We start from the raw sequence: 72089 nt of genomic DNA, 5'->3' as shown, positions 1-72089 counted from the left end.
GGCATGGGTATGCAGATGATATTTAAAGCTTCAAAACTGTATGAGGTCCCAAGGGAATGTATGTAGAGAAAGAAGAAATCCAGTGACTGCACCTTGAGGTAACCCAAGGTTAAGAGATCAAGAATTTTGCAAAATCAGAAAGTCAGAATGAGACATGGTCACAATAATTTAAGTCTCTGGAGAAATAAAGCTTGACAAGAGCTAATATTAGGATTCAAGAAAAAGAGTTTGAGAGGTTTGAATTAAGTCTCCTAGACATGGTGACTTTATGAGTCCTTGGTCCTATGAGAATAATGTGTGAATTCGTTGTTAGAGTTTCTTTCTATACTAACCATTTGAATTCAATACCAGGGGAATGAATACAAGTTGTTTGCATCCGTAATCCTGCTTAAAAAGCAGGGTTTTATGAATTTGTCAAAGGCAGCAGTGGTAAAATCCCCAAATGCCAGAAAAATGCCAGTTTTCTTGAATTTAGCCCTATGTTTCTTTTTTCATCTGAATTAACCAAAAATATAATTTACTTAAGAATCTAGGGAACATAACTTGCTGTCAGTTGGGTTAGAGATATTTTTACTGATTTGTTTCTGTAACAATTGCAGAGTCGGATGGCCAGGAGAGAGGATCTAGACATGTTGTTTCATAAAATACAGGAACCCTATTGGGTCTTGCAATGCTACAGAATGACGAGGTGCTGCTGATGATATCAAAGTTTGTTGTCATTATTTTAGCATTAACTGAAACTCTTTTAATTTATGATTCTTGGGAAAAGAAATGACTGTGCTTTATACAACTTGGGTGGTTAATCAATAATCCAACTATTTTTCAACTCTGGCAATTAAATAATTTAAAACTCAATTTTTGTTGTTGTTTTTTTTTTAATTCATTTATAAGACCTTGTTACTCTTCAGCATTACTCTTCAGTGTAAGGAAGATGGAATAATCTATTTTGGAATAAGATGGGTTTCTGAACTACATATATACAATATGAAAAACATTAGTGTTTGGGGATCAATATTCTTCTGTTGGGCAGAGCGATAAGTTAAAACTATCTTGGGAAGGTCATAACTGAATTGAGTAAAACCATTTCTTTTCATTCACCACACATCCTCAATCTTAAATCGCTTAAATTCCTCCTAATTGCCCAAAGGAAACCTAGGGACATGACCAATATTAGTTTCCAATATTATGAAGTAGAAAATAAATATTTTTTGCTGTTTTATATTTCCTTAGTGTTTTACACCTATTTGACTCTTCACTTTAAAATACACTAGCTTGTGTAGATTTTAGCTTGAAATTGTTTTCTACTAGCATGGGTTGCCATGCATTCATACACCACAAATATTTTCTCTGATTACTTAAATTTGTTAAGTAGCATGTCAGGCAGATTAGTGGGGAGATGGATATCTCATTGAAATAATCACCCAACCTTATTTTATTCCTACCTCTCCTTTTTAGATCACTGGACTGATTCTACCAGATACGATCAGTGGGGATAGAGTTGGGCTCTGAAGAGTTAATTAAAGCAGAGTATCCTCCTTAAGATACTCAAATTAGAACACATCAAGAGAACTGATGGTACACCTGTGGTTTTGGAGAGAAATTAGTCACATACAGGGAAGTTTGAGAACTGTGTGTCAGTCTTTTAAGTCTCTATTCCAGGTGTTTGGCACCTACTGTGTGGTCAGAAAGTATTTGTTGAGTGAATGAATGGGAACAAAAACACTAAATGTAAGGAATAGTAAATAAAGCCTGTATGGAATTTGGATACAAGAGTCAAAAGCTAAACATAGAATCAAATCAGAATGGGTACTAGAGACCCCATGAAAAGCACAGGAATACCTAGGGTTTGTTTCATTGGTCTGTGTCCTGTATCAGACATGCTTAAAGCAAAGGGGCAAATATAATGAAATTATTCTTCCTGTTTTCTATACTTTCTTTTCCCCTTGGGATGCTAAGTCATTTCAATAGAGAGAGAATTTGAAAGACTTTTCAGTATAATTATGACACCATCAGGTACAGTTCAGCACTGAAAACAAAATACTCATGGAAGTATAAATGCCACTCTGAATTAAAAACTGTATTCCTTTAAAGAATTAGAACTTTTGCATGCATTTAAGTTTTTATTATGAAATAATTTCAGACTTACAGAAAAGTTGAAAAATTAGTACAAATCCCCATATACCCTTTACCCGGATTACCCAAATATTTTACCATAATTTCTTTCTCTCAGACATAATGCCCCCTACCTCTAAATACTCAATTCGCTCAATACATGTATTGTAATTACAGTACAATTATCAAAATCAGGAAATTGACATTGGCAGAGTGCTTTTATCAGAGGCTTATTTAAATTTCACCATATGTCTCAGTAGTGTCCTTAATAACAATTTTGTTTTTTTTCCTGGTCCAGAATCTAATCCAGATGACATTAAAAAGTTCAATACTTACTTTATCTTTCATGATCTTGATGTTTTTGAATATATAAACCAATTGGGTCATCGAATATTTTCTTGTGATTAGGTTTATTTTTATTTATTTTATTTATTTATTTTTTTGATAGGAACACCAGAGAAGAGATGTGTCCTTCTTGCCACATTGTATTAAGAGACACAAAATATCATCTTGTCCATTTTTATATGCAAAAATTACTTGAACCCTTCCTTTGTCTTCTTCAGTGTGGATATGCTATACATTTCAGATATTTGTTTCTGTTGTATTCCATTTTGGGTACTCCCCATTCCTTTTATTTTTAGTCTATAATACACTTGAAAACTGTAAAAAACTCAGAACTACACAAGAATCTACAAGTCAAAGGGCCAACATGAAGATTCTGCCAGTGATTCACAAGCCAGGACTCTCTTCGTCATCTGACTTGATACCCACACATCTCTATTCTAACTGTAGTAGCATCAACTCAAGCGCTGTGTCCAACAACTCTCAAAAGATCTGCTATTCTCCTTTCTCTAGTGTATGGCTAAATAAAAAGTCCTAGGGCCTTTGGGGAAAGTCACTATGACATACTTTTGCCATGTTGTTGTAGTCTTTCCTCCTTGGGATGCAGCCATATTTTCAATTGATTGGCTCTGGGTCTTAGGACTGCTCAGGGCTAGAAATGGTGCAGGGGATTATGGCTTTCTAGTGGACAGCTGGCCTCAGCTTTCTGCCCAGCTATTCTTGGTTTCTTTTTATTCTTCATATTAAAAAATAACCTTCTTGGTTGTTTATCATGCTCCTGAGGACACCATATTCTATTAACCATCTCCATTCATCTCTCTAGGTGAGGCCTTCCAGCTGCCACTCTGCGTGTCTTGCCCATTGTAATTATGCCCACCTTGCTTCTGATAGCTAAGTGCTGCCACCTGGCCCCTTTTCCCAGCATCTTATCATACCCATTGCTATGAGAGAGCCCAGTTTGTGATGATAGCTCCTGGTGTCAGTACTGCTTACTTGGCCCAGGCACCCCAGACTTCTAATTGATGCTGGCACCCCTCTCCTCTACATTCCTTATCACCTTTGTAAATAGAGTGGAATGCACTTGAGATCCTCCTGAAAAATGTAGTTAGCAGATGCTTTTTGTTTTTGTCTTATATAGTAGATTTCTTTTTAAAGGCCCACTTTCTGAGCCTTCTGATTTTTTCTTTTTCCCTCCATGGGCAGCTATGGCAGTTTTGGCCTCTGTACTTCTGCTTTTTCCAAGCTTCCAAAAGCCATTGCTGCAGCATGTTAGAATCCTGTCCTGGAGCTCTTGCCAGGGTGTTAAATCCTGTGTCACAACAGTGGTCCCATATTAACAAGCTCTTCCTTATCCAGTTACATATCTTCTCCTCCTAGTACTCTCAGAATTCATTCCTAGATAGAATCGTTTGGTTCTTCACAGTATATTAGCCGTATCCTGAAGCTCATATACTTATATTCACTCTTACCCCTTTGCAGATCGAGGTAATGCTGAGATTTGACTCCCAAGTATGAGTCCAGTAACCAGGAGGAGAGGTGAAGGAATCCTGAGGAGGACAAGCATTGGGTTACAAGTCACCTGACTCATTCGAGACTTCTGTATAAGGGGGCAAGGCTTTATCTTTCAACACTTTCAACACTTCAAGTGTATCTATCTCAATATCACTATTGTAGCCCTTTTCTATTAGAGCCCTGGCTTTGGCATAAGAGACTTATGAAGCTGAAAATATACCCATCTCTGAGGTTCTGCTACTCTTATAATAATATCCTTTGCCTAATATTTAGTTGTGTCTGTTCTCCAACTGCAGGAGATGGGGGAATCTCTATAATTAAGTCAAAGGGGCCCTTTGGACCCCTTGAACTTTACATTGCTAATTACTAAACCCATCTTGTCATTTTTACTTTAAATGGATCAATAGTACTTAGTAACACACATTCAGTATCACAGTTGTTATACTTTTTCCTTTATACTTGTCAAATGCATGAGATAGTCCCCGATAGTATATTCCCTTTCACTTTTTTCCCAGTCTCTTTTCACCAGTGGTGAAATCTCTTTGTAAATTTTTTTTTAAATATGAAATTTATTGTCAAATTGGTTTCCATACAACACCCAGTGCTCATCCCAAAATGTGCCCTCCTCAATACCCATCACCCACCCTCCTCTCCTTCCCACCACCCATCAACCCTCAGTTTGTTCTCAGTTTTTAAGAGTCTCTTATGCTTTGGCTCTCTCCCTCTCTAACCTCTATTTTTTTTCTTCCCCTCCCCCATGGACTTCTGTTAAGTTCCTCAGGATCCACATAAGAGTGAACACATATGGTATCTGTCTTTCTCTGTATGACTTATTTCACTTAGCATAACACTCTCCAGTTCCATCCACATTGCTACAAAAGGCCATATTTCATTCTTTCTCATTGCCACATAGTACTCCATTGTGTATATAAACCACAATTTCTTTATCCATTTGTTAGTTGATGGACATTTAGGCTCTTTCCATAATTTGGCTATTGTTGAAAGTGCTGCTATAAACATTGGGGTACAAGTGCCCCTATGCATCAGTACTCCTGTATCCCTTGGGTAAATTCCTAGCAGTGCTATTGCTGGGTCATAGGGTAGATCTATTTTTAATTTTTTGAGGAACCTCCACACTGTTTTCCAGAGTGGCTGCACAGTTTGCATTCCCACCAACAGTGCAAGAGGGTTCCCGTTTCTCCACATCCTCGCCTGATTTGTCTCCTGATTTGTTCATTTTGGCCACTCTGACTGTCGTGAGGTGATATCTCAGTGTGGTTTTGATTTGTATTTCCCTGATGAGGAGTGACGTCGAGCATCTTTTCATGTGCCTGTTGGCCATCCGGATGTCTTCTTTAGAGAAGTGTCTATTCATGTTTTCTGCCCATTTCTTCACTGGATTATTTGTTTTTCGGGTGTGGAGTTTGGTGAGTTCTTTATAGATTTTGGATACTAGCCCTTTGTCTGATATGTGATTTGCAAATATCTTTTCCCATTCCATTGGTTGCCTTTTAGTTTTGTTGATTGTTTCCTTTGCTGTGCAGAAGCTTTTTATCTTCATGAGGTCCCAATATTTAATTTTTGCTTTTAGTTCCCTTGCCTTTGGGGATGTGTCAAGTAAGAAATTGCTGCGGCTGAAGTCAGAGAGGTCTTTTCCTGCTTTCTCCTCTAGGGTTTTGATGGTTTCCTGTCTCACATTCAGGTCCTTTATCCATTTTGAGTTTATTTTTGTGAATGGTGTAAGAAAGTGGTCTAGTTTCATTCTTCTGCATGTTGCTGTGCAGTTCTCCCAACACCATTTGTTAAAGAGACTGTCTTTTTTTCCATTGGATATTCTTTCCTGCTTTGTCAAAGATTATTAGTTGGCCATACTTTTGTGGGTCTAGTTCTGGAGTTTCTATTCTATTCCATTGGTCTATGTGTCTGCTTTTGTGCCAATTTCATGCTGTCTTGATGATTACAGCTTTGCAGTAGAGGCTAAAGTCGGATTGTGATGCCTCCTGCTTTGGTCTTCTTCTTCAAAATTACTTTGGCTATTTGGGGCCTTTTGTGGTTCCATACAAACTTTAGAACTGCTTGTTCTAGCTTCGAGAAGAATGCTGGTGCAATTTTGATTGGGATTGCATTGAATGTGTAGATAGCTTTGGGTAATATTGACATTTTGACAATATTTATTCTTCCAATCCATGAGCACGGAATGTCTTTCCATTTCTTTATATCTTCTTCAATTTCCTTCATAAGCTTTCTATAGTTTTCAGCATACAGATCTTTTACATCTTTGGTTAGATTTATCCCTAAGTATTTTATGTTTCTTGGTACAATTGTGAACGGGATCAGTTTCTTTATTTGTCTTTCTGTTGCTTCATTATTAGTGTATAAGAATACAACTGATTGCTGTACATTGATTTTGTATCCTGCGACTTTGCTGAATTCATGTATCAGTTCTAGCAGACTTTTGGTGGAGTCTATCAGATTTTCCATGTATAATATCATGTCATCTGCAAAAAGTGAAAGCTTGACTTCATCTTTGCCAATTTTGATGCCTTTGATTTCCTTTTGTTGTCTGATTGCTGATGCTAGAACTTCCAAAACTATGTTAAACAACAGCAGTGAGAGCGGACATCCCTGTCTGTTCCTGATCTCAGGGAAAAAATCTCTCAGTTTTTCCCCATTGAGGATGATATTAGCTGTGGGCTTTTCATAAACGGCTTTTATGATGTTTAAGTATGTTCCTTCTATCCCAACTTTCTTGAGGGTTTTTATTAAGAAAGGATGCTGAATTTTGTCAAATGCTTTTTCTGCATCGATTGACAGGATTGTATGGTTCTTATCTTTTCTTTTATTAATGTGATGTATCACATTGATTGATTTGCGAATGTTGAACCAGCCCTGCAGCCCAGGAATGAATCCCACTTGATCATGGTAAATAATTCTTTTTATATGCCATTGAATTTGATTTGCTAGTATCTTATTGAGAATTTTTGCATCCATATTCATCATGGATATTGGCCTGTAGTTCTCTCTTTTTTTGCTGGGTCTCTGTCTGATTTAGGAATCAAAGTAATGCTGGCTTCATAGAATGAGTCTGGAAGTTTTTCTTCCCTTTCTATTTTTTTTGTAATAGCTTGAGAATGATAGGTATTATCTCTGCTTTAAATGTCTGGTAGAGTTCCCCTGGGAAGCCATCTGGTCCTGGACTCTTATTTGTTGGGAGATTTTTGATAACTGATTCAATTTCTTCACTGGTTATAGGTCTGTTCAAGCTTTCTATTTCTTCCTGTTTGAGTTTTGGAAGTGTGTGGGTGTTTAGGAATTTGTCCATTTCTTCCAGGTTGTCCAGTTTGTTGGCATATAATTTTTCATAGTATTCCTGATAATTGCTTGTATTTCTGAGGGATTGGTTGTAATAATTCCATTTTCATTCATGATTTTATCTTTTTGGGTCATCTCCCTTTTCTTTTTGAGAAGCCTGCCTAGAGGTTTATCAATTTTGTTTATTTTTTTCAAAAAACCAACTCTTGGTTTCATAGATCTGTTCTACAGTTTTTTTAGATTCTGTATTGTTTATTTCTGCTCTGATCTTTATTATTTCTCTTCTTCTTCTGGGTTTGGGGTGTCTTTGCTGTTCTGCTCCTATTTCCTTTAGGTGTGCTGTTAGATTTTGTATTTGGGATTTTTCTTGTTTCTTGAGATAGGCCTGGATAGCAATGTATTTTCCTCTCAGGACTGCCTTCACTGCATCCCAAAGCGTTTGGATTGTTTTATTTTCTTTTTCATTTGTTTCCATATATTTTTAAATTTCTTCTCTAATTGCCTGGTTGACCCATTCATTCTTTAGTAGGGTGTTCTTTAACCTCCATGCTTTTAGAGGTTTTCCAGACTTTTTCCTGTGGTTGATTTCAAGCTTCATAGCATTGTGGTCTGAAAGTATGCATGGTGTGATCTCACTTCTTGTATTCTTATGAAGGGCTGTTTTGTGACCCAGTATGTGATCTATCTTGGAGAATGTTCCATGTGCACTTGAGAAGAAAGTATATTCTGTTGCTTTGGGATGCAGAGTTCTAAATATATCTGTCAAGTCCATCTGATCCAGTGTATCATTCAGGGCCCCTTGTTTCTTTATTGACCGTGTGTCTAGATGATCTATCCATTGTTGTAAGTGGAGTATTAAAGTCCCCTGTAATTACCACATTCTTATCAATAAGCTTGCTTATGTTTGTGATTAATTGTTTTATATATTTGGGGGCTCCCATATTCAGTGCATAGACATTTATAATTGTTAGCTCTTCCTGATGGATAGACCCTGTAATTATTATATAATGCCGTTCTTCATCTCTTGTTACAGCCCTTAATTTAAAGTCTAGTTTGTCTGATATAAGTATGGCTACTCCAGCTTTCTTTTGAGTTCCAGTAGGATGATAGATAGTTCTCCATCCCCTCACTTTCAATCTGAAGGTGTCCTCAGGTCTAAAATGAGTTTCTTGTAGACAGCAAATAGATGGGTCTTGTTTTTTTATCCATTCTGATACCCTATGTCTTTTGGTTGGCGCATTAATCCATTTACATTCAGTGTTATTATAGAAAGATGTGGGTTTAGAGTCATTGTGATGTCTGTGTGTTTTATGCTTGTAGTGATGTCTCTGGTACTTTGTCTCACAGGATCCCCCTTAGGATCTCTTGTGGGGCTGGTTTAGTGGTGATGAATTCCTTCAGTTTTTATTTGTTTGGTAAGACTTTATCTCTCCTTCTATTCTAAATGACAGACTTGCTGGATAAAGGATTCTTGGCTGCATATTTTTTCTGTTTATCACATTGAAGATTTCTTGCCATTCCTTTCTGGCCTGCCAAGTTTCAGTAGATAGATCCATCACTAGTCTTATTGGTCTCCCTTTATGTTAGAGCATGTTTATCCCTAGCTGCTTTCAGAAGTTTCCCTTTATCCTTGTATTTTTCCAGTTTCACTCTGATATGTCGTGCAGAAGATCGATTCAAGTTACGTCTGAAGGGACTTCTCTGTGCCTCTTGGATTTCAATGCCTGTTTTCTTCTCCAGATCAGGGAAGTTCTCAGCTATTATGTCTTCAAGTACACCTTCAGCCCCTTTCTCTCTCTCTTCCTCCTCTGGAATCCCAATTATATGTATATTATTGCATTTCATCACATCACTTAGTACTCTAATTCTCCCCTCATACTCCTGTTTTTTTTTTATCTCTCTTTTCCTCAGCTTCCTGTTTTTCCATAATTTTATCTTCTAATTCACCTATTCTCTCCTCTGCCTCTTCAATCCGAGCTGTGGTCGCCTCCATTTTATTTTGCAGCTCATTTAAAGCATTTTTAAGCTCCTCCTGACTGTTTCTTACTCCCTTGATCTCTGTAGCAATAGATTCTCTGCTGTCCTTTATACTTTTTTCAAGCCCAGCGATTAATTTTATGATTATTATTTTAAATTCATTTTCTGTTATATTGCTTAAATCATTTTTGATCAGTTCGTTAGCTGTCGCTACTTCCTGGAGTTTCTTTTGAGGAGAATTCTTCTGTTTTGTCATTTTGAATAGTCCCTGGAGTGGCATGGAACTGCGGGGCACTTCCCTGTGCTGTGTGGAGTAACTAGTGTTGGTGGGTGGGGCCACAGTCAGACCTGATGTCTGTCCCCAGCCCACTGCTGAGGCCAAAGTCAGACTGGTGTGTACCTTATCTTCCCCTCTCCCAGGGGCAGGACTCACTGTGGAGTGGTGTGGCCCCTGTCTGGGCTATTTGCACACTGCCAGGCTTGTGGTGCTGCTTTGATGGGATCTGGCGTATTATCCGGTGTGGATCCGCAAGGTGCACAGGGGCGGGAGGGGCAGGCTCAGCTCACTTTGCCTCAGGTGGTCCACTGTGGGAGGGGCCCTGCGGCACCGGGAGGGAGGCAGACCCATCTGTGGGATGGATCCACAGAAGCACAGCGTTGGGTGTTTGCCTGGTGCAAGCAAGTTCTAAGATGGGAACTGGTTCCCTTTGGGATTTTGGCTGGGGGATGGACGAGGGAGATGGCGCTGGCCAGTGCCTTTGTTCCCCGCCAAGCTGAGCTCTGTCCTCCGGGGCTCAACAACTCTCCGTCCCATTGTCCTCCAGCCCTCCCACTCTCAAAGCAGAGCTCTTGACTTATAATAATCCAGATGTTAAGTCCCGCTGGCTGTCAGAACACACTCCGTCTGGCCCCTCCACTTTTGCAAGCCAGACCCGGGGGTTCTGCCTTGCCAGGCGGGCTGCCCCTCCGCCGCCCCAGCTCCCTCCTGCTGGCTCCCTCCTGCCACCGCTTCTCCGCCCTTCCTACCCTCTTCCGTGGGCCTTTTGTCTATGCTTGGCTCCGGAGAGTCCATTCTGTTAGTCTTCTGGCGGTTTTCTGGGTTATTTAGGCAGATATGGGTGGAATCTAAGTGATCAGCAGGACGCAGTGAGCCCCACGTCCTCCTACACCCTGTAATTTTTTTTTAATGTTTGTTTATTTTTGTGAGAGAGAGCACAAGCCACGGAGTGGCAGAGAGAGAGGGAGACACAGAATCTGAAGCAGGCTCCAGGCTCTGAGATGTCAGCATAGAACCCGACATGGGCTTGAACCTACAAACAGTGAGATCATCACCTGAGCCAAAGTCAGATGCTTAACCAACTGAAGTTACCCAGGCGCTCCCTCACCAGAGGTGAAATCTTAAAAATTGCACTGCTATTGCATGCCATGGCCCATGAATAATTTACCTACTACCAGTGATGGGATTCTCATGACAGGAGATCCAATTCATTTTTAGAATCTGCTCTTAAAGAATAGACTAGTGCCAGTCAGACTGGTACAGCAGTCCTGGTATCAAATGTATTAGGTCTAGCTTTTTAGAAGCAGAGCCTGAGGCAGGGATTCTTGTGCAGTTGATTTACTGTGAGAGTGCTCTTAGGAGAAAGTGAGGGAAGCAGAATAGAACAGAAGAAGAATAGAGAGAAGGAAAATGCTAAGCAATTATATGGCTTTAGTGGGAGAGAATCTTCAATCTGATCCTATCAGAAGCTCTGGGGTACTAATTTCCCCAGAGTTGATTCTACCTGAGGGAAGGAGGGGACAACTTGTGCATAGTTTCCTTGGCAAAGTGACTCCAATTTGGCCAAGGCCAATTCTGTAGACAAGAGACATCTTTAGCAACTGGGGGATGGACGCACAATTTCAGTTAAAGGGTTCTAGGAGACATACCTACAGGCTGCACTACTTAAAGGGATACATCCAATACATGGTAAGCAGGGGAAAGGTGACTGGGAATAAATGCTTACTGTTACCCCCACCATCCCATCTTCTGCCAGTGCCTCCCTTTAGTAAAATGCAGCTAGATGCAGAGGAAGAGGTTTGCTATTGATGCATTCTATAAGAGACAGCATCCTAGCACACAGGGCAGAGAGGTAAAGTGGAGAAAAGGACTCTAAAGGGACAAATGAAAGATGTCTCTTACTCAAAACAGTATTATAATCAATAATGACTTGAACATGTTTTATCCTCCTGATAACCATATCTATTAAAATTAAATTTTGTGTTTATTTATTTTTGAGAGACAGAGAGACAGAGAGACAGAGCACAAGTTAGGGAGGGGCAGAGAGAGAGGGAGACACAGAATCCAAAGCAGGCTTCAGGCTCCGAGCTGTCAGCACAGTGCCTGATCTGGGGCTTGAACTCACAAACTATGCGATCATCACCTGAGCTAAAGTCGGTCACTTAATCAACTGAGCCACCCAGGTGCCCCCATATATATGAAAATTAAAAACAAAATATAAGTATCTCTTTCTAGCCTTAAAATTGACAACAGGATTAAGCCTTCTTATACATTCCTGGTGATAGAGTAAATTAAAAAAATTTTTGGATGAATTGGTATTCTGTTTCAAATATTCTAAAATTACACTCATTATTTAACTTAGAAATTATACAGAGATTTACCCTATAAGTATATTACAGAATTCCAACAATATTTAGAGAAATTCAACCCCTCAAAATATCCTAGAATTTGACTCTAAGATTGAACTCTAAGAGGACTCATATTATTGTTTATAGTAGAGGAGAAAAAACCCCTTCACAGTTGGTGTTTAAGAAAACAAATCAGGTTTTAAACAGTCTGCATAGAATTATCCAATTTTATTAATTTTTTTAATGACAAAAATTTTCAGAAGTTAATGTTTGGCGGGGTGCCTGGGTGGCTCAGTCAGTTAAGCAACTGACTCTTGATTTTGGCTTACGTCATGATCTCATGGTTTGTGAGTTTGAGCCCCATGTCAGGCTCTGCACTGATGCGCAGAACCTGCTTGGGATTCTCTGTCTCCCTCTCTGTCTGCCCCTTCCCTGCTCGCTCTCTCTCTCTCTCTGTTTCTCTCTCTCTCTCAAAATAAAAATTTTTAACAACAACAAAAAAAGAAGTTACTGTTTGGCTTACCTTTACAAATGGGGAAGGTAAATTGAGTTTCAGGGTACAAACTCTGAAAATTGAAACAAGATTCAATTATAAGAAGGAAAAAGATAAATAGCCCAGACATAAATCCAAACACAATTTTTGAGGCAACCTGTGCTCAAATCTGAACTTTTGATCCATTGTCTCTCACAACATTTAACTTAAAAAGAAGCCCCAATCTATAGGAGAGTTCATGAGTATCCTCATTGGGTAAGTGCAAACAGTACTTTGTAATCTCAGAAGCAATGCCTTCGGCTCTTTCAAGGTTTTAGAACCTCACAAGAGCAATGATATTTATATGTTACTTTTACACAACTTTTCTCAGAAAGCAGTTATGCTTCTGTTCTGTGTCCATTGACCTCTTTGATCGGCTGTTTGTTTAGCAGAGCCTACTTGATGACAGTCACATGGCCTTTAATCAGAACTGGTTTTAACCAATGATATCCCAACAATATGATATGAAAAACTTCAGATCCACCTGCTTTCCATTCATCCAACTCCACATATATTTAACAAATGTCAGCTGTGTTCAGGTCACTGTCAAAATGTTAGGAAAACTTGGAAATGACGAGATTCTTGGGTATTCTTTCACTGCAGTGTTTGTCCTTTTGATTGACTTTCTATTGACTAGACCATGTTATAACTCTAAGGGACAGAGATTAACTGGTAGATTTATGTTGGGTTGAGATGCAAATAATTTCTTTCCAGTAGAGTAGATAATCACAAAGGTTACGGTTTATTAACTTATTGTACATTAACCAGTTTTGTGTCTTATTCAGCAATGTTATCTTCTATTCCTTTATTAAATAGCTCCTTAAATTCTATTGAACCAGGTTTAACCTTTCTCCATTAGCTAATGAGTTAAATAATCTTTGACATATGTTCATTTTACATTTTTATGAGAAGCATGTTATTACCTTTTAGAAAGTTATACATTAGCATTTACTACCTAGGTGCTGTGTCTCTGATTCCTTATTAAAACTGAGAATGACTTAGAAGTTATGAATGATAATAGAGAAAAACCTGTCATTCTGCTGGAAGTGATTATGGTACTTGTGTTGGTGTTTGCATGTAAGAAGAAGAGAGAAACCAAAATGGTAACTGATACAGGTTTAAAGAAAATATTCCAGATTGGAAAAAGTAGTGCATGTGTCTAAACCTTTTTAATGGGTATAGTTTTTATAGCATATATATAAACAGTTTTTCATAGTTGCCATTGAACTTTCACAAATCCTATCTTATATTTATTCTTACAAATTTTCCTGTTGCTGCTTTCCTCAAAAACTTTTGAGAAGTATGGGAAGAATAATGACATCTACATATGAATGACCACACTAATACAGTGATACAATGTGTTTCTCTACCTACACAAAGGAGAATCCTGTAAAAGGATAAGTCTCTTTAAGTCACACAATTCATGGTGACAAACTAAGTCTTCACAATCAAATTTCTCAATGAGAAGTTATTAAATTACTAGATAATTTTTAGAGCAACAACCAGAGTTGAAACTGTAACCATTGAAACCAATTGTGTGAAATAAATGCATAACCTTCTATTTAAAGCAAGATAACAGAAATGTGCACCAAAATCTAATGATGCCTGAATCTCCATCAGGGCTAACATAGTGAATTTAATGCAAGGATTTTACTACATTGTCAGCCTGTCCACTTTGCCAAGTATTTAATATTAAGAGATTTTTCCATAGAGTGATTACAGCTGTGTTTCAAATTTAGATTTCTGTTTCTGGATAGTTAACTATCAAAATTACTTTTAATTTAATGACCTGCCAATGCCTGGATATTACATTTGTTCTACTCCTAGAGGAATAGTGTATATCTATATAGGCTCATTTTTTTCATTTTAGTAATTCTTTCAGCATAAGAGGATTTCTGCAAACATTTGCCTGAAGATATGACTATTTTAAAATTCTCATTCTACAAAGTTTTTTTTTCCTTGCAATTTTGCCACCTCTTCCTATTGGATAACTCTTTAAAAAACAGCTTTTACATTTAAAAAGCCCCAAATGGGTTATGATCAACAGGGATATTTTGATATAAATGTCTAATAATTTTCTTCTGTGTATCCAGTTTAGGCTTCAGAGTCTAAAGATTTAGTTTTAGGAATAATCTCACAGATCATAATATTATGCATTTAAGAAGATACTACCCTATTTTGTGAGACCTTTTTCCCTTATCTACCATTTCAGACATTTGGTGAAGGTAGATGTTGACTGCCTAACAATTACAATTGTGGGGGAAAAATGTCATTGATGAAAGTGTGATGCCTTCTAGACTACTGGGTGACAAGTATAATCAGATGCTTTTCTGGAAGCTTTTCTAGTTATAAAAACTGTAAGGGTAAAAAAAATATTTAGTTCACATTTAAATTTCAGAAGAGGAACCATTTTGAGACTTTTTGCTATTTGCAAAATGTCTAGAATTGATTCATCCTGCCCTCTGGTCATATTGAATAATTAACCTTGATAAAGCTAGAAAAGACTGATAAGTATTTAGAAACCCTGTCCTTAAAGCTTCCCCTCCGCCCCCCCACCGACTCCACTCCAAATTGTAGTCTTTGGAGAAACGTCAGCATTTAAGTTTCTTTTATAGAAGTTGGAAAATACTCCAGTGATTTGGGATGATTCTAATATAATCTGAAATACTTAAAAATCAAAATGTCAAGGCTAACCCTAAAGATCCCACCCTATGCCATGTTTGGATCTCAAGTAAAACATCCCAAAATAGTACTTTATTCAGACAGTCATTTCTTTAAACCAGAATCTATTTTATTGTAAATTCTACCCATTGTTTTTGATTCTGCCCCCAAATTGTTTTTCCATATCTGTACCAGATCTGTGAATTACAGTGCTTGTTAGGGTCACAGCATTTTTTTTTTTAATTTTTTTTTTAATGTTTATTTATTTTTGAGACAGAGAGAGACAGAGCATGAATGGGGGAGGGGCAGAGAGAGAGGGAGACACAGGATTGGAAGCAGGCTCTGGGCTCTGAGCCATCAGCCCAGAGCTGGACGCGGGGCTCGAACTCACGAACCGCGAGATTGTGACCTGAGCTGAAGTCGGACGCTCAACCGACTGAGCCACCCAGGCGCCCCGGGTCACAGCATTTTTTAAAGAAAGTTATATCACCTATATTTTTACTAAGAAGGTTATCGGGATTACCATATCTTGAAGCTTTAAATGTTTGCATACTTGATCACTGGGCATCCAACTCATGGTTAAACTGTCAACTTTGTCATGGTCTTGTGCCAAAAGATGAGTTAGGTCAATGGGATTCTCACTCTTGCATACTTCCATTGTTAATTATAAAGTAGCTTGAAGCAGTGGGGAGTAGAAATGAAACCATCTACAGAGCACGGATGAAACTTAGAGTATATATGTTATCCAAAGCCTAAATAAAGGAAAGGAAAAGTACTCTGAGTAAGTAGAAACTTTAAGATAGAGAAGCACATGTAGAGAATAGAGGACAACAAATCTGGCTGATGGTGAAATAAGCAGCAAGAATATACCTAAATATATTTTATATTTAACAACGGAAGATAGAGGGGATAGTGATGTAATAGTAGTAAAACATAGATTGAAGGGCCATGAGACCATATTCCAGTTTCTGGCTTTAGTTTGTTTCAATGAATTTCAGTGTTAAATCTCTTCTTGGATGATTTCCATTTGATTCCTGTCTACCATATTGATTGTTATAATAACTACCATCGCTATTTTACTCTAGTTAATTTAAGAAAGCCTCTTTTTAAAAAAAAAGTTTATTTATTTTGAGAGAGAGAGGCAGAGAGAGGGGGAGAGAGAGAGAGAACCTCAAGCAGGCTCCACACCATCAGTGCAGAACCCGATTTGGGGCTTGAACTCACCAACCATTTAGATCATGACTTGAGCTGAGGTTGGATGCTTAACTGACTGAGCTACCCAGGTGCCCCAAGGCTCTGTTCTTTTTAACCACAAAAACCTAATTCAAACAACCTGAGAGTTACTAAAACACCGGATGCCAGCTTTTATGTCCCCACAGATCTTCTCCATGTCATACCAAATATTTCCTGTTACTCAAATCATTGATGACAGTTTGATATTCATTGAAATCATTCCTCATAGGTACTGTTTAAGAATACCAATGAGGGTGTTGTAACAAACTCATTAAGAGATGGCATTTCATGTAACCACAGACCTTTCAGCTCCTTGATGACTAAATTCTTGCTTGCAGTGGTGATACAAAAATAAAAGACATTCTAAAAAACAAAAAAGAAATAAAATTATTTTGAAGTTATAGAATATGAGATAATAAGGTAAATTGCAAAATAGATCAAGGAAGTCCAATTGTAAAACAAATGAGTGATCAAGCATCTTCATTTTTTTTCTGCCTAAGAGAGAATATGGAGGCCTGATTTATCCCACCTCAAAGCAATAAAAAAACTGGACGAATGTGCGCGACAATGGTTTTCTGACATGGGACATCGAGTGACACAGGACAGTGATAGCAGATGGAGAGGAAATGAATGAGGTGAGTAATACAATTGCCTAGGTTACTTCTTGGGAGAGTTTCCAGGCAGCAGCACAGGGAGGGGGATGTGAGAAGATTATGGGGTCTCCTTGAGTTCAGGAAACAGAACTTGGGGTTCAGAAAGTCCAAGCAGTTCAAGGTCACAGAATAGCGTATTGAAGAAAAGAGAGCTGCATGGAGAGCTTCAGAAATCTACAGAAGGTTCCATTCAAGTCCTCAGCTGAATATTGCTCAATGACAATATATGATGAAACTATCCAAGACTGGAAAAATACCCCCCCCCCCCATACACACACACAAAAGGAACAATTCTCAGAGTTCGTACAGTATCCATATTCCCACCAGCCAGAGTAAAGCTCTTCTTACCCAGGCATTGGGTAAAGTACATCAAAGGGCTATTTCCTCAATTGTGAAGCAAAATAGCCTTACACTAAAAGCTTTTCTGTTGTCACCCGAAAAAAAAATCTTTAAAGGCAAGCTTTGGAATAATCAAGTTGATTCTGTATAATTTAATCATGTCTCAGAGCAAAACTAAGTATATTTACAGGAATGTAAAATATCCAGCAAACAGAAAGATCAAAATCACAATGGTTGTCATCCAGTCACAAGTGTCCAGGCAAGGCAAAGAAACAGGAAAATAAGACACGTAATGAGAAAATTCAATCAGTAGAAACATATGGAAATGACACAGATGACAGAATTAGACAAAGACATTTAAATAGTTGTTATAATTTTATTCTATATGTCCAAAAAGGTAAGAGATTAAGCTTGTTAAATAGACTTAGAAGATGTAAAAAGACCCTAATAAAACCTCTAAAATTAAAATTGTAATATTTGAAGTGAGAAATGCATTGAAGGTATTAATAGTATATTAAATATGTAGATGAAAGATTAATGAAATTGAAGAAAAATCAATAGAAACCATCCAAAATGAAACACATGAAGAATAAAAGAAGTGTGAACTCTCCACTCACCAAAAGCATGAAATACATTCTTTTCTAGTGCATGTGGAACATTTACCAAAATGGGCCCAATTTTGAGTCACAGAAGGAGGCTCAGTTTAAAAGGACTTAAATCATGCAAAGTATCTTCAGTGACTAGAAAATCTGTAACCAAAATATACTGAGAAAATATTTGGAAATTAAATAGCACATTTCTAAATGACCCAGGGGTCAAAGAAGAGATCAAAGGGAAATTACAGAGTATTTTGACGTGACCAAAAATGAAAGTAAGACATCAAAATTTGTGAGATGCAGATAAAGTAATATCTAGAGGTAAATTTATAGAGTTCAATACTCCTATGAGAAAAAGAGTTTTAAAACACTTGAGCTTCCAGCTTAAGAAACCAGAAAATGTAGAGCAAGTTAAACTCAGAGTAAACAATAGAAGATTTGAACAGAAATCAGTGCAGCCCAACATAGAGAAACAGTAGAGAGAAAAAAAAATCAGTGAAATTAAAGAGGGTTTTTTTGAGAAGATCAATAACATTTATAACTCTCTCGTCGGACAGATGGGGAAAAAAATGAGAGAAAACACAAGTTACCAAATATTAAGAATGACAAGAGTGATGTCACTACCAATTTTATATGCATGAAAAGAATACTAGGGATATATTATAAACAACTTCTTGTCGATAAGTTTGAAAACTTAGATGAAGGGAAAAATTCTTTGAATGACACAAACAACCTGGAGGGTATTATTCTAAGTGAAATAGGTCAGAAAGAAAGAGACAAATATTGTATGGTGTCATTTCTATGTGGAATCTAAAATAAACCCAAAACAAAAAACAATAAAAAACATTGAACTCAGAAAGAGAGTAGAATGGTATGTGGAATGGAGGAAATGAGGACAAGTTGGTCAAACGGTACAAATTCTCAGTTATGAGTAAATTCTGAAGATCTAATGGGCATGGTGTCTATAGTTAATACTCTGTCATACACTTGAAATTTGCTTAGAGAGTAAATCTTAAGCATTCTGACAAAAAAAAAAGTAACTATGTAAGGTGATGGATATGTTAATTAACTTATTGTAGCAACCATTTCACAATGTATGTGTATATCAAATTATTATATTGTATGTCTTAAATACTTTTTTGTCATTTTACTAAAGCTGGCAAAAAAACAAAGATAACTTGAATATATATATGTGTGTGTATACACACACACACACACACACACACACACACACATATTTGAAATTGAATCTGTGCTTAAAAACCTTCACAGCGTGAAAACTCCAGATCCAGAATTACTAGTGAATTCTTGGCTGTAATGTTGGTTTCAGGGAGGTAGGCATACGTCATAACTTCTCATGTTGTACTTGTTAAATTTGTACAGTTTTTGCATGCCAATTATACTTCAATAAAGCTGTAAAGAAGAATCAACCATTTCTAAAAAATAGAAAATTAAACATTTTACTCAGGTTCATGTAATTATTTCTTTTTACTTTTGGTACTTAATAGAATACCCTTTCCTTTTGTAGGTTTTTCAGTATGACTTTTCCCTTAGGTTGTATTTCTTACATTTAGAAATACAGCATTTAGCATTAACATATGCAATATGCAATTAACATATGCAATATGCAATTAACAGCATTTAGCATTAACACATGCAATAATGCATTTAACATTCTTCTGTTTAACGATATATTTAAATCTTCAACGCTACCACATTTTCTATGGTAGGCACTCAATAAATATTTCTTGAATGAATGAATGAATGAATGCATATTAAACTGGAAACAAAAACTATTTATTATGTTTATCTCTAATACTGCTCTTTTTTTCCTCCAGTATTCTTTTGTTTTTAAGTTTATTTATTTTGAGAGAGAGAGAGAAAGAGCATGAGTGGAGGAGGGGCAGAGAGACAGGGAGACAGGGAGACAGGTTCCCAGCTCGAACCCATGATCTGTGAGATCATGACATGAGCCAAAATCAAGAGTTGGACACTCAACTGATTGCGCTACCCAGGTACTCCCTCCAGTATTCTTTCATTAGGATTTTAGAGTTTTACTCTGGAACATTATTATTTGTCAAGTTTGGGCATATCCCCATGACATCCTCTTAACCACTGATTTTCGGTTACTGGATAATCTTGCATTGGTTTGTATCTCAGCTGTTATAGGAAAGCAAATGCCCACTTGGATTTCTCATGATAAATAATTTATGTCTCATTTTTGTGCAAACTCTAGAGAACCAAAGGAATTTTAAAGACCATTTTTCTTGCTTTCTGACTTATTTATTTTTTGACTCTGGCATAGGGAGCATGACTTTTAGAAGTTTTAGAAGTTCTGCCTAGATGGTATGACTAGTTTTTCAGGAAAATGAAATATATTTAATTGATAAGGAGAGAGCAAGAAATAGTGGTAGTTTCCATTTCACAGATAGTGCTTTCATAAAGGAGTTGTAGTAGATATTTCCTTTCAACAGACATTTATTGAGCAACTACATACACAGAAAGCTGTGCTGTTTGAAGGTAAAAAACTCTTTCCATTGCCCTTTAAGACTGACAGTCTGGGGGTTCAATGGGTGAGAAAATGAGGTTGCACTGCAGAATGGATTCAGGCAAGGGTTTGGAGTAAGAAGACCTGGGTTTAAGTCCCAGCTCAAGGATTGAAACATAACTTTCTTTTGAGAAGGATGTGTGTTGAAATGATTTTTTAAAAATAAATACACTACAGCATTGTAAATGTATTTTCCTTATGATTTTCTTAATAACATTTTTTCCTCTAACTTTATTGTAAGAATACAGTAAGTATATAATACATACAACATATGTGTTAATTGACTGTCTCTGCTATGGGTAAGGCTCTGATCAACAGTAGACTATTAGTTTACACTTTTTAGGGAGTCAAAAGTTATCTGCACATTTTTTAATGCTTGGTGCCCTTCACCCCTCTTTGTTCAAGGATCACCTTTGTTCAAGGGTTCCTATCCCCAACCTGTTGGTCAGAGCAGAGGTAATGAGGCAGCTTCAGTGCTGTTGGTGGATTGACTGTGTAGTTTGTAGTTGGTACCAAGATGAAAAGAACAGAAGAGGAAGACTAAGTCTAGCTACATTATTTTACATAAGGAAACGAGATTAATAAATCATGGTGTTATGGCTGAATTTTTTATTCATTACATATTTTAAGTTGCAGCATTCATTACAGAAACAGTGAGATTTTCAGAGAAAACTTCCACTGTCTAAACTTGAAACTATGCTTATTTTTTTCATCTCATTCACAAGGTTGAATAACCACAAACGGAGCAACTATCTTTAACACATATGTTCTATGTTTGCCTCCCACAGAAAACGTGAAGCTGTATGAGGCCAGTACACCTGTCTGTCTTGTTGTTATGTTAACAGTTTTTGTCAAAGTAGCTGACTTAGAGTAGAAACGCAATAAAAATGCGTTGTATTAACAAATAAATGGGGCCACCTGGCTGGCTCAGTCTGTTGAGCTCAAGGTTAAGCTCAAGTTGGTTTCAGCTCAGGTCATGGTCTCATAGTTTCATGGGTTCCAGCCCTGCATCGGGCTCTGTGCTGACAGTGCGGAGCCTGTTTGGGATTTTCTCTCTCCCTCTCTCTCTGCCCTCCTCCACTCACGCTGTTTCAGTCTCTCTCAAAAATAAAGAAATAAAATTTAAAACAACAACAAAAATAACAAATAAATGGCCAAAATGAAGAATAAATGGAGTAATGTAATGTGAAAAGAGCTTTGCAAATTTCATCATGCCACATCAACATTACTAAAAGTACTAAATGAGGTGGTTGGATAAAACCCAGTGCTTTATAAATGAGATAATAAATGCGATTTTTATTAGCTATTTTTTTTTTAATGTAGAAAGAATTGAAGAGGCACAAAAAAGACTAGAAAGAAGACAAATACTGACCATGGGAACAAAATCAAGGAAAGGGCATGGTAAGAACATGTGACTTGTTCATGAATGGCATAATGAGAGAGCCCTGATGGTCTTAGTGTTTTAAACATTTGTTCCCAGAAACATCAAATTCCATAATTGATCATTAGTCTGTTAATATTTCTAACTTGGACTCATTGCTGATATTGAGAGAGAAGTTTTTATTTACTTCCAGATTAAATCATATTTTTTCCAGGTAAATCCTACATGAAGAGACAAATCATATATAAAAATCATGTAAGATATATGTAAAAAGACGAATCATTTTAAAAGCCTGAATCATAACATTTCCTTGTCCCAACCCACAGCCCTACTCCCCAAAATCGATTTTCAGTCTTTTTAATTTTGTTGTTTATTAACTTTTGAGAAAGAGAGAGAGACAAGGCATGAGTGGGGGAGGGACAGACAGAGAGAGAATCCGAAGCAGGCTGCAGGCTCTGAGCTGTCAGCACAAATCTCAATGTGGGGCTTGAACCCACAAGCCATGAGATCATGATCTGAGCTGATGTCGGATGCCTAACCGACTGAGCCACCCAGGCACCCCTAATTTTTCTATTTATTCTTGTATTAACTTTATTTTATTCTAAATACTGTACCAATCCTATAACTTCGTATCAGTTTTAGATATTATCAGTTTGATATTTTCCAGAATGTACAGTCTATTTGTGAAATAAGGATAAACATTAAGCTCCTTTCCCTACTGCAATCCTAAATTTCTCTTTTCTGTTTTTCCAGTAGTTATCTTTTAGCTTCTTTGTTGTGTCAAAAAACAGTGTCTGTATTATTGTAACTGTTATTTTTTTGTTCAGACACAATGTATGCTATCAACATTTGTTGGTTAAAAATTTTTATAGTATTTTTTTCCATTTGCTTTCATTTGAGGTATTGGTTGCTGTTTTGTGTCCTCAGGTTACAACAGCTTTATGCACTATGGGTATTTTTACTCCTTCACTCAAAACATTAATTGATAATTTGCCTGGATATTCCTTAGAAACCTCTTGTAGCCTATCCCAAACTGCATTCAGTGTTCTCTGGGCCCTGCTCTGTAGTCATTATTCTAGAACTTTCTTTTATGGTTCCCCTGGTTCTTGAATTGTCTCTGTTTTGTTAGCTAGGGATTACAGAAAAGTAACTTTTAAAAAGTCATGTCTGTATGGAAGAAATGAGAGATGCAAAAGACTCCAGAAATAATCTAGTCCAATTCTTTCATCTTAGAAGTGAAGTGACTTACCCAAGATCTCTGAATGGGTAGTGGCAGAGTAGGAACTGTAACTGTTTCTAGGCCCAGAGCTTTCTCAACACTTGTAGAATCCAGATCATTCATTACCCATGGAGGGAAAGAAACAGATAGTCTGTGTTGAATCCAGAGTGTGGAGGTTTTAGTCTTTTCTGTGGAACGTATTACCTTTTTTTTTTTTCCTGTATCCTATGTCCCATTCAGTTTTTTAGGGATCCTTTAATAGATATCATTTGTTGAAGAAGGTAAATAGCCCTTTGCCTTGTATTTCTACAGTGAGAGAGTTGCCTGAAACTCCAATAGTGATAGACACTCATTTTGAGTGTCTTGGTTGTACATTTCAGGAAATGATCTGTTAATGTTTCTGGGCTCAGACATGCTTAGAGATTGATGTGTGTGTGCGCGCGCGCGCGCGCGCGCGCGCGCGCGCACGCGCATGCGCACTTTTGATTTTTTTTTAATGATGCTCAGTAAGGAAATATACAATGTGACTTTCTAAGTCAACACTGTGATATTCATGTATTGGCCTCTCTAGTGCCGCTTCCAGATGGGCATCATTGCAGCCATGATTAACGTAGCCAGAAATGTTCCAAACAGCTGTGCAGCTATGACAACCACCAATTAAAGTGTGGCTCCAGATGTTCCATACTCAGAACTACAGCCCTACAAGGTGGCTGCTGCATGGAGTAGATTACATCAGAACTGCCAGCGTTAGCCTATCTTGTGAGTGTTTATGCCAGGGAACCATTGACTTTCGCATACCTACAGTGTTGATATCCAACCGAATTGCAGTCATAGCTCACATAACCCAGAAAATAGGAAAGATGGGCTGTCTTAAATGGATCCACCATTCACTGAGGCTCATGAGGTTTTTCCAGGAAGGATGGAAAAGCAGTGGGAAGCAGCATTTCAATACATTGATGTGTTTCCTGCACACTGCACCCTCCTTCCTGGTCAGATATTGTCATGATTTCAGAAAAATAAGTAAACTTCCCATCAGGAAAGTTTGTCAGCATTCTACTTCCATCTGAAAGAATATTCACTCACAGAATTTGAGAGACTGTATACTTTATTTTCACATATACCCTCTCCTAAAGTCCAGTGAGTATAGGGTTGTTGACTAGACATTTATATGCCCTGTGAAAAGAAAAATGTTAATTTGTAAATTTTTGCCCCATATTTATGTAAACATCAACAGATACACATTCTGACACCAGTAGGTTCCAGAGCCCAGCCTTGAATTCCAAAGATTAATAAAGAGATCCAGAAAAGGAGATGTGGGCTTGCTGGTGTCCAAAAGGCACTGAGAATTTGCTCAATAGTACTACAAATTATGATTCCTATTGTGAATGGGGGTCTGACTGTATCTAAGGCATTTATAAAACTTTTTATTTTTCTGGACTTGGACTGCACAGTCACTGAGAATTAATATTGTACAAGAGCTATTTTGATGTATTTTATGGTTAATTAAATTTTTACCCATTGGATAAGCAGAAAGAATCCTCAGTCTGCACTTCAAAGGTGGCAGAGTTTGGTTTGTTGACATCTGCCCTTAACTGTTCTACTGAAGGTCTTGGGTCCTTCCTTCTCCTACCACCTTCCTGATATAAGTATTGGCCACATAACTTAGACTTGCTTTACACTGGGCCTCATCCATGCTCTGAGGTGGGGATGGGTGTTGGAGATGTGGTAGGTAGGGGAGTGACTCAAGTAGAGTAGGGATTTAATTTGTGTTGGTATGAAAAAGAGAAATCTGTTTCCCTTCTATAGAAAAACTTACTTCTAGAAAGTAGAGTGCCAGTTGCTAGAAAGGAAGGACTTGCAGTTTTCTATATTTTCTATTTCTGTTCTTTCAGTGGTTAATTTAAAATGCATGAGTTTGATCAATGTCTCCTCCTCCCCAAGATGGTTCTTTATCTTCCAGTGCTGAGGCCCGTGCATGATTATGTGGGGAAGAGGTAGGATCCTGGGATGGATTAAGATAATCATCGATGACTTCTTTTTTGCCATACTGTGATTCTATATAGCAAATGAAATTTGTATGTCCCTAAGGTTCCAATAATATGTTCCAAGAACTAGAAATCTGTGCAGTTATTCAAAGGGCTAATCACTGCCCATGCTTTCTTGATAAACTGTAATCATGGGCTACTTTCAGGAAGTGTTAGAACTCATACCATTTCATGCCATTTTTTTCCATTCTGAGTTTTCAAAAATCATTCTTTATCAGTTCTGTATTGTTATTATAAAAAACAACCACAGATTTAGTCATTTAGAGAAGCAGATTTATCATCCTATAGTTATATCGGTTAGATATCTGATCCAGGTCTCCTTGGGTTAAAATCAAGCTGTTAGCAGCTGTGTTCCTTTCTGAAGCCTCGAGGAGATACATCATTTTCTTTGCCCTTTCCAGCTTCTGGAAAGCCATACGTGACCCCTGCCTTCCTCATCCTCAAAGCCTGCCTTAGCTGGTTGAGTCCTTTATACATCACATCACTCCAACATTCTCTCTGCCTTCCTTTTTCTTTAAGGACTTTTGTGATTACATTGGACCCACCCAGATAATCCAGGATAATCTTCCCATTTTAAAGCCACCCAATTATCAACATTAATTACATCTCTAAATTTAATTCCCTTTTGCCATATAATCTAACATATTCGCTGGTTCTGGGGATTAGTCTATCGTATGCTCCATCTCTTACCTATGTTCCGGATATACATATTCAACTGCTTGTCCTGCTTAACCAGGACATCTCACCAATTCCTTAATCTGAATTCATGTTCTTTCCCAAGAAGAACTTTTCTTCATCAAGATTTTCTTTTATTGTTGGTGGTATGGTTGTTCTCCTATTCCTTCAGGCTTAAGGTTTCAGAATCATGGTTGAATTTGTTTGTTTATTTTCTCTATTTTCCATCTAAATCAAGTGTGAAACCAATTTTGTCTACTCCTATAGTGTTTCTGAAATCTGTCTCTTTATTTCAAGTCCAACTAGAATGTGGGTCCTCATTATAGCTCAACCTATTTTAATAAATAAACTCTTAACTGGTTTCTCAATCCTTCACCCCTGCCCTTCCCATGAGTCTATCCTATACCTGCCTTTAGATGGAGCCCTAGACAGTTCTGGTCATGCCACTTTCTCGTTCTCCTTCTTGGACATCTGTAGTGGCATCTCCTCAGTATAATATCCACATCTTTCCACAACATGGTCACAACCTACTTTCCATGCAAACTTGGCTGCAGTTAATTTGAACATTAAATGCCACTCTCATATAACCTTTCAAACAACAGTGTTGGGGCGCCTGGGTGGCTCATTTGGTTAAACGTCCAACTCTTGATTTCAGCTCAGGTGATGGTCTCACGGTTCGTGGGATTGAGCTTCGTGTTGACAGCACAGACCCTCCTTGGGATTCTCTTTGCTCCCCCTCCACTTCAGCGGGCTCTCTCTCTCAAAATAAATAAACTTAAAAAACAAAACAAAACAGCAACAGTGTTGAGTGGCCTTTTGATGCCCATTTGAGGCCTGGAGAGATTAAGCACCTTGACCAAGGTCATCTGGTATATAAGTAGCAGAATGGAGACTGAGGTTTGTTTATCCCAAGTGTGTTGCTGTTAGTGTGGTGGCTCGATCTCCTATTCCTCCTCCAACTCCTTTTGCAGACAAAGATGGGCCCTCGTTTTTATCCAAGCTTCCTCAAGGTTCAGTTTGTTTGCTGTTGCTTATGATGTCTATTCTTCCTAGACTACTTTAACCTCAAACCATTCTGCTGACCAATTAAATCCATCCTTAAAGCCCATTTTATTAGTTGTGATCTTCATGGAGCTGTTGTTATTGCTTCTTACTTTGATCTTTCATATTATATTGTTTTGCCAAAACTTATTGAGACTTGTATTTAAGTTATCTGGTCCCTTGTTTTAAACCACCATCTCCTTGTTGGAATGTCATCTAAAGCTTAGTACTTGGAGTCTGGAGCCACACTTCCTGAGTTTTAATCCTGACTTTGCTCTTACTGATTGTGTGACCTTTGGCAAATTAATCAATATTTCTGTGCCTTGTCTGTAAAATGGGGTGGTTTACTAGCACCTATTTTATGGACTGTTGTAAAGATCAAGTGAATTAATATTTATAAATCCCTTAGAACTATCCATCTGTCTCAAAGTCAGCAATGTTAGCTTATGATTATAGTTATTACCTTCTTAGTTTTTGCATTACACCCCTTCCCAGCACACAGAACACTCATATGTTCATATTCATATTCAAATAGATTTTGAGAATCTATTTCAGTCTAATTTGGGGGGTAATCATGCAAGTAGCAAGAGTATAAATTTTAAAAAAGAGATAAAATTGCATAATTAGATCACTTAAAAAATCTATTTCTCTACAGCTGTGCTACTATTATATTCCAATATTCTCTACTCAATCTTCTCTACCTTTCTGGACAGTTCCCTTTTTAGTGTCACATGACTATGATTCTCTCAGTTTTATAATTTTGATAGAGATTCAAAAGCACCTATTATTCTTGTGTGTGACACTAAAGGTAGGAAGGGTCACCACTATGATAGAAAAATTAATCAAGGTTCAAACTTGTTAAGTAACAATATTGGTCAGAATTCAATATGATGGTTTTAATAAAAGAATTCAAAGCCTTGCAGCTTTTATTTCATAATCAAGTTGTATATACCTAGGATGGGGGAGGACTTGTCTCAAAAGAAGTTTACATAAAATGATGTATTTAGAAAATTAAAATGACTGTTGAGGTAGGCATTTTTCTTTGACAATCCCAACACACATTCTCAATACTTTCTCTTTGGTTGTGTTTTGTCAGCCTTCTTTCCTGCTATGGGCAGATATGTGATGGATTTCTGGCTCATGAAATGTGAGTAGATGACTGTTACGCAGGGGTGTTCCTCAGCAAACCTTTGTTTTCTTTACTAACAGAACAGCTGTTGATGGTGGCATATATTTATTTTTTATTTATGCCTCAATGGTTTTGATTCCTGGAATTGTGGCACTAAACTTGTAAGTGTGAGGGGGAAAAACGCCAAAGGAATCAGAGATGTGGGGCTGATATTTTGGAGATGCTGAATCAATGCTAGAAGATGCCTATCTTTAGACTGCTTTTGTTATATAAGAGGGGAAAATATCTTTTCAAAGCCACATTTATTTGGATTCTTTAGTTACTTACCACTGAAAACATACCTAATCAGCATAACTATTAAACTCAAAACAAACAGTTGTCAGCGACTAAACATCAAACACAACGTTAGGTTGTACAGCTGGAAGTAGGATGTACAGTTCTTTGAAATTAATACCATAATAATCACAACGTATTACCATCTGCAACATTGAAACAAAGGAATATCAGTGTCCATATTAAGCGAGGTAATAGTAGGAACTCAGGGACTTGTGCTTGAACTTAGAATATTTCCTTCTTTTGCTTATTTTTTGGAATTTTATGTGACCAGATGTTATGCAAATATATACTGTCACACACACAAGAAGACAGTCAATTTTTATTTTTAAATTCTTCTAAGATTTTTGCATAACCAAAGGAATATGGAGGGGTAATAATAAAACGTGTCATGTTTCAAGTCATAAAGGATAGCCTTAAATATTGAAGTCCTCATTTTCTAGCTATGTAACTTAGGGTAAGTTATGTATTTTCTCTGAGACTCAGTTTTCTCACCTGTGAAATGGGAATACTACTGGTAATAAACTCACACCATGGATGTGAAGATTAACTGAAATATGACAGTAAAATGCTTAGCACAGTAACATTTTACTAAGTGTTGGTTGTGAGGGTGGTAATCTCTTCAACCTCTCATCTTTTAGGCAAAACTTTCATACTTCTCTCTTTCTTCTCCAACCTACACATACTCTACTTCACACAGAACACTGAAACCGCCTGAAGAGAACTTTTACAGACTCCCATCAGCACATCTACCCTCCTTCCACCATCTGTTTCCACATACTCTCTTCTTGACTGTGAACATAAATGAATTAACTATGCTCCTATTTAAAGCTAATCCTCCCACTTTTATTCTTGATGTCATTTCACTTTGCATCATCCAGAACATTGTATCAGCAGTGTTCCCTTCTTTTCTGTTTTCTCAAGTTATCACTCCCTACTGGATCATTCCCCAAAAATACACACATGCCATTTTTATACCATCTTAAAACCAACAAATAAACTTCCCATGATGTCTTTTCCAATGACACCTATCATTCCAATTCTTTGCTTCTCTGGACAGCTGTTAACTATAGTCCTTTTCTTTAATTACTCTTTCCCCTTCTCCCCTGAATCCACTTCAAACAGGTATTTATTGCCCTCCACCAAAAGCAATCTGATGATGATCACCAGTGACTTCCATATTGCCAAATCCAGTGATCAATTATCCATCCTCATTCTACCCGACATTTGAGCCAAGTGTTCACCACATCCTTCCTGATACAGTTCCTTCCTTTGGTTTCCAGGTCATCATGTTTTCCTAGTTTTCTTTTTACCTTTTCTATTCACTGTCCCCACTTCCTCTTCATTTCCTAAACTCTTGAGGTAAGAATCACCATTGGCTTAGGAATTTATTATCTAATTCCTAATTTTTGCCAAGGCAAAAATATACAGTTGATCCTTGAAAAACTTGGGAGTTAGGGGCACTGACACACACCGAGTTGATAATCTGTATATTAACGTTTGACTCTTCCCAGACTTAACTATTAATAGCAACTGTTGACTGGAAGCTTTACTAATAACATAAACAGTCAGCTGACATATATGCTGTGTGTCGTATGTATTGTATACCGTATTCTTATAATAAAGTAAGTTAGAGAAAAGAAAATGTTATTGAGAAAATCATAAGGATGAGAAAATACATTTACAGTACTGTACTGTATTTATATTTTAAAAAATCCATGTGTAGGTAGAACAACACAGTTCAAACCCATGTTGTTCAAGGGGCATCAGTATATGCTTTTAGGTGGTTCAAATCAAAACTTGACAACAAAGCAAACATACAATTTCTGAGAAAGTCACTTCAATCTATTCTGCAAAAATTGGGATAACAAAGACAGATTTGAGGACCAAATGAGGTAGTGTATGTGTGAATATTCTATATATTACAGACAGCCTATTTGTATTTTTTAACATATCATCATGGTACAAGGCAATGATCATGAGCATACATTTGGTAAGTTCTATTAGCATTCAGAGGTAGGAACTCAGGGAGTAGTATTTAGGCTGGGACTTGGAGACTAAGTAGAGTTTTGCCTGGGGAAGGACATAGGGGATAACTTCTCAGATAAAAAGAATAGATGGTAGCGTGGGAAAAGAAGGGATTTTGTATACAGATATAAATGGCTTGAATCAGGACTCAACCCCTTAGTGGCTACATAATTCAGGCACATTTTTTCATCTTGTGGTATCTCAGTTTTTTCATCTATAAACTGATTCTAGGAGGGACTTTGCAATACTATATTGAGATGCTATTTGTTAACGTCTGGAGCAATGTTGGCCCTCAGAGGAATTTTGGAGAAGTCATTAGGATGTAAAGGATAAAGGTCCTGGTTTTGAGTTAGGTGTGGAATCACATCCTCGTTGTATCTCTATAGGCTTTCCACACATTATTCAATCTAAATGTGTTACCACATACATAATTATCTCATTTGCTCTAAGAGTTAAATATGATAGTATGTGTGAAATACCAAGTGCAGTGATGGGCATGCAAAATCAATTGGAGCCTCAAAAATATTATCTAAATGTTACCCAGCAAAGTATAGGAAACGAGAAAAAGAAAGATGGCATTAGTGCTCTTTAGGATAGAGACTCGGGACTTCTCCTTTTGGGAATTGGGGACCATGAAATGTTTGGAGCAGGGGAAAGTGATGATTTTTCCTGCCAAAAAAAAATGGAAGCTGTGAAAAAAAAGAGAGAGAGAGAGAACTAAACTCCTTTTGGGATACATAAATCTGGAAACAACACATAATGTTTCAGCTCTGCAACATTTGATACAAAAGCCTTCCATTCAGATTGAAAATGTCTGATTATTTCACCCAGAATTCACTGTTACAACTGTGTCATTCCAATTGGTTATCTCTGGAGAGGAAATCTCGCCAGACAATGTGATTAAACCTAATCAGTATAGGTGCCAAGCACTCGGAACATATTAAAAATGACATTTCCACTTATTTTATAGCATAAATGTTTGTCTTCTGGCATTTCTCAAATGTGAGCATTCAAAGGAAGTCTTTGAAACAGCATTTCAGGATGGAAGGTTAATGATAAAGAGCAACCTAGACACAGGTTACTTGATGTAAGAAAACCATGTTTTAACAATTAACTTTTGATGTCTTAAACAGTGACTTGAACCTTACTGCAAATTGATTTCCAAATACCAATATTTCTACCTGAATGAGGCATAAAGTAGCAAATAAAATTCTGTGACACCTGGTAAAATGTTTAAAAAGATGTAATTATTGCTACCAAATGTGAAATACCCTGTTCAATAAAAGAGAGGTTAGTCAGTTACAGGAAGTACCTACTATGGGTTAAGTTTTAGGAAAATCACATTGAAATAGATATGGTTTATTGTAATTTATCATTTAATTTTAATTTCTCCCACTAAAATGTTACAAATGAGATAAAAAAGGACTTCAAAAGGAGTTGGGGAAAGGGATATTAAAGGTGTATCGGTGGTAAGATTTGGCTTTCCATATATGTTCCTAGTGCATGCTGATGACCTTCTACTTCTAGCTCCTGATACTCAACCATCGTGATTTCTCAGGCCTGCTCCATCTGTCTTTGGGTAGGTTGGAGAACTGATGCTCAGGAAATATTCAGCCAAGGAGGGACAAGAGATGGTGGATGGGTAGCTCAGATACCTTGCTTCTTATGCGGGACTATTCTGATTTTATTCTACATCATGTCCCAAAGATTCCCAGTAGAATTGATTTCTCATTGCCCGTATGGTAACATAATCATAATGTACCCTGTCTTACCCATTTTCCTACCATTTCTTCTGAGATCAGCTCCTAAATAAACTGCTTTGACACAAATCTTTGTCTAAGATCTTAAGGAGGACTAAGCTAAGCCTTTCTCTTAAAGAGAATAAATAGATTATTCCAAGGAGAGGGAAAAGCATGACTAGAAATGTAGAGGAAAGAGGAAGTGCAGCACAAGTAAGAAACTTTCAGTATGACTAGATTGTAGAGTACTAAGAAAAAGTGGCTAGAGTTGAAGCCTGAGTGGTAAGTGGGGATATCACATGAAGATTTCAGATATAGTGTAAAGAAGGTGGGCTTCATAGTAGAAGAATTAGGAACATTATGGTGTGTGGACTGGGAGAGTTGCACTGCAAATTGAGAGGAGGATGGAGTTGGGAGAGATATAGGACTGGAGTTGACAGTAAAGACAGAATGTGATGGAGAGAAGAGTCAGGAATAAATGGAATTTTGACTCAGATAGTTAGATAGATGACCATATTATATAAATCCAGGGGGGGCACCTTTTAAGTTCTATTTTATGTAAATTATCCTCTCTTGATTACTGCAAAATGAATGGTTCTCCCTGGCGTTCTTCACTGCAAGAGCCCATTGGCTGTGCTATGTTGAGCTAAGGAATATAAGATGGCCAGCTTAGGAAAGCAGGAGTAGATGAGTTAATTTTTGTATGTGTTGGATCTAAAATTCCTGTGGATATTTTAGTAGCTGAATCAATCTGGTGCTCAGGAGACAGGTTTCAACTAAAAACAGAGGTTGATAAATATCAGCAAGTGTATTGGAGGCACAGGGGTAATGAGATCAGGAAGAACACATAGGGATAAGAAGACGTAGAGGAGAATTCTAAGGAAACTTAAATTGGCATTTAAGATTTTTAAAAACACTTAAAATGGGGGGAGAAACATGTAATATAGTATAATAAGAAAGAATACATAAAGGGCAGAAGGAAACCCAGAGAATGTGACTTTATAGAAATAATAATAATAAAAAAATAGAATTCTATAGGAAGTAAGAAATGATTAGCAATGTCAGATACTGCCTAAGGTCACGTAAGGTAAAGACAAATAAATACCTGTTGGATTGAGCAGATGTATTAGCAATAGCAATTACTGAACATTTGACATAGTTGCCAGATTGCTGAGTAGTAAGAGGGATGTCGGTGGGTAGGATAAGGTTCAACATGTCAAATAAATGAAGTTGCTGAGGGTATTGACAAGAATGTTGTTAAAATGGGAGCACTTGAGTGAGTCAGCTGGTTAAGTGTCCAACTCTTGATTTTGGCTCAGGTCATGATCTCACAGTTCACGAGATCCCCACATTGGGCTCTGTGCTGACAGTGAGGAGCCTGCTTGGGATTCTCTCTCTCTTCCTTTCTCTCAGCACCTCCCCTGCTTGTGTGTGCTCTCTCTACCTCTCTCTCTCAAAAATGAATAAATAAACTTAAAAAAAAAGAACGTTGTTAAAATGGAATCCCTGCCTGAATGTGAGGCAGGAAACCATCAAAACCCTAGAGGAGAAAGCAGGAAAAGACCTCTCTGACTCAGCCGTAGCAATTTCTTACTCGACACATCCCCAAAGGCAAGGGAATTAAAAGCAAAAATTAATTACTGGGACCTTATGAAGATAAAAAGCTTCTGCACAGCAAAGGAAACAAAACTAAAAGGCAACCAACGGAATGGGAAAAGATATTCGCAAATGACATATCGGACAAAGGGCTAGTATCCAAAATCTATAAAGAGCTCACCAAATTCCACACCCGAAAAACAAATAACCCAGTGAAGAAATGGGCAGAAAACATGAATAGACACTTCTCTAAAGAAGACATCCGGATGGCCAACAGGCACATGAAAAGATGCTCAACGTCGCTCCTTATCAGGGAAATACAAATCAAAACCACACTCAGATATCACCTCACGCCAGTCAGAGTGGCCAAAATGAACAAATCAGGAGACTATAGATGCTGGAGAGGATGTGGAGAAACGGGAACCCTCTTGCACTGTTGGTGGGAATGCAAATTGGTGCAGCCGCTCTGGAAAACAGTGTGGAGGTTCCTCAGAAAATTAAAAATAGACCTACCCTATGACCCAGCAATAGCACTGCTAGGAATTTACCCAAGGGATACAGGAGTACTGATGCATAGGGGCACTTGTACCCCAATGTTTATAGCAGCACTCTCAACAATAGCCAGATTGTGGAAAGAGCCTAAATGTCCATCAACTGATGAATAGATAAAGAAATTGTGGTTTATATACACAATGGAGTACTACATGGCAATGAGAAAGAATGAAATATGGCCCTTTGTAGCAACATGGATGGAACTGGAGAGTGTGACGCTAAGTGAAATAGGCCATACAGAGAAAGACAGATACCATATGTTTTCACTCTTATGTGGATCCTGAGAAACTTAACAGAAACCCATGGGGGAGGGGAAGGAAAAAAAAAGAGGTTAGAGTGGGAGAGAGCCAAAGCATAAGAGAGTGTTAAAAACTGAGAACAAACTGAGGGTTGATGGGGGGTGGGAGGGAGGGGAGGGTGGGTGATGGGTATTGAGGAGGGCACCTTTTGGGATGAGCACTGGGTGTTGTATGGAAACCAATTTGACAATAAATTTCATATATTGAAAAAAAATAAAATAAAATGGAATTCCTGCACAGCAAAAGAAGTTCAGTCAGAAGGAGGTGGTAGGGAGAAAGTGGATATGTATATATAAATACACACACGAGAGGTTCTAAGGAAGTCAAATGACTAAAGATCTGGGATTAGCTTAGTAAAAGAATAGTAGGCTGTGTTTGAATACCCAAATTTCTGAATTTATTATTTAAGAGGTAGAATATATTTCAAGTGATGACAAAATGCAGAGAGTAGCTATAAACGTGGGTCACACACCGGAAGAAGAATAGAAAACTATTAAAGAAAAACAAAGAACTGAGGGTCAGGATGTTTTTATGTTGCTAGGTAGACATTGAAGTTTCTTAGGATATCAGTAACACAAAGGGTAAAGGATTCTATAAATGAAACGTTTCAATCAGTGAGAGTCAAAGACCAGAAATTTGTTTATTGACTGTGATAAGGAGGTGATTACATATAACAAGATGGATTGAACATAAAAGGAACAGAGTATTTTATACTTTATAGAGGTCCTGAGATGAGGAGGGTGATACAAAAGAGAAGGGCTTCCAGCTATGACTCCAGCTGTGACTAAGTGTCTGGTTCCAGATTAGTTCTTCTACCATAACAACAAAAATCTAAGTAACATGTATGAAACAACCAGTTTCAGACATTGGACACTAAGCAGCATAGGGCTATGGTTCCAGAGATAAGGAAAGCACAGGAAGTGAGTCCTATAATTGTGTTGATTTTTTTGCCTGAAGGTAACTTAGACCACAGTGCATAGGTATGGAGCCTATCTCGAGTAGAGCATCTTGCTAAGCTGAGAAGACAGAGATCAGAGTTTGGAATTACTGAGAAGACTAGATATCTAGCCTTTGAGCAGGCTACCAGAAAGTAGGAAGCTGCACACGAAGGGGAGTCAGATATCTGTAGAGGATGGGACACCTGGGTGGCTCAGTTGGTTGTCTGACTTTGGCTCAGGTCATGATCTCACCATTAGTGGGTTTGAGCCCTGTGTAGGGCTCTGTGCTGACAGCTCAGACCCTGGAGCCTGCTTTGGATTCTGTGTCTCCCTCTCTCTCTGCCCCTCCCCTGCTCGCTCTCTCTCTCTCTCTCTCTCTCTCCCTCTCTCTCTCTCTCTCAAAAAGAAATAAACATTAAATTTTTTTTTAATTCTGTAGAGGAATTATCTGGATGTTTCTAGGAAATATTAACCAGTTCATTCTCAGGATGATTCTCTGACTATAGATTTTGCAGATAATAAATCTTGGGGAGCTGTGAGGGTAACTAAGATTTCAAGAAAGACATTGGAATTCTAACTAACAAAACTGAAAAGGCTCAAAAAATGAAGCTGGTGTACTAATCAGTTAATTTCCTAACAAATCAAAATTTAAGTCTTTAAAGGAAGGCATCAAAATCATATTCTCTACAATGTGGCTTATAGAGTGTGTATCATGTGATCAAATATTACTAGATTTGTGAAGAAGCAGGGAAATATGAGTTAAAACCAGGATAAAAAAAAGTCTACAGAAACAGACAAGATGACAGAGAACTTCAAATTATGAGAAAGACTTTAGAATGATTATTATAAATATATTAAGAATTTTATAGGAAAATATAAACACAATAAGGAGCTAACTAAATAGGGAATATCAGTAGAGAAATGGAAATTCCTGACCTGAAAAATAAAAGTAAAATCTGAAACAAGGTTACTGGATAGGCTTACCTATAGATGGGAGATGTAATAAGACCTAATTATTAAACTTGAGGAACTTGAACTTGAAGACTATCCTAACTGTAGCACAGAAAGGGAAAAGGTTGAATGATGCTCAGTGATCTGTGGGCAATATCAAGTGTTATATGTATAGTTGAAGTTACAGAAGAAAGGGAGAAAGAGACTGGAACAGAAAATATTTGAATAATTAATGGCAGAAAAATGTCCAAATGTTATAAAAAATATCAGCTCACAAAACCAAGAAGCCCAACAATATCAAGTAAGATAAGTACAAAGAAAACCATTCTTAGGTATAATCCTAGTTCTTTTGCTGAGATCTAACGATAAAATGAGAAATTTGGAAGCAATGGAAGAAAAGAAGCACATTATTATACTATTAGGGAACTGACAAGAATGGCTACTGGTTTCTCATCAGAATGCAAGCTTTAAGTCAGTGGATTTTTTTTAATGTTGAAAATAATTTAAAAAACCTCTCAAAGTTAAAGTTTATCTATTTTGAGAGAGAGAGAGAGAGAACACACATGCGTGTGAGCATGTACACAGGAGAGAAGGGAGAAGGAGGGGGCAGAGAGAGAGAGAGAGAGAGAGAGAGAGAGAGAGAAAATCCTATGCAGCCTCCATGCTAGCAGTGCAGAGCCCTACATGGGGCTGGATCCCACGAACTGAACTGTGAAATCATGACCTGAGTGGAAATCAAGAGTCAGATGCTTAACCGACCAAGCCACCCAGAAGCTATGAGAATTTATCACTAGCTTATCTGTAATACAAGAAATGTCCTTGAGATTGGAGAAAAATGATTTACACAAGGGAATGAAGAGAGCCAGAACTGGTGAATATGTGTTTGGATATAAAAGACATATATATTTTTTGCTTCTGAATTTATTAAAGGGATAATTATATTAAGTGAAAATGATAATGTATTGTTGGGTTTAAAACACATGTAAAAAGTAGATGTATTTTAAAAATAGCATAAAAGATAATGTAGGGATATTGAATTATACTGTCGTAATATTCAGAATTATATGTATAGTAGTATAAAATTAACTTGTAGTAGACAGTGATCATTTGAAGTAACATATTGTCATCTCCACAGCAAACACTAGCAAAAAAGTCCATTGGGGATATAAAATGGAATATTAAACAAAAACACACTTCATCAAAAAGAAAGCAGGAAAGGAGGAAAAATTCAACAAAGAACAGGTAGTCAAAACAGAAAACAATTGGGGCACACTGGTGGCTCAGTCCGTTAAGCATCCAACTTAGGCTCAGGTCATGATCTTTTGGTTTGTGGGTTTGAGACCCATGTGGGGCTCTGTGCTGACAGCTGAGAGTCTGGAGCCTACTTCAGATTCTCCCTCTCTCTCTGCCCCTACCCCCCTGCTCGCACACTTTCTCTCTCTCTCTCTCAAAAATGAATAAACATTCAAAATAAATGAAAAAATAAAACAAAACCAAAACCAGAAAACAATTATTAAGACAGTAGTCTTATAGTCAACCACAACACTACATTAAATGTAAATGGATAAAACACTCTTATTAAAAGGCAGAAATTATCAGCCTAAATAACAAAGCAAGACCTAACTAACTATATGCTGTTTACAAAAGACAGTCATTATGGATAGCATCAGATAGGTTAAAATAGTAGGAAAACATTATCATGAAAACACCAATCATAAAAAACTAGATTGTCTCTATTAATATCAGAGAAAGTAGACTTTAAACAAGAAATATTTCCAGAAGTAAACATAAGCACTTCATGATGCTAAAACAGTCAGTTCACCAGCAAGACAAAATAATCCTGAATGTGTATGTACTTAATAACAGAGCATAAATATATATGAAGTAAAAACTGACAGGATTAAAGGGAGAAATAAATACATAATTAGAAGGGCTAACACTTCTCCAAATGAAAGGCAAAACAGAATCAATAGGGATCTGGAATATTTGAGTATTTTCAACCAACTGAACTTGTTTGACCTTTACAGTATGTAATAGCTAATGCCTGTGGAGTTCCAGTGTTTATGGAATATTCAGTAAGAGCAGACCATATGTAGAACTTGAAAAGGCTTGAGATAATTTCAGTATAAGTGACAAACTTTGTGGAGAACAAAGTTTCAGAAAAGGCAGTGTGAATGAGCCCAGAATATTAATTCTGGGAATAGATTAGTTTTATTATGCCATTTTTGATAGTATAACTGTTCAGATATCATTAGATGTATTAATAGGAAGCGGGGTAGTAGGAGATTGGGTCTGGGAAAGAGAAGGTCATAATAATAGAATAATGGAGGTATTAGATGAAAATAAAATACCAGATGAGCTACCATGTTAAGCAGTGACGAAGGATAATTGGGATGTGTAGCATGCTGAAATGTAACACATAGTAGGTATTTTAAGAAAGGCTGACTCACCTATACACTGTGGCATTAAAATCAAGACTCAAAAGCGTCTGGTGACCACTGCCCCCTACATGATGCTGGATGATCTTCCTGGTCCTGAAACTTTTGTAGTATTCTCTGATTTTTATCAGTATTTGTTACAACTCCTTGGTTCACCTCTCAAATCAAACCTTTCTGACACCTGTATCTTAGTTGTGTTGCCCATTTGTTTTAAAACTTGGTCTACATCTCAGACCTTTCTGAATATATTAGGTAAAGTTATTGTCTTCAGCACCATATCCAACAGGAACCTAGTTCTGCTAGATTAGCCCACATTCAAGTGAGAAGTGCTTTTCTTTTTCAAAAATCCATATAATTACTGGGAGTTGTGGCTCCTTGAGTCAGAATGTTTCATTACTTCCTTCATATTGGGAGTCAGGAGTAGTATATGTCATTCAGTAATATAACAATTACAAATACCTTCCAATTCAAGCTAGTGTCCTGAGCATGCAAGTTTAATCTATCTTCCTATTCTCTGTAGGAAGAAAAATGTCAAAATTGAAATGTCAAAAAAAAGAAAAAAAAAAGATGTGGGAAAGAATAATTTTGTAACAGCGTTAAAACACAGGGAAGGGAAGGACAGGGAAAAATTGAAAGGTAACTGGAAAATAGAGAGAACTTTGATCTGATTATAATAATGATGTATTTTAACAATGAGAGGAGTCAACACTTATAAAGTACACACTATATGCCAAGTACTGTTACATATTAACTAAGATTAAATCAATAACAACTTTATGAGGTAGGTAAATTTGTCCTTCGACTGAAAGTTTTTCCATCTAAACAAAGGCACAGAGAGGTTAAACTTCTTTAAAAACAGTAATAATAAAGATGGAGGAGAAGGTTATAGTTCAGCTATGCTTGATTTTTCCTTTCCTTGTCACTCACATTTAATCTTCCAGGAAGCCCTGTTTGTTCTACTTTAGAGTATCTATGTCTAAACTCACTCTATTTCTTGCCCTCTGTGATGCCACTCTTTCTGACTTTTATTGCTTGAATAAGCTAATGGAAAAACATCCTACCTGATCTCCTTGCTTTATTCTTATTCCCCTAAAATCCAATCTCCATAAAACAGCCAGAGATATATTTTTAAAACATAATTCAGGTTGTAACCTACCCCCTCTCTCCTTAAAAATCCGTTGATAGATTCCTTTTGCACATAGAATAAAATCAGGTAATCATTACCATGCCCTAATCTATTTGACCTCTGCAGAATTTTCTCATTTTATCTAATGCCGTCTTTCCTCTTTTTCCTTACACTTCTATTTCGTAAGCCTCATATCACTTTCAAGAATATGCCGTGTGTGTGTGTGTGTGTGTGTGTGTGTGTGTGTGTGGTGTGTGTGTGTGTGACTTTGTAGGTACTTTGCATCTGCTGTTCCCTCGATCTGGAAAGGCCCTCTGCTCAGCTATTCATGTTCTTTTTTTTTTTTTTTTTTTTAATTTATTTTTGGGACAGAGAGAGACAGAGCATGAACGGGGGAGGGGCAGAGAGAGAGGGAGACACAGAATTGGAAACAGGCTCCAGGCTCCGAGCTGTCAGCACAGAGCCCGACGCGGGGCTCGAACTCAGGGACCGCGAGATCGTGACCTGGCTGAAGTCGGCCGCTTAACCGACTGCGCCACCCAGGCGCCCCAGCAGCTATTCATGTTCTTGATTCCATTTTGTTTTTCAGATCTTAACCCAGAAGTTATCTCCTCATCTGACAACCCTATCTCCGTATGTCCTCTTGAGAGCTTTACCACTATCTCTAATTGCTCACATAATTAAAATCGGTTACAATTTTGTTTACTTGTTTCTCATCCATCTTCCCTACTATAATTTAATCTCCCAGGAACAAGGACTTTATGTCATTCTCAGTCTCTCCTGCACTTAGCACAGTGTTGGTTCTTAGTGAATAAACAGTAAATATTTATCAAATGGAAAAATACTTTGGGAGAAGGAGAGAACGATTCTTCCCAGAAGAATCTTGGAGAAATTAACACATTGAAAGAGGGCATCTCTCGTACTGTGGTGGGGAGCTTTGTAATTAGAAGTAATTTTAGTAAAGCAGCATTCATTAACAGGTAATGGAAGATGCTTTGTAAAGCAAGGCAGTACTGGGAGGAGAAGAATTCTCTCTTATCATGAGAAGGCCAATGAGATTAGTACAGAAGAAGAAGGATCAGAGTGGCTTTAAATAGAGGATTAGAAATTTTTGTTGTATACTAGATGTGAATTTTCTGAAGGAAATTTATCTTTTTGGCAAGACGCTTGATTTCAGAAACTCTCAGAGAAACCGGTCACAGAGTTGTATGAAAGTTCTGTTCCATGGTCCTTAAGGAATGAGCTCATTCCTCCCTGCACACCTGCATGTGTGTGCTTGTGTGGGGACAGTGGGGTGGGGAGAGATATACCTGTGTAAGTGGGCAGGCACTTGGGGACGAGACTGCAAGGAAGAGCATTCACTATGCTCCATTATAACTAATGTCCTCCTCTATCTGGAACAGCAGAACTAGGTGAGGGTACACATCAATGGGATTCATGATATTCAAGGGACTGTTTGGGCCTTGGAGTTTTCAAGAATCAAAGAGATTAGAGGAAGAGTAGAAAAGAAAAAAAAATATTAGAAAGCAAAAAGAAAGGGAGACTTGGAAGAATTGAGGTAGAATGGAGAATAGTTAGGAAACGAGTATGTTCTCAGGAGATGCCCCTGTAGGCCAGAGGGATTTCCAAGAGCTGCATCACTTGATTCTACCAGGTCTTAGGTAATGAGCCTGGTGCTGTCCAAGACAGAGTAGGCAAACCAGTCACAATACTTGGTTCCTTCTTGCCCCAACTCCTGCACACCTTATACTTTGGAATACATATCAAGGTCTCCAATGATGAGTTTTTTCAGGCATCCAGGGAGCATACAATCTGGAGAAATGCAGCCCAAGCAGTGGCCAGAATAGTTAAGAATTAGCTCCTGAGCATTGACAGAACCCTCATCATGGACAACTGTACACAGAGAATGCCCAGCTTTAAAAACAAGATTATCCGCTTCTCTCTCCCATTCACTTTCTTCTGCCTAAAGCTGTTAGCAACACATATGAAGCATGTGAGAAGGAGTCCAAACACTTGATTTTCATAGTTCAAGGATCGCCTGCTGAACAGCCAGTGAACCATGCCCCTACCCCTCTCTAATCACACAGAATATAGAATGTGCCTCTGGACTAAGGCAATGAGAGTTTCCTAAGTAAACACTCCCTCCCTCCTCTGGGAGGGACGCATGGCATGGAGTTTAAAGACTAAACAAAAACAAAACAAAGCAAATACCAAAATATATGCCAGAATTCCACAAAAGGCAAAGCTGCCTCTGGTGGAAGGTTAAATACATGAAAGCTTTTTACCCCCAGAACAGATTGTCCCTAAATTGACAATAAAGGCAAACCTGATGTTGCCTATGTACTCACCACCAATGCAGGTTAAAAGAAGAGCTGCTTGCCTGAATATCTGGGTCACTTAGACGTTACAGTTAGCACTCCTATTTAAGGAGGCCTATTGCAGAAACCAGCTTCACAACTACCAAGACAACACAGACCTATAATAATCAACATGGTACTTCATTTATAAATAGGATCAGAGAAGTTCAGGATCACCATATAATTTAGAAAAACAAAAAAACACCCCACAACAAAGAGTAGAACCAACATGAACAAAACAGAACAAGAAGAAAGAAATATTTAAAAAAAAACCCACATCTCTTAAAATTGCCTTTAGAAGTAAATATCTTAATTACAGATCACCATTAGTATTTTTAGTGGCCATGGTGATTAATTCAGGAAGGGACAGATGATTCAGGCCAGGCAAAAACTTCCTTGAGACTTTGCCTGGAACTACTGGAGAAAAAAAAAGGGGGGGAGGAGGCTACTCCTGAGTTCATAAGTTCTAAGGACATGTGAGCCTTAAAAGTCTAGACAACATATTTTCCAGGATTTGAAATATAAGAAAACTTACCTGAGAGTGAGGACAAAGAGAAAGAAAGTAAAATCCAGCAGTGAGGAGAATGTGGGAAAATTTGATGGCATGATTTGAACTGTTGAGCATAATGGTTCTGAGTTGACTTTTCAGGGGTTAGTCAATATATGTATTGAAGGTGACAATGGGGATTGAACTAGTTTTATTCAGGTTTCTGTTATTTGTAACAAAAATAGACCTTGCTGTTCAGATATCCCCTTATTGCAGAGGCTCTTTCCAGCCAACCTTGATGAACCACCTCCCATACTTCCATTACTCTCTGTGCCCCTTAATCTGTTATATTTCCTTTGTAGGACTTATCTTCACTGGACATATTATGTCTTGCCGCTAGAATGTGAGCCCTATAAGGGGGGTGATCACATCTGGGTAGTCCTGCTATGTTTGCTGATGCCCAAGCATGCTTAGCTCATGCAGAAGTCTGATGAGTACTTGTCAAATAAACTATCTCTTTGATCCACACAGCTGTCTTATTGTATAGGAAACACAGTACAAGTTTTACAAGGCAGAAAACTGAGATTTTAGTACAAGTTTTACAAGCCTTGGGTAATGCGTCCAAGGCTACATGTTAGTACATTGTACATTCAGAATTAGAATATGGGTTTGGGGATGCCAAGTACAACATACTTCTATTCCATACCTATGGAAAATGGATACAATAGATTTCTGAGCTGGGATGAAATTATGAATGTAAAAAATTAAAAATGGGTTTAGTGAATGAAAAGGTTTCTTATGTTCAAAAAGGCTTCACACAATTTTGCTTTAGATTTAATTACATTTCAGTGGAGGTTAAGGATTATCTCTTGGTGAGTCATGACCCTGCTCAACCCTTTCGAGAACCACGTCGTACCACATATGCAACCCATTACAGTTCTCACCAGTGCCCCCCAAATCAAGAAGAAAGATTAATTTAAATTGCCTTTATTAATGATGGATAAATGCAGAATAACGTTATGTGGCTTTTAAATTAGTACTAAAGATTGAAGATGAGGTATGAAATGAAAAATAGGAAGAGACAGGAAATAAATTGGTATGACAAGGTTAAGCCTGACTGCATTATTTTTGAGCCAGTGGCCCCAATGCCCCATTTTTAGAAGCCCCAGAAGCTGGTGCTTGTCCTTCCACACTACATATTTTTAAATAAACAAGTAATAAAAAATAGATTTTATACATTGAAAACTTGGGATTATTTTCTCACTTTTCTTTAAACTGTCAGAATTTTACATTTTAATTTATTTCCTTCCACATCAAATATTAACTACCACCATTTTTTTTGTTTTCAAAACAAAACAAAAAAGCCATATCTTAATCTAAATTTTGCTTGCTTACTATTTCCATAAAATATAACATTAATTAAGCACACAGTACAGTGCATGCCACTTTTAAAAAGTTTGAAAACCATGGATTTGGTCCCATATCCTCCATTTAAAGATGAGAACAGGGAGTGCTAGAGAAGCTGTGTGACCTGTCCAAGTCACAAAGCCAGTTAGTGAAGAGGTGGAAATTCACCTGAGCCTTACAGCCTCTTATCTAGTTGTTTTCCTACTCAATCAGGCTACATTCCTAGTAACTTACCTTTTGAGGTTGAAAGAAACGGATTTGAGTCATGCACACTTGGTAGAGTTCAGAGAAATGAATACCTGTTCATGTTCTTAACTGTGTCTCTTATTGTTGAATAGTAAAGTAAGCACTTGAACTTTGCCTATGAAATAAGGCATCAAGCAGGTACGACTGAGGGCCAACAGGCTTGCTAACTTCCAACACTAGAGTTACCTTATCTTTAAGATTTAAATAGAAATGGTTTGAACCTCAATATTACCTGTGGTAGAACCTCAGCATTACTTCCACTTTTTTTTTCTTTTGAGAAAAGAGAGAGAGTGAGGGAAGGGCAGATGGAGAGGAATAGAGAGAATCCCAAGCAGTCTCCACACCCAGCACACCTGACACGGGGCTCGATCTTACTACCAACTGAGAGACCATGACCTGAGCCAAAATCAAGAGTTGGATGCTTAACCAACTGAGCCACCCAGGCGCTCCTCAGCATTGCTTCTTATAACTCCAGGGACAAATGGAAGACTTCTCATCTCCACAACTTACATTCTGATTTTTCTGAGTTGGTTCTGCTAAATTCCAGTTCTTCCTTAAGTCTCTCCTCATGGATCTTCTGTTTTCTGTCTCGGAATTAACCTCACCCCGGGTCCACTCTAATGGTAAAGTGACGTGGCCTCCTATACATTGTGGGGTTTCTCTCTCCCTTTGTACTCATCTCTTCCTCTTCCTGCAACTGTTCTCAATCTCCCAAATCATTAGTGAAACTTAAATCACCATAAATCATCAATTCCCTGAACATTGTGTTATAGACCCAATAGAAAATTTATGTTATTTTCCTAGCAGACAGAAGTGACCACAGTCAGGTTTAAGAAGCAGTTGTTTGTTTGTTTGTTTCTTTGTTTTTCTCTATGTTAACAAAGTAATTCTTCAAGACTTCATTGTCTCTGTCTGCTTTTTGCCCCCATCTTTCTATCTGTAGAAAGATGACCCTCTGTATTTGAGAGTGCTTTGCTCCCAAAGGGATATGTATTTTGCAATATGGATCAAAGTTTTAATTTAAAAGAGTAAAGCCAGACAAGTAGAAGTAGATTCAGGTGATGATAGGGGCTGTTTAATTTCAAGATCTGGCCTCTTCTATGATCCTCGGTTCATAATAGATAAGTTTATTATATGTATATTTTTGTAAATAAGTAAGTATTTATTTACAATATATTACTCATAAATGGCAACTTTCCAATCATAGTAATCTATCTATTTTATCAGGAATGACTCTAAAAGAAGTTCAAGCATGTCCATGGTCAGGTTAATAAAAACATGAAATTGAATTTCTCCTTGGGATTGAATCTTCTCTCGGAAGTAAATTTGTTTTTGAAGTTGTAAAGAGACTGGGGAGATTTAAAATTTTTTAATGCTTTAATGATTTTTAAGATTTATCCCATTACAAGATAACAAATCTTCTTCCTTAACTGGAACCCGTCAGCCAGGTTGAATTCTGCTTCAGGTTCAACTGTATCATTGCTGTGTGACTTTAGGCAGCCCATTTAACCCATTATGATCACAGTTTCCTCATCTATAAAATTAAAGTGTTGGATGAAATGACCCCTGGGTTCTGCTTTAGCTATAGAAAGTTTATGATTATAACTTATCTAGTTTTTCCCCCTTTTTTGGGAATGGTTTATGCTGTTATTATCTTTAAGTTTTTGTAGTTGGAAATCCATCAAAATATCTCACAATAGCACTTTACAGCTTACAAAAATCTTTAAACTCTATTTAATATTTGTAGCAACTATGACACAGAGAAGAATACCATAAAGTTTCAAATAGAAAATTAGCACTGATGCATTGGTTGATATACAAGAACTCATGTAATAAGCTAGTAGGTACCAATGCAACTCAATGCCTGGTCTGTTGATAGATCCAGTACCTCTTCCAGAACCTCATCATTAACTTTCCAACCTAATGGACTACCATAAAACATACCATGTGCCTTCATAACCCAGTGAGGGAGAGATACAAGCAAGTGACTCAGTGTACTGCAGTCATTATCCTCTCATTATCCACTAAGAATTTTTTAGGTGCTATGTATATAACTGTGAACAGGATGCCAATATGATCCTGCTCATATGGTGAATATTATAGGAGGAAGATAAATAATGAATATGCAGACAGATCTATGAGGTAATTTTAGACCATGAAAAGCACTGGTGATGGTATGTGAAGAGGTTACTTTGGACAAGGTGGTTAGGAAAAACCTTTCTTAGGAGGATCCATTAGCTGAAATACTAAAGATAATAAGTAGGTACTACACATAGGTGGAGGTAGAAAGGGTGGGAGCAGAGGACACAGCAATTACAAAGGCCATCAGACAGGAAAATCCTTTTATAGTCAAGGGACCATAGGAAGCCAAGGTATCCAGAGCATAACAAATGAGGAGTCAGAGAGATTGGCTAATCTATATCTATGGCTACACAACAAAGCACCCCCAAGCAAGTAGTGTAAAACAAGTATTTTGTTATGCTTACAGGTTTGGTGGGTCAAGGTTTTGTCTAGGAGATAGCAATGATGGCTTATTTCTGCTCCACTATGCCTGAGGCCTCATCTTAGAATCATCTGGAGACTTTATGCTTTATGCTTGCTTGGTTCCTGGACTGGGAAGACTTGGACCCAATTGGAACTGTTGACTAAAGCATATTCATGCGTCTTCTCCATGTGGCTGGACTTTCCACAACATGGAGGCTTATTTCTAAGGAGGGTCCCAAAAGGGAATATCTGGAGAGTAAGCATTTCAAAAGATCTAAGCATAAATGGTATGGCTTTTGATGATCCTGCCCTTGAGATTGTGTACCATCTCTTTAGTATTCTGTTGGTTGAAGAAATCATTCCAGGATCAAGGGGAGGGCATATAGATGCTGCCTCCCAATGAGAGAAGTATGAAATAATTGGGGACCATTTAAAAAAACATTTAGATGTCATTAGGAGGTAGATAATAAAGGGCCTTGTAGGCCACTAGAAGGAGCTTGATTTTAACATAATACCTAACCTAATCATTTGATATCATTAATTGAAGAGAAAGTCATTGATATAATTAATCTATAAATCTAATCTTTTAATCTAATCTTGCAAATGACCATAATTTAGAGGAAAGGAAGTTCACATTATTTCCTATTTTTTTAAAACTACATGCTGTAATAAATTTTTAAAGATGTATATTGTCTTATCACAGAAATGTAAAGCATAGAAAGGCCCTGAATATCATCTAGAAAAGCTTCCTTATTTACATGATGAAAAAAATATGACCTGGAGAGGTGAATGACTTGCCAAAGGCTACATAGCCAGTCATTGGAAGATTCCAGCATCGGAGATGAATGAAAAATTTCGATGGGGGCCGGGCAGGGGGAAGCACTCAGAGATTCTGCTGCGATACTATTAAGAGTGCAGTTTCCCCTTACTGTATAAAATGCTTTCATGTCTATTATTTAATTTCATCCTCATTTCTCTATAAACTAGCAGGAATGGGCATTAATGTCTCCAATTTATAGATTAGATTAGAATAGTCACATAGCTGTTTATATGGAAAAACCTAGATTAGGCATGTACATCACCTGCTTTCCAGTTAAGGATTTGTTACTCAAAGAGAAAGGAGATATCGTTATCAAAGTAAGGGAAAGTAGATATAAAGTCTATATCTATTCAATGCCTACTGTGCTGATATAAGCCAAGCCAGTTTACAAGGATTCAAATATTTCCAAACACCAATATGCTTTGTATTTTATATATAAAGCATGGAGATAATTGACTAATTTTTCCCTATCAAGCTTTCTGGTATTTTATTAATATTTTTATGCCAGTATTCACTAAAAATTAGAACAATTGATATCCACATGGTGGGGGGGGTTATACTTCTTTGCAGAGGGTTAGTGCTTGACCTTTTGTTTTGCTTCCAACACTGCGTTTATTTTCGTGAATATATAGCATCTGCTCTGTCCTAGATTCTCAGCAAATACCATAAATGAGCAAGGTGAAGATTTTTGCAAGAGAAAAAATGGCACATTCACTAAAAATGTTTATTGAAAGTGTCTCAGTGGTTACTGATTGCTTATCTGATTCCTTATCTGCCAACATTTGGCCAATTCCCATGTTGTACCAATGTTCATTCTTTAGGCTTTTAAGCCACCTAATCTATTATCCTGATTATCTTGGGCTCCTTAATTAAAAACCAAAATATTAAAGGATGTGGTCAATTATTTTGAGATAAACAAAAAGCTCATGAGTATCTCCTTTTGCATAGTTTTACAAATAAAATCATGAAAATCCTGTACATTTTTTATGGATGAATACTTTAATCTGACATGACTTTACAGATATAAGGACCACATACTGAAGATAAAGCATGAAAGAAATAACTCTGTTCCTCAAGGGGTTTCCTTTCTAGCTAGTGAGAAAAGGTAAGCATTTAAGAAACAGCTAAATCAAATCCTAGTGAGTTTAAGATTAACAGCAACAATATATACTACAGTGAATTGGTACTGTCTGAGTTTAGCAAAATCAATAGTAGACAACTCCCTTGAAAACAATTTGGATGCAAACAATTTGGACTGGAGCCAAAAAACTATTCCCTTTTTTTTAAAATTCCAGTTAGTTAACATACATTGTGTCAGTTTTAGGTGTACAATATAGTGATTCAGCAATTCCATACATCACCTGGTGCTCATCACAAGTATCCTCTTTAATCCCCATCACTATTTCACCCATCTCCCCACCCATTGCCGCTCTGGAAACCATCAATTTGTTCTCTATAGTCAAGAGTTTGTTTCTTGGTTTATCTCTCTCTTGCTCTCAAAAAGTTATTCAGAGAAATAAGAAACACCTGAACATAAAGTACATTTTATGATGGTAGATACACTTGTGGTGAGCATGGCATAGCATATAGACTCATGGAATCACTATGTTGCACACCTGAAAGTAATATAACATTGTTAACCACAATATAAAAATTAACTAAGGTGCAGTTATGTTAAGCCTTGAGCAATGAGCAAATCTCATTTGTAGAGAGCATTTAAAGGATAGTTTACATAACTCAGCCTGAAGTTTTTTTACTAGGGGATGGTAGACAAGGAGGTCAAGTGGGACTTTCTGGAGAAGAACATTTTAAGTCAATGTTCTTAAACTTTATCCAAAATGTAGAGTTGAAAATTTTTATCAAGAAATCAGTGTCCTGACAACAAAGTTATCCCCCTTTTAAACTAAGTGTAATAGAGACTATTTTGTAGCTCTACTCATCAACTGAAGGAGTCTTTTTCTACCTTTGAATCTGGACTTGGCTCTGTGTCTTGCTTTGGCACATGGGACATTAGCAAATTTAATGTAAGCAGAGGCTTAACTAGTTTTTTGATAATTTGGTCTTGCCCTCCACCGCCTTTGGGAATTCTTAGGTCATCATATGAAGAAGCCTATTAGGAGATGAGAGACTAGTAATTATAGATACTCCAGAAACCTATCTGAAGATCTAGGCATGGGAGTAAGTCCACGCTAGAATGTCTAGCCCCAGACAAGCAGAGTCGAGTCAGGCCGCTCAAAACTAGAAGAACCACCTGGTTGACCCACAGACTCGTGAGCAAATAGATGGTTGTTGTTTCAAGTTCCTAAATCTCGAAGTGGTATGTTACATAACAAAAACTAACAGACACACAAATAATCAGAAATGGTAAACGTGTTAAACTTTACCTAGCTACTGGCCAAGTGTGTAATTGGAAGAACTGTCAACAGGATTATTGACCAGACCCCCTCCATTGCTAAGACCAGGTAAAGTGTCAATCTTCTACTGTACATATCATTCTGTGTTCTTTCCTTTTGTTGGTGTCCCCCAACTAAACTATAAACTCTGAGGGCCAGAGATTATTTATTTATAACTTGATTCCTTTTGTATACCAGTATTTTTCACAATGCCTGGTATAGAGCAGGTATTCAATAAATGTCTGTTGGATGAAATGACTAATGACCGTGATCTAAGAAGATAGTGAAAGACATTCACGGTTTCTGAAGATATCTTAAAATTAGGCTGAACTCTATCTATATAGATGACTTCCCCAGGAACATCAAGTAGGATCTGCATCCTGCTGTGTAATAATCTAGGTGACACCTGCCTTTGTCTTTCCAGTTATGATCTTGAGTTCTCAACTGAGATGAATCCAGTGTTCTATTCTGATGAAGCTACCCCAGGCTTTCTCTGGTAACTCTCCCTCAGGTTTGATCCATCAGGGTACTAATTGTTTCCAGTGACCTCATGGATAGAAATTGAATATACGTGTACTATGCTATTTAGCATTAAAATGAATATTAGCATTTTTACTTAAGTATTTCCTGAATTTATGTCTTTGTTCTATAAACAAACAGGTCTTATTATTTTCAAAACATTGTGTGAATGGCACAACATGTAGAGCTTAATTTCTTGTCAATTATAGTTAACATCTTTTCAGCACAAATAAGGAAACATCTCATTCCACTTGAGAGCAACATAATACCAAAAAGAAGTCTATCTGATGAAATTTTTTTGAAATCTAATTTATAGTAGTTTGACTTTTTCTGTGATGAATTCATTTTTGGTTCTCAATTATGTATCCTCCCTAAGGAAAAGTTAGTAAATAGACTTAGAACTATGTTTCTTCTTGAAGAACATGAAGAAAATGCACGTTAAAACTAGTAACAAAGGCCTGAAACCATTGGAGTGGCTGCTACACCTTACATCTCCCCACTCTACACCCCAACCTGTTGCTGAAGAAGGGCTTGCATATTATGTTCCCACATTTTTTAAAGTTAAATACAAGTTTTTAGTCAAAGATAATAGACACAGAATTGGAAAATACATTCCTCAGCCCTGCAGCCTGGAATGTCATTTGTTCTCTGTGATTGCATTTTTCTTATTACTTTGAACTAATTTTAACTGTGTCCCAGATGTAACTGCCCTGCTTTGGCTCCTACCAGATGAAGCTGAACTTCACCATTTTTCCAGAAACAATCCTACATCATCATCTTTTCCATTCAGGGACAAACCATTCCCTGAAGACAACAAGGATGGCTCCTTCTCATTTGTATGTACAGCTTCTATAAGAAAGTGACAGTATAAGATCCCTTCCAAATGCTTTATTATTATTATTTTTTAATAGCTATTGTACATTTGATTTACAGCTACTTTGGCAAAAGTGTTGTAGTCATTATCATTGTAAGTCAAGGCACTTATAGCCTTTTTGCTTTCCACATGCCTTATTGCAACTTTTAAAAGACTCTGGTGATACATCATTGACAAAATCAGAACTGCATTAAATATTTCAGTCCATAATTATTCCAAATTGGATATAAAAGATGTTATGTCTCAATGCTGCCACGGTACTCAGAGTATACTGATAAAATTCTTATGAATTAATTTAAATGAAAGCTAGGCAACTATTATTCTAACAGATTTAATGCCAAATTCACATTGTCTAAAATACTTCATGTACTAACACTAGGAATCAAAATTACTGTCTAAAACTTTAAATATCTGAATGCCTGCCTACAAACACATTGATCTAAGATTTGGAGAAATATCTGTATTCACAAGAGAAATGGCTTCATTAATTAGATGGCACACATGTTTACATTTCATTAATTGAAAGGGTCAAAGTTAAGCAACTAGCAAACCCAGAGATGAATTAATTCACATACAAAATGATCGATGGGCAAATCTTAGAAAAATCTGATTGACTATTTTTAATTATCTCACCTTGCCCACTCAATTAATGAGCAAAATCACAACCCACTGGAGAGATGGATTGGTTCAGATAGCTGAGTCTTCCATCACTTTTTCAGACAAAAGAACATCCTATTCCTGAAGAAGTTCCGGGAATCTGCTGCACAATGTGGTGGCTATACTTAATGATGCTGTATTGTATACTTCACAGTTGCTGTGAGAATATAACTTTAATTTTCTCATTATGACAACAACAACAAAATGATAATTATGTGAGGTAAAGGCTGTGTTAACTAACCTGATGAGTAGTAAGCATTTTGCAACGTATACATGTATCAAATCATCACATTGTACACCTTAAACTTCTACAATGCTAAGTGTCAATCATATCGCAATAAAACTGGAAAAAAGAAAGAGCATCTATTCTATCCAACTCTGTGCATTTGAACTTAAAATATTTCTAGAAGTCACACTGGTAAATACTAAAATTTTAGTGTTTTAACTCACTAATGTATGAATTTTGATTGAGATATAATTGATATATAACATTTCAGGTACAAAATGTAATGATTCGATATTTTGTATATATTGCAAAATGATCACCACAATAAGTCTAGTTAAAATCCATCACCACACATAGTTACAATTTGTTTTCGTTGTGATGAGAACTTTTAAGATCTACTTTTAACATTAATTAAATTTAACATTTTCCCAAGTTCTCACTGTGTTATCACATTTTTACAGTGGATATAAAATGGGGAGCTGGCGGAAGTTGCTCTTGTTTGGGGAGCTGACCACAGAATTCTTTTGTGGAATAGTACTAGTTAGGTATACATGTTAGGTATACATATAGTTAGCTATATGGTTAAACTGATGGAGCACCCTGGGGTAGCCATAATGGGTTTGGCGTTTGGCATATTGGTATGGAGATTTTCATAAATACATACACTCATTGGAAGGGTGAGAGCAGACAGAGAAAAATGCAATAGAAGGAGAAGCTGATGGCACAGGGGGTTCATTGGAGGCCAGCAGAATTTAGAAGAAAAATCTACAAATGATACTTGGCTGAGGAATTTTTTTCCAAGAACTGAATGTTATATGACCCAGCATTTAGTTATCTCTTAGACTGTGCTGCCGTGGAATCATCCCTTGTCCACTCTGGTGCTGTTTATTTCAAATTTTATGTAAAAGTTGTCTATGCCTAAATGGCACATGAGCATCTTCATTGGGAGTGGGGGTGAGGAGGGATAAAGGAAGATGGTCTGGAAACCAGCTGTCACCTTGGGAGAGACAGGAAGAAGGAGCATCTCCAAATGCATCTTTTTAAAAATTGTTTTCTTACATTTGAAAAAAATCTTAAACTTTCAGAAATGCTGTAAATACAATTCAGGAAGACTTTATTTTGGGGAACAGTTTGAGCATACATTGCTATGTTACTTCATCGCTCTGCAGGTTTTAGTGCATATGTCGTATAATCAAGGGCATTCTCCCACATCACCCCAGGACAAACAAAATCAGGAGGTAGACACTGATACACTGTCACTAAATAATCCTTAGGCCTCATTCAATCTTTGCCAATTTAACAATGTCCTTTATAGCACAAAGATCCAGTTCATCACAGTTTGCATTTAGTTGCTATGTTCCTTCAGTTTTCTTCATACTGGACAGCTTCTCAGTCTTACCTTGACTTTATCACTTTCCTTCTATCAATTTTTAGAGTGTAGAGGCTTTGTGTAGAATGTCACTTCATTTGGTTGGTTTGATGTTGCTTCACGGTTATATTAGATTATACATCTTTGGCAGGGACGTCAGTAAAGTAATGAGTTGTTGTTGTTGTTGTTGTTGTTGTTGTTTTTGATCCTGTCACATGTCACACAATTTAATTGTGCCCTGTGTTTGGTCATATTATCTATGATTATTAGTCTAAATTTAAGTCTGCCAGTCTAAACTACTACAAAACTTCTCATTTTTCCTTTGAAGTTAGTAAGTATTTTGTGGGAGACACATTGAGACTATGTAAACATCCTGTTTCTCACCAAAACTTTAATACATTAACATATTTTTAAATGTTTATATGGAGTCATGGATTCCTATTTCCTCAATGGATTTCAAAATACCTTAGTTTTGTCTGTTTGGAGCCCCTTTTTCTGGTTCCTATGTCTTTACGCATGTCTGCAACAATTTTTAAGAACTGTATTTTCTGGTACAATAAGATATTTCAGGATCATTTTATGTTTTGTCCCAGCCCTGGAACCTGCCACTTCTGGAAGGACCCCTTGTTCCTTTTAAGTAGATCATGACATTTAGAAAACTATATCTAGTGCTGGAAGTGCTTATTGATATTGGGACATCACTATGCCCAGGCCCTATCAGTGTACAAATCCAGGGTGTCTGTGTATATACATACACATTCACACACCTATCCACCCATCAGTCTCTCTCCCTCTCCACACATATGGATTCACACTGATATTTCCAGTTTAAATCCAACACCACCTTTTTAGTGGTGCATTCTAATTTTTCCCCTTTGCGTATTTGTAATTTTCTTCAACGGTGATCGAGTTGACTCTCATTACTCTTAATTTATTTACTTATTTTTTCACTGTACCAGTGTATAATCAATCCCCACTTCCAGCCCCCATGCGGACACCCTCTCTACCACACTAGAGCTCTGGCCCCCTACTCAGAGCTACTGTGGCTCCATTTCCCCTTCACATTTGCTCTTACCTAATGGCTTTAAGACTTAATTGTTCAGAGAGGAAAAGGAAGGGAAAGAAGAAGGAAATGAAATGATGAGGTCAAAAGTTACCTGAAGAGTAAGTCAGCATGAGAGATGATCAGGTAAATAGAAGCTTTATTGGAAATTTCTCACAAGATATGAGGTAGGAGGAAATTTAAAAAAATAGTAGTTAAATATCAAAGTCGAGGTGAACCTAGTGAATATATGAATTACCAAAAATGTTTCTAAAAAGAGGCATTCTCTGAAGCAATGGAACAATTAGATATTATTCTTGGGATATCTCTAGACACAAATTTGAAGGAAGGAAGTGTTATTTTGAGCAAGTCTCATTTATTTATTAATGCATTCACTTGTTCATGTATTCATTCAAGTATTTGAGTGCTTATGATTTGTCAGACATCACAAGACATGAGAAATACAATGATAATAATTGGTTTTCTGACCTTTCTTTCCCTTCTAATTATTTTTCTTCAGCCTATTCCCATCCTAATAACTTGTTATTGTATCTGGTCAAAAAGAACAATGTTTAATAGCTTGTTTGTATCTTCATCAACACTGTATCAGTGATTTACCTATCCCAGATGGATTTGAATTTTATAATGTGATGGTAGGGGGAGGATGCAGAGAGATTGTGGAATATCAGCCACTATGGCAGTATTGTTGTTGGAAATATTTAACAGTTCAGCAGAAGATTAATAAAAACAGATGGTAGTTATCAACCACTGGTGCATCCATATGGGTATACCGACTAAATATTAACTCTGAATTTGGAGTAATTGAGAAAGGAAAGAAACAATTCAGAATACAGTATAGGTTGGAGACCAAAGTATGTATCTGGGAATACATGAGTACAGCACACCCTGAGCTTGGAAAAAGCCAAAGAATTGAGAACATGAGCCCTAAGACAATAAGGCAGATGAATAAAGGGTGTCTCATGATGGAAGGGCTTGTTCACTGAGGAGGTGACATTTGGGTCCAGATATTAAAATTTCTCTGTATAGGAACCAAGTAGAAAACAGATATTGAAATTTGGGGTTGGAGAGAAAGTTTCTTTTCTTTTTTTCAGCTTTATGTAGGTGTATTTAATATTTTTTAAATTGCACATATTTAATGTATACCATATGATGAGTTTGGACATATGCATATATTGGTGATATCAGTGATATCACCATAATCAAGATAGTAAACATATCCATATTCATCACCTCCAAAATATTTCTCGTGTCCCCTTGTCTTTTTGTGTATGTGTGGTAAGAGTAGTTAACATAAGATCTACCCTCTTAGTATGTTTTTAAGTATATAATATTGTTTAACGATAGTCACTGTATTGTATAGCAGATGTCTAGAACTTATTCATCTTGGGTAATTGTAACTTTATGCCCCTTGAACAATATAGATGGACTTGGGGACATTATGTTAAGTGAAATAAGCCAGTCACAGAAGGACAAATGAGGTATATAAAATAGTCAAACTCCTAGAAATATTCCTGTGAGTGATGGTTGACAGGGAAGGAGAAAGGAGGGTGGTGGGGAGTAGGGAATTGTTGTTCAAAGGGAGAATGCTTTCTTCTTTTTTTAATGTTTATTTATTTATTTTGAGAGGGGGGAGGGACAGAGAGAGAGAGGAAGAGAGAGAATCCCAAGCAAGACCCAGACTGTCAGTGCAGAGCCTGATGTAGGGCTCGACCTCAGGAGCTGTGAGACCATGACCTGAGCTGAAATCAAGAGTTGGGATGCTTAATTGACTGAGCCACTCAGGTGCCCTAGGAGAATGCTTTCTATATGTAATTTCCAAAAATGTGTTTCATAGATCATTTACTGTTAATTAAATCTCATCCTAAAACTATTGTTTCTAGAAGTGAAAATAATATCCATCTTCCAGCATTCTGTGAGTCCCACATGCTGTGGGTGGTGCCAGTGCTGAAATGCATGGTAACTTTCCAAAGAGCTACCGAAGTCTTGTGGGTGAGGCTTATTCTGCATAAAAAATGGATTTCATCTAGTCATTCAGCAGATACTTTCTGAGTATATGCTGTGCATTGGGCTAAGTGGTATATGCATCTATTACTTTTGGGAAGATAGTGGCCTGATCTGAATGTATCTTGGGTTCTCTCTGTTCCCATCTCCAACCAATATCCCTCTCCTAGAAACAAGGCTACTGGCAGCAGCAGGCCTCCGGCTGTGAGGGGAGTCCCTGCCTCTGAGAGAGTCTGGGTGGGGAGCAGTACTGGTTTGCCTAAGACTATCCTGGCTTTAACACTGAAAGTCCAATGTCCCAGGAAACTGCAAAGTCTCAGAAAAACTGGGACAGTTGGCCACCACAGTAGGGAAAGCTGGGCAGGGATTTTTTTCCCCCCAGGCCAATACACCAGGCTGGAGCCTGGAATGTGGTGCCAAATAGGACAATGGGAAGGGCCTGGCCAGTAGAGACCAATGCACCTCCAAAGTAAGGCTGGTATATTTAACTTTATGAAAATTAAAAATATTTGCATGGCCAAAATATCATGCAAAAAGTTAATAGGCACATTATTAGACTTGAGAAAACTGTATTTCCAATTAGGTGCCAAAGGATTACATGGTTGGCTCTGAGAATACAATATTTAGCAGGTAGCTTCCAGACCAGAGAATGAGATAGTCATGTAATATTAATTACATGAGTTTATTACTCTGAGAAGTTGCATAAGTGAAACATTTCAGGAAGCTGTGTGACTATGTTGCATCAGGGCTTCTCTGAAGAGGTAACATGACAGCTGATGAAGGAGAAGCCAGAAGGACTGTGGTGACATTTCTGGATTGGGGTAAGGAGTGAAAACAAGAAGGAGAGAAATCTAGAGTGAGGTCAAAGTGTAACCTTAGCTCCAAGGAATCCTGCTCTATTAATGACAAATTACATAAAAGAATATCATTTGGTGGTTTCATAAACGTGTAAATATTTCAAAATCATCAAATCATACACTTTAAACATGTGCAGTTTATTACAGATTAGTTGTTCCTCAATGAAATTGTAAAAAACAAACAAAAAAACATAATTTGAACTAGATCATAGCATAACAGGGAGAATCACTTACATTAAAGTTTTGGATTTTATACCAAGGACACTGAGAAGCCACTTGAGGCTGTTAAGTAGAGGGGAGACCTAATTACATCTGTGAACATTTAGTACATATACTAATCATGATAGCTATCTTTTCACCCATGCTAATTAACTGTCAGAGACTATTCTAGGCACTCAATTAATTCCTTTAATTTTACCCAACACTAGGAAGTTCTATTATCCTCATTTTACAGTGAGAAGGACTGAGGCAAAGAGAGGTTATGAAGCTTACTAAGGTTCACTCTGATTCCAGAGCCCGTATGCTCAACCATTATGCCCCACTGCCTCTCAGTTCTATTTTAGCCGCTGAGGGAAGAGTAACATTCCCATGCGCAAAGCATACAATAGTTGGCAAGACGCTTTTACCACATGATCTCATTTAATGCTTCTGATGACATAAGAAGCTAGGAATTTTTTAATGTTCCTTTTACAGTGGAACAAACTGAGGATCAGAAATATTTAAGTTTTCCTGGTGGTGTTCTCTTTGCAACCCCTGCTTGCTAATGTCAAGGAAAAAATACCCTGGTTGGAATAAATAGACAGGGAAGACTTTATTCAAGACTATTAGAATAGGGGAAAGAGATTACACTCATCTTGGCTACGATAAAAGGCGGGAGAGTTTTTAAGCGCTGGGATAAGCAGGTGGAAGACGATTAGAGGGAATTAGGCGGCAGGGTGGTCTATATAATTAAGCCATCTGGGTTTGCTAATTGATATTTATTGAAGTTAGGTACCTACCCTCCCACAGAGACTGGGAAATAGGGCACTGTCTTTCTTGATGATTACATTTTAAAGGGATTGACTCGCAGGTCCTTCAGAAAGACATTTGCTGGGTTGTAAAACTGGCAAGGGACTTGGAGAAGATCTACATTTCAAAGGGGTGAAAATGCTTTAAGAAAAAGGGCCCATGATCAAGAAGAAACCTGTCTAAAATTTAATCAGGCTGAAGGCCACAGTAAGTCCATCTTGGTCATGAACTCTATGTCCTACGCTAAGGGTAAGGGTATTCATGTTCAATGATGCCAAATAATAGTGCAGTTTATAAAAATCACCAGCATAAATAAGTACTCTAGGAGACTCTTCCTTTTCTTTTTAGGTCCTGCTTGATTCACTTCCTCCAGGAAGCCTCCCCAGCCTTGCACTGTGGCATGCTCTTGTTTCCTTTCAAAATGCCACATCTGCAAATAGTTGTCTTAGGCCTGTCATGCTGTGGGGCTGTCAGCTCTCATGGTGTGGGGCTGGGAAGGTCTTATACGTGGCTCTGTCCCTACTAAGAATATTGTCTGGCACTCAGTAACTGAACCATTCATGTTTCCTTAGTGATCAGGTGAGCAAATAAGTCAGGGAGGGATGAATGTACGAAAAGAAGAGATCAAGGATATAGCTGACTTTGAGCTACACCCTTAAAGATTTCCTTTAGTGCAAATTTAATTTATTCCATAAACCTGTGTTCTTGGTGTGTGTGTGTGTGTGTGTGTGTGTGCGTGTGTGTGTGTGCGTGCACACACACGCACACGCTATCATCACTGGCAGACTGAGGGTTCTACAGAGGTAGGAACTACACCTTTCCTCTCAGATTACTGGTTCACCAAGGGAAGGGGATAATCCCACCCCCTTATCAGACTCTGGGTAGTCTTTCTATAAGTATAAATAAGGCTTGTTAAGTTATATTGCTGAGTGGATTTTTTTTTAATGAAAAGCAAATGTTTTAGCTATTTGTATAATTTATAGGTATACCTTTCCACTGATTTTGGGAATCTTAGTTCTTCATGAAAATAGTTTCCAATGAGAAGGTAATATATATTAGACTACTTGTGTTTCGATCATTCTAGAAAGCAAAACCCAGATAGAGCTGAAATTAAAACATCACATCCCTATTGAGTGTTCTGTTGGGCATAGGTTAATGTAGTGCTATGATCATTAGTGACAGCCCAAGTCACATAAAAACTCAGGCTTTTGAGCCACCACAACAAATACATTTGCCCTACAGAATGTTCAAAGCCATATGCTATTGATGAAAGAATACATGGAGTAATAAGATTTGGTCTCATTAAAAAGCCTGATTTTCCACATGTTACACTGAATGTTACACTGAACTTCTTTATACATTTGTGCTGTGTGGCTGGCTCAGGGAGCGGTACCTTGGTCCACTTTTTCCATTTTTCTCCTGTTGCCCATCCATGACACTCAGCATTTCATACAGTCAGCTGGACAGCTCAATGCCTCTTCATAGCCACAGAACCCTCTCTGGTTTTGGGTGTGATAGGAAGTGTAATGAGATAAAAACAGCTAACTGAGTAAAACTACAACAAAACCCACCACACAAAAACTGACATCTGGCATTTTATTTTATTTTATTTTTTTTATGTTTATTTATTTATTTTGAGAGAGAGAATGCTAAGCAGGGAGGGGCAGGGGGAGGCATTTGGTATTTTAATGGTAGTCAGGTGTCAGCTAAGGCAAGGAAGTTTGATATTCCAGCATTAAAAATGGCAGTAGTAGAGGTATCTTTTATTAGTTCAGAAAACAAAATTTTTTTTTCAGTATATGAAGTTTATTGTCAAATTGGTTTCCATACAACACCCAGTGCTCATCTCAAAAGGTGCCCTCCTCAGTACCCATCACACACCCTCCTCTCCCTCCCACCCCCCATCAACCCTCAGTTTGTTCTCAGAGAAAACAAACTTTTCCTAAAACTACCTCATTTCTTCTCCCATCACCTTGACATTAAATTAGTCTAGTATTGCAATTTTTATCAAGAATGATTAAGTAACCACAGTTAAAAAAACATCAGGGAAACAGTTATGCCTTTTAGTTGCAATCCAGGATATTTAAATCAAGTTGAATAGGACCAGATTTAAATTGAGATGACTGGAAGCAATCTATTTTAGATTGGTATTGTATTTTAAGCATTGGAAGTATTAATGAGCATGTTCAGAATATCAGTAGGGAATTTGGAGCTTCTAATAATAGAATACCCAACTGACTTTGGCTTTAAAACTATGGACATTTACTATAGTACATAACAATCAATATGGCAGTAGATGGCTCCATGGCTTATGAATTTGTTTAGTATAATGGTGTGGAGGCTACTGGTCAAACTGTGCAAGTGCCTTGATTTTCCTTTTGTGATCTCAAGGTGGTAGTCACGGCATCAGTCATTGTTGGTTCTATATGACAAGAGCCAAAGGCAAGAATAGTCATGTCATCTTAAAAAAAATTTTTTTAATGTTTATTATTGAGAGACATAGAGAGACAGATCACGAGCAGGGGAGGGGCAGAAAGAGGGGAAGACACAGAATCTGATGCAGGCTCCAGGCTCCAGGCTCCAAGCTGTTAGAACAGAGCCTGATGCAGGGCTCAACTCACAAACCACAAGATCATGACCTGAGCCGAAGTCAGATGCTTAACCCACAGAGCCACCCAGGCACCCTAATAGTTATGTCATCTTAAATCCAATTATTTACCAGGAAGGAAAACATGCTCATTCTATAGAAATATCTGAGATCTTTGCCCTCCATGGAGCATGGACAACACATTCACTGGAGAAGGGAAGGGCCATGTTGACTTAGTTTAGTCATCATCATTGACTTGCAGATACTGTGAAGGGTCCACCTTCCTTGATCATATTGAAATAAATTGTGGTTCTATTATGGAGAAAGAAGGGATGAAGGATAATAGCACTTAGATAGGTAAGCAAAACAGGTACTGGGAATATCAGACGGTACAGGTGGAGATATGTATTAAAATATAAGTCCACTTACAAATCCCTAGTAATTTTATTAATGACCTGAGCCAGCTAACAGATAACCAAAACCAGTAGTGTTTTACTAGGCATATGCATACAAATAGCTGATTTATATAAAACTATAGTGTCCAGATCTTACAGGGTATGAAAAATGTCCCAAGTGATTTTGATGATAATCCTTTCTTAAGAACTATTGATTTAGCCTATAGTGATAAAAATATAGAGAAGACAGAGAAGGTATGGGTTCTAGATATATATGATAGATAAAACATAGATATTTTTCTTTTCTCTGTTCCCTTATGAAGCCCCTAATAAGGCAAAAATGTATAAGCAGACAAAAAAAAGTATTCAGTATATGAGGGACGTCTACAACATTTGGTACAATGGAAAGCAGATGAAAAAAAAGCAGGAAGGTTTGTGAACCAATTATCTGTGGCTCATCTAAAGCTGTAAAGCTATAAGGAGATTAATAGTACAGAAGAATGAAAAGGCTGAAAAATTAGAAATACCATGCAGTGCTGACGTCAGGGGTGATGTATGGGCCAAAAATAAAAAAAAATAGATGCAGGTTCTCATACAGAACAATTAGCTGCTCAAATCTTTTCCTACTCAGGCCAGGCAACTGCATGTCCCTTATCTTGTTGGAAGGATAGACAACTGTTCTGTAGATAACCATAGAGACTCTGAGAATACCAGGCAAAGATGAGCAACAAATGCAGCAATACAGGATCAGAAACAAGCAAATAATGGAAACTAAATAATGAACAGTGACATGCTCAGTTCCCTTTATCTTGCCAGTCACCAAAATGTTGCTAGCCATGGTAATGCCTTCCACCACTACCCGGCCTCAGCCAGAAGTTGGAGGATTATTTGGGGAAAACAAGCCAGCCTAGGAGAAAATACCCAGAGATACTGAAAATATGGGTTCAGCACTCACTCACCCTTTGGTGCAGTCTTCCAGTTCATCAAGTTCATTTCAAAACTTGCAGAACCCCACAGCAGCTTTTAAGGGCTTTACTTCTAAGCCTCATTGTTGGTGATGAGGAGACAATGATCATCAGCCATTTAAATAAAGATTCGTACAAGAAAAAGAGCAAAGAAAATGAATATACAACCAAACAAAAAGTAGAATCAGAGGGGGAAAAAAAAAAGAATCAATGTATGAAGCAGACCTAAGTTAAAAAAATAAGGCTATGGAGAAAAAAAAAGAAAAAAAACTATAGCCTTGAAAAGGATAACATGTCCTTTCAAGTTAGATATTAGAAAACAAGAAAAAGTTCATATATAAATATATATATTTTACTTGGGAGATACTTGGGAGATATATCTCCCAAGTAAAAGAATGTAATAGTAGAAATATTTAAGATAAAGTTGAAAAGGCATCACTGAAAGTAAAAAGAAAATAAGAAAAATAATTAGAGGCTCAACACAGGAGTCCAATATCCAACGAATGAAAATTCCAGAAAGATGAGAAGATGAAGAAGAACTATATCCACAATGTAATTCAGGAAGATTTTCTTGTCCTAAAAGCCAGCCACTCCCAGATTGACATTTTCTGCTACATGCTTAGCACATTCAATGAAAAGTGGGCCACGTAAATGTACATGATAGTAAATACAAAATTCCAGGAATGAAGAGAATTTGCTAAAAGCTTCTGGAGAGAACCCAACCACCGCCACCACAGAAAGAACAAAGCATATGTAAAGGATCTCAAAAACAGATAGATATCAGGTTTCTCAACTACACATAGGAAACTAGAACAGATCACTGTATTTAAGAATATGACAGATGAGGGGCACCTGGGTGTCTCAGTCATTTAAGCGTCTGAGTTCGGCTCAGGTCATGATCTCACACAGTTTGTGGGTTCGAGCCCCGCTTCAGGCTCTATGCTGACACTCAAGAGCCTGGATCCTGCCTCAGATTCTGTGTCTCCCTCTCTCTCTGTGCTTCGCCTGCTTGTGCTCTCTCTCCTTAAAAAATAAATAAACATTAGGGGCGCCTGGGTGGTGCAGTCGGTTAAGTGTCCGACTTCAGCCAGGTCATGATCTCGCGGTCCATGAGTTCGAGCCCCGCGTCAGGCTCTGGGCTGATGGCTCGGAGCCTGGAGCCTGTTTCCGATTCTGTGTCTCCCTCTCTCTCTGCCCCTCCCCCGTTCATGCTCTGTCTCTCTCTGTCCCAAAAATAAATAAAAAACGTTGAAAAAAAAATTAAAAAAAAATAAATAAACATTAAAAAATATATTTTAAAAATGTGATGGATGATAATATCCAACCTGTGCTTCTATAAGCAAATTAGTAGCTAAGTGTGATGAAAGAAATGAAGATATAGACAGCCAGATCATAAATAAAAGTGCCTCTGATGTATTCTTTATCAGAAAGGTTTTGGAGGATTTCCTCTACTAAAATGAGGGAATGAATTAACTGAGAAGACACATAGGCTCCAGAAACCAGGGAACCAAAAAAGTGGACTGATTCTACAATGATTGTAAAAATAATATCCAGGATTACAGCTATATAGTAGCCTCAGAGAGAAACCAGACCAAATTAGAACCATATTATGTGGAGAGCCAGGAGAGTTTTCCCAGGGAAAAGTGTATTTTATAAATTACCTGATATATCTGATTATGTTTAGAGATATTTTAAAGTTCTATTTGAAGTGTTTGGGGAAAGAATTAGTGATAGATACAAAGTAAAGTAATAAAAAAAGAGGGTAATGTACTTAAAACCCAATACTGATATTTTTGTAGGGAATATGGAAAAAATAATATGGGAAAGGAGAAATAAAAACAGTGATTTCATTTTATGTTTATTTTCTTTATAGCTGATTAACTGTAAATGCAATTTGTGAATTATTGTTCTCTCCTACCCTAGTCATACTTTTTTAACTTTGCTCAATTTTCTAAAACATTTTTCCATAACTTTGGCCTCCATATAAACTTAGATATTTGGATTTCAGAAGGGTAATGACAGGTTTTTAAAACAATTTGATAACAGTCCTTAATCTGTCTCTGTTTCTGTCTCTCTCTCTGTCTCTTTCTGTGTCTCTATCTTGGCCTCTCTCTTTATATATATGTAAAAATCATATATCTAACATATCATATATAACTAATGTAATACATATATCATATATAACTAATATCATACACAACTAATATAACCATACCTCTTATTCTGTGGAAATGAGAAGAGTAAAATTTAACTTATGAAATGAGTGTAACTTATGTAATAAGTTAAATTTATTCATACCAATTTCTAATACTTTCAGTCGGTGGCTGTTAGTTCATAGGTCATAAATTCATTTTTCTTATCAATACCAAATGGGACATTTAAAGCTTGGCACTAAAGCTGATTTGCTTCTTAAAAAGAGGGTCACATTTCAGATTTTATATGTTTGTTTCTGAAAAAAGGATTTATATTGTTTCCACACATGGGAGTAATTCAGTAACTGTCTGAAACTAAAAATAATGAATTAGCAGTATTAGTATGCTCTTTAGAAATATGTAGGTAAATAGACACATAAAATAAACTGTAAGTGTAATCTTTGGACTGCTGTTTTTTCTCTGTAAGAGTTGTGAATGCTGTCAAGTTTTAAAAGTGTTATATACATATTATCTGATGAATACAAAGATTAAATTTAACATAGGAAAAGTGTATAAGCAATTTCAAGGTGAAAAGCAGAAAATTATAATCCTACAATACAGAGATAACATCTTCAAGTAGTATATCCTTTATGTTTATATATATTTTTATAAAAATGAGAATATACATGTTTGATTTTGATGATTCAGTTGTTACGTTTTGAGTATTTTTCATGGCATTATCATAAAATATGGGATAATTCACAAAAATTAGCTCCTCACTGCCTTATGAAAGCTTATTTCTTATTCTTATGTATTCATTTATTCAACAAATATTGAGTTCTTACCAAATGTACAGCACTACACTTGGCATTGGGAATAGAACCATAACAAGAAAGCTGTGGTCTGAGCTCTCAGAATGCTTGCAATACACTGAAGAAAACAAATCACATGAATCAGTACCCAAGTGCAATTGGGATTTTCATTCAAAGTAAGTATATGGTATCGGTAGTATTTAATAAGAGAATCCCACCTAGTTTGAGAGAGCAGAGATTTCTTACATAAATGCCATGTAATCTGAGACTTGAAAGAGGATTCTGGACAATGGAAACCACATAAACTATTGTTTATTATGCAGATATTTATATATATTTTTTTATTAAAAACTTTTTTTAAGGTTATTTACTTTGAGAGAGAGCACACGCAAGTAGGGTAGGGTCAGAGAGAGAGAATCTCAAGCAGCCTCTGCACTGTCAGCACAGAGTCCAACATGGGGCTTGAACTCATGACCTATGAGATCAGGACCTCAGCCAAAATCAAGAGTCAGATGCTTACCTCACTGAGCCACCCAGGCACCTTTTTGATCTAGATATTTTAAACAAAGGATTATTGGAGGGATTCTAAAAAGTCACAAATCATGTATACGTGGTCTGAATTATGCCTAAGAGTGGAACTTGCAATTTAATGGATACCTCTTTTTCTGTAGCCTCATCTCAGGATTCCTGCTGAGTAATTAATAATCTGGATTGTTATAGAGCTAAGTAAACTCCTAAATAGTTACATAATTCTAGGTCCAATAACTCATAAAGACTGTACTTCCATTTTACCTTACACTACAAGACATGGGGTAGGTGATGTGAGGGATTCTGTTACATATTATCTGTTTCCTGACGTCAAAGAGATTGATATTACTCTTTCTAACCACAAGAGACATAATCTGAGAGAGTAATTCCAGAGTTAAAATCAGACATAACAATTTGTGAATTTTTATTTTGCTATTAGTATTCTATTGATTATCATAAAAAGTCAACATATCTTCCTGTAACAAGAACTTTTGGTCACAACCTTATTTCTCTCCCTTTATTTCTTACACACTCAGATGAATTTATACTCTGTTTTAAAGAATAATTAATAACTGAAATTTACAAATTATATTCACATACGTACTTATTATTACTAGGTGACTTTGTCCACTTCAGCAGGAGACAAAATAATGAAGCTAATTTTACTTATTGAAGTTTCTGTGCTAAATATCAAAGAAAGAAATATAAGGTATTAATTCAATTGATTTGCTATTTGTATCTTTCAAAATGTTTTCCCATAAATAACCAACTTTAATTAGCATTCTTCCTTCATCCGTAAACTTAGATTAAAAAAATGTATACCTTCACTTAGTTCAGGCTGATAGATGGCCCAATTACTTTACACACATTTATTGTATAGGCTGTAAAGAACAAATCATTAGTTGCCCAATTGAAGAGGAATGTTTGCAAGTTTCTAAAATGCAGGGCCACCTCTTCTGCCTCCTTTTATCATTAAACAATGGACTGCTTAAAATGGAACAACCCAGTTGTTAAAGTCCTGGTAGAATATTTAACAGCAGACACGTGATGTGAACATTAGGTAACTCCTGCTTCCTTTCCTCCTTCTCTCTCTGTCTCTGTCTCTCTCTCCTTCCTCTACTCGCTCATTTGGAAGATATTTTGAGATAGCCCTCAGCCTAAAACACACCCCTTTCCTCCTCTGTTGTTGCAGGAACTGGAGGCAGAGGTGAGAGGAAAACAGAGAGAAAAGCTGTTTTTGAGCATTAAGAGGTAATTGTGCAGGCAATTTTGTATTGTACACTTTTGAAGAAAACAGGCCATAATAGCTTTTAGCAATATCCCCATCTAGATATCTGAACTAGACAGAATACATTAAGTGTAGCAGGTGCAGATCTCAGTTTATACAAACTCAGGTTTTAAGTAGAGACATCTTTAATATTTTCTTCTAAAATATACTGTATCCACAGTGATGTTTTTCACTACAAGTTCCAGAAAAAAACTGACTAAAAATGACTTCAATGATGATGGACATACTGTCTCCCATATCAAGAAGTGAAGTCCGCGGGAAGGTGTTTCCAAAGTTGTTTAGTTCAGAAGCCAAATGATGTTATCACTGTCTTTCCTTCTTTTTTCTCCATCATGTTTGGAGTTGCCTTTGTCCTCGGGCCTTCTCAGGACCATTGTTGTAAATAGAAAAATCCTCCAACAGCTGAAGTAGGAAAATTACATTTTCTTCTCTCAGGTTACTTCTCAGCAGGGAGGTGAATCGTTCACAGACTGTAGAGACATGTGCACATTCTTTATAATTTATGTATGAGTATAATCTTCATGAGGAGGGAAGCCCAAATGGATGCTTACATTGTGTCCTTATACTTCCTTTTCCTCTTGTTCAAATTGTGACTTTTTTGATTAAGAAGAACAGTATATTCATTTTACACAGAAGGATCAGCATACTTTGTCTTCCCTCAATCATTTGTTCTTTTAATTTATTTTTTCATGTTTATTTATTTATTTTGAGAGAGAGAGAAAGAGAGAAATCAGGGGAGGAGCAGAGAGAGAAGGAGAGACAGTCTCAAGCAGGCCCTGCACTCAGAGTGCAGAGCCTGACATGAGGCTCGATTTCACGAACCATGAGATCATGACCTGAGCCGAAATCCAGGGTCCGACGCTCAACCGACTGAGCCACCCAGGCGTCCCTTCCCTCAACCGTTTAAATACTGCATGGCTAAATACTGACTCATCACATTATCAGTAATATGTCAGAGAGTGTTCATATATATTGCATTTCTGTTAATGACAGTAATGACAGGGGTTCAAATGCCCAGAACAGTACCAGTGTGATGATTTATGGAGATGTTAGGTCCTTCCCATATATTATCTTGCTTTGATATGTGACATCAAACTGGGAATAAAGAAAACATAAGCTAATTAACTAAGAATACATTATGATTTGTTTGGTATTTGGAAAGATCAGCTCAACAACTTTCCTTAATGAATTTATATTGAGAAGCAAAAAGAACTTGATAGAACCACCTTCCTAAAATAATTGAAAAATCACCTCAGTTATTCTTTTTCCATTACTACTAGTTTTGTTTTCTAAACATTAACAGATCAAAGTGCTACCTATAGTTTTGATGAATCTATAAGTTGTAAAATTCTGTGCAAGTACATTATTACTATATTAAACAATATATCAAATCATGCCCTTCCCCTCCTTTTTACATGCATTGACGAGTTTTACCTCCATTCATCTCAGTCAGATTTACAATTTCTTATATATTACATTGCCTCCTTAGTATTTTTAAAGGCTCATTATTGAGAGTTTCTTTCCACAGTATAATTGGAGAGTAGTTGGGGCATAGGGAAGATTATCAACAGTGTCCAGTCTCCTGACTGGTGCTTTTAACTCTACTAGGATCCAGATCATTGCATTTCTCACGAGAGCTCAAAAGACTGATGCTTATCAAGTCTAAGGAGCAATGGTGGGTGTTCAGTAAATGTTTGTTACAAGAATGAGAATCAAAAATCCATAAGCAAATAAAGTGTATTATATAAGCGTTGGGTCTGGGTATGAAGAATGGTAGGATACTAGAAAAACTGGGCATGAGATATGGAAAATAGGGCTACACACCAGTGCTGGTTATTCACTTTATTATTTGTGTGACATTGGGGAAATTAACAACCAAAACCAATCTGAGCTTCCATTTTTTTAAAAGCTTACAACAACATAATTTTATTATTATTTCTCACAGTTTTGTGGGTCAGGAATTATAGACAGGTAGCAAACAGTGAGGGAGACTTGTCTCTGTTCTAGAATGTCTGGAGATACAACTGGGGATTGGCTGGCATCTGTCTCTCTCCTCTCTCTACATGGCCCCTCTAGCATGGAAGCCTCAGAGGAATTATAATTATTACATGGTAGCTGAAGACGATAAAAGAAAGTGTTCCAAGAGCCCCAAGCTACAAGGCTTCTTGTCACTAAAGCTCAGCAATCCTGGGCCATCCTTTCTATCACATTTCATTAGCCAAATACGTTTTAAAAGCCACCCAAGATCCATTGGCTGGGAATTAAATTTCATCGTTCAATAAGTAGAATATTAAAGAATTTTTTGCTTTCTTTAATCCAGAGGAAAAACTTCATAGAATGTTGATATATACTAATGTTAAAATTCTAAGTCTCATTTAATGAGTATGAAAACTTTTAAAGACATTAGTAAATTTAGTCAAGACACTCTTTACGTTTGTTTATTTATTTATTTTTGAGAGAGAGAGAGAGAGACAGACAGACAGACAGACTGACTGGGGGAGGTGCAGAGAGAGAGGGAGAGAGAGAATCCCAAGCAGGCTCCACACCATCCACTCAGAGCCTGACGCGGGGCTCAAACCCATGAACCTGAGGTCATGACCTGAGCCAAAACCAGGAGTCGGATGCCCAACCTACTGAGCCACCCAGCCCCCTCTGGTTAAGAAACTCTTAATTTCTCCTTTGTTTTTATATTAAGAATGTCTTGGTATTTTTGAACTTATAGTCTACATTAAGAGGCTAGAGGGAACAGGTAGATGTTGTCAGATGAATTAAATCCCATCTACAGTTTGATCTTTGTTAATAAAGTAAAACGAGGCAAATGTGAACTTTGTCCTACTAATATATTTTCAGGGAAGAATTTTTTTAAAGAACTGTTCAGCCATTTGACTGTTTCACAAATTTTCCCCACATATAAGAACTCTCAAGAATGTAATTGTGATGGGTCTATGTATGTAAAATTTAAATTTGAGTCATCTCTGTGGTAAATGAGATTGTGAAACTCTCCAGGTCACCTGAATTACATGGCACTAGAAGAATATACACCAATGCTCTTTGTGTTCTTGTGCATGTTATTGCAGACTTAAAATTCTTAAGCCCCATCTTCTTAATCCAAACCAAGAAAAATTCTCCATTTTTCATTTGGTCCCGACACTTTTCTCTAAGTAGTCTTTGTAAAAGTGCCAATTTTGGCATGTAATGTGTGTGTGTGTGTGTGTGTGTGTGTGTGTGTGTGTGTGTGTTTGCGTAAGACTATTTTTTAAGAGCAGTTTAGATTCACAGCAAAAGTGAGAAGAAGGTACAGAGATTCCCTGTGTGCCCTCTGCCCCAGCATATGCATAGACTCCCCCATGATCAGCATCACTCACCAAAGTGGTGCATTTATTATAACTGATGAACCTGCATTAGCACGTCAACTCATTCAAAGTCCATAGTTTACGTTAGGGTTCCCTCTTGGTGTTGTACATTCTATGGATCTGGACAAACCAACTGAAATAACAAGTATCCATTATTATAGTATCATCCAGAGTATGTTTACTGCCCTGAAAATTCTCTGTGCTCTACCTATTCATCTTTTGCTCTTTCCTTTAGCTTTTTTTAAAAGCTACTAAAATAAGAATTACATTTTTATTATCATAGAGATGATCAGTGAGAAACTTCAAAACAGATATTACCTCTTGATCTTCCACTCCCAATTTCTTTCCACATGAATAAAGTTCTTAACTGGGCATAATGACTTAACATTCCCAAAATACCAACTCCAAGTGGACAGGGATAGTATTTACACTGTCATGTATAGCTCCTTGTGAATTTAAATACGTGAGGAAAAATTTTAGTTTCAATTGTTTAAATTTTATTCCCATCTAAAAATATACTATATATTCCCCTCACCATGTGTTCTGCAAAAAGGGAAACTACTTGATTTTAGCAAATTTAGGAGGAAAATACTGCAATTTTTTGTGACATAGCCTTTTGAAATGACAAATCCATATTTTGGTTTCCTAAAATAAAACTCTGCTACAGCAAAGTAAAAATCATTAGACCAAGCAACTTGTTTCCATGATCTTTAGATCAAATTCAGTGTCCCTCTAATTTTACATTCCAATTCAAGAATAATTGTGTAGGGCTTAGAATAAGTCACGCATGTAAATGAGGAACAGTTTTTCATAATCATTTCCTTAGGTAACCGACCTAGTTTCATTGTAGGTGCATCGTGAATATACTCAACAGTTTGGTGCCCAAAGAAGGGGGGGGATTTATAACCTTTTATTCTTGTTAACTTATAGAAAGCTTTCTACAGAAAATTACCTGCTAATATGTTTAGCACTACCCAAATATACAAAAAGGCAAAGAAGACACAAGTGTAGTCTGCTTGCCCTAATGTCCCCCAGCTTTTCCCTTCAGATATACCTTGTAATAGAAAAGTATAATAAATACAAAATGAGGACCAGGAATGTTATCTTGTACCTAAGTTTTCATAATCTATGAAAATTGGAGACCCATAAAGTAGGTCATTCTATCAGACAAATACGTATGTGAGAGTGACTTTGGGGACAAAGTTGTAAAATAAGTCACAGAGAGGAAAAGTATAGATTGGGACTATAGCCAATAATATTGTAATACATTGTATTGTGACAGATTGTGACTCAACTTATCATGGTGAGCATTGTATAATGTATAGAATT

The sequence above is a fragment of the Panthera uncia genome, chromosome E1 (assembly GCF_023721935.1).
Source record: "Panthera uncia isolate 11264 chromosome E1, Puncia_PCG_1.0, whole genome shotgun sequence".
Classification (NCBI taxonomy): domain Eukaryota; kingdom Metazoa; phylum Chordata; class Mammalia; order Carnivora; family Felidae; genus Panthera; species Panthera uncia.
This window is presented reverse-complemented; position numbering follows the sequence as displayed.